The 72,089-nt window shown below is 40.5% G+C and overlaps 2 protein-coding genes and 2 long non-coding RNA genes across 5 annotated transcripts; 1 reads left to right on the plus strand and 3 right to left on the minus strand.

Moving 5' to 3' along the window:
- Positions 1 to 15,463: 15,463 nt before the first annotated feature.
- On the minus strand, positions 15,464 to 17,095 carry LOC122002533 (protein CANDIDATE G-PROTEIN COUPLED RECEPTOR 7-like). Its single transcript, XM_042557735.1, has one exon. The coding sequence runs from the start codon at positions 16,922 to 16,924 to the stop codon at positions 15,602 to 15,604; it is 1,323 nt and encodes a 440-aa protein (XP_042413669.1). The 5' UTR covers positions 16,925 to 17,095; the 3' UTR covers positions 15,464 to 15,601.
- An 80-nt stretch (positions 17,096 to 17,175) lies between these two features.
- LOC122002534 lies at positions 17,176 to 19,596 on the plus strand. Of its 2 annotated transcripts, none has more exons than XR_006117666.1 (3): positions 17,176 to 17,536; positions 17,672 to 17,762; positions 18,405 to 19,596. It is a non-coding gene; the product is annotated as an uncharacterized LOC122002534 (long non-coding RNA). The 2 variants fall into 2 exon arrangements; XR_006117667.1 differs by having other exon boundaries at positions 18,475 to 19,596.
- Positions 19,597 to 28,836: 9,240 nt separating this feature from the next.
- Positions 28,837 to 30,759, minus strand: LOC122000496. The gene is made up of 5 exons (XR_006117151.1): positions 30,477 to 30,759; positions 30,323 to 30,376; positions 29,497 to 29,674; positions 29,279 to 29,405; positions 28,837 to 29,118 (listed from the first exon to the last, which is right to left on the minus strand). It is a non-coding gene; the product is annotated as an uncharacterized LOC122000496 (long non-coding RNA).
- A 9,809-nt stretch (positions 30,760 to 40,568) lies between these two features.
- On the minus strand, positions 40,569 to 42,616 carry LOC122000497 (ankyrin repeat-containing protein At5g02620-like). Its single transcript, XM_042554882.1, has 3 exons — positions 42,136 to 42,616; positions 41,642 to 42,051; positions 40,569 to 41,563 (listed from the first exon to the last, which is right to left on the minus strand). The coding sequence occupies exons 1-3, from the start codon at positions 42,467 to 42,469 to the stop codon at positions 40,676 to 40,678; spliced, it is 1,632 nt and encodes a 543-aa protein (XP_042410816.1). The 5' UTR covers positions 42,470 to 42,616; the 3' UTR covers positions 40,569 to 40,675.
- Positions 42,617 to 72,089: the final 29,473 nt, after the last annotated feature.

Here is a 72,089-nt window from a genome sequence, read left to right on the forward strand (position 1 = left end):
ACGGTTCAGTCGACCGAACCTATTGATCGGTCGACTGAATCTATTGATCGGTCGACCGAACCCTTCTTTAACCGAAGCCAACCGCAGCAGACACGTCGAATGCCACGTCAGAAGCTGATCGTTGGTGAAGCTGATAGGTCGACCGAACCTCCTGATCGGGCCACCGAACCGAAGATTATCCAGAGACCAAGTCGAGCAGTTTGATCGGGCCAACTCAGCTGGAGACCGTTGGTCGATCGGTCGACCGAACCTAAGCTCAATCCACAGAGACTGTACCTGGACAGAAGAATAGGCAGATACAGTAGGTTCGGTCGACCGAACCTGGGGAACGGTCGACCGATCCCTCTCGAGTCAAACCTGATCCCGAAGGATCAGGTGATCTGATAAGATCGAGAACCCCTATATAAAGAGGGTCTCAGGCAGCTTTATAGAACAACGAATAGATACAAAAAATCAACTCTGTAATTACTGTTTAAGCATCCTCTGTGCTCTCAAAGTGTACAAGGCTTCTCCGCCTTCAAAGAAGGGGTTTCTTACTGCGCTTTCCATCGCCCTGGATTAACAACCCTCTTGGTTGTAACTAGGTTAAGATTTTGTCTTCACTTCTCTTTATGTTATTAAGTGTTGCTTTATTTTAGAGTTGAAAAGCTTTGAGGAGGGTAATTTTTATTTGCAGGCAATTCACCCCCCCTCTTGTCGGTCCCCGCTGCACCAACAAGTGGTATCAGAGCCTGACAGCCTCAGAAGGACTAACCGCCGTCTGAAGCACTAAGATCAAGACAATGGCCGGCGCGAACATTCATCCCCCGAAGTTCGACGGAGATTTCGCTACATGGAAGTGAAAAATGAAGGTATTCTTTAAAACAGACTTTGATATTTTAATTACTATGAAATATGATTTTGCAGCTCCTAAAGATAAAGAAGAAAACACGTGGAGCAAGAAGGAGCAAGCCAATTTCGTCGCCAACGGAAAAACTGAATTCCACCTCCTCAGCGTTCTGCCACCTCAGGAGGTAAGTCGAATCGGAAGCTACGTCTCAACGAAAGATCTCTGGGAGAAATTCCTGGAGCTTCACGAAGGTACCTCTGAAGCGAAGCTGGCGCGGCGCGACATCCTCCGGACACAACTAACAAACCTCCGGATGAACAACGGCGAGAAGGTAGCGCAACTCCAAGCGAGAATCAAGGATCTGATAACGCAGCTAACGGACCTTGGAGAAGAAGTAACCAACCGGGATTCCATCTGATACGCGCTTAATGCCTTCCCGAGGACTTCAGAATGAGCGTCCTTAGTAGATGCTTACTACATCTCTAAGGACTTTGAGGTAAGTAGTCTAGAAAACCTGTTTTCAACTTTCGAACTTCACGAGTCTTGACTTGCAGAAAAACCAGTAGAGAAGTCGAACCTCAACGTTGCCCTACGAGCTGAAAAGGACGATCCCGACTCCAAAGCGTCAATCGACGAAAACGAAGCTACGTTAATGGTAAGACGTTTTAATAAGTTTTTAAAATCTAACAAGTTCAAATCGCAGTCAAGTAAACGTCATCAAAAAGGAAGGACAGTCTGGTGCTACAATTGCAACGAAGAAGGGTACATTAAGGATGATTGCCCAAAATTGAAGAGCAAATAGAAAGATAAGGAAAGAAGCAAGAAGCCAGCTCGACCAAAGCACAAAAATCTGAAGGCGACATGGGACGACTCTTCATCCTCCGAGTCAGAAGTCGAAGAATTTTCAGGAGTAGCTCTACTAGCTAACCATCAGCCAGAAGAAGAGTCAAGCTTAGAGATGAGCATCGATGAAGGGGAAGGAACATCAGAAGAGGAAAGCTGCAGTGAAGGGGGAGCCTCTCCAAATCAGGTAAGTCAGGTACACAATCTTACCCCTACTCAGTCCTTTCATTTTATTAAAGCATTTTCTAAAGAGTTAGATACATTTGAAAAGGAAAATGAAAATTTGAAATTAGAAAATGCAAAGTTAAAAAATGAAATTCAAGAACTGAAATCTGATGCATGTTTAAAAGTAAATATTTTTCCAAAATCAAAAATAAAGTTATATGGAAAATTAAACTGCTATGTCAAACATCATCAGGGTCAAATTAGGAAAATACCAAGAAACTATATACCACCTAACTTCCTGATTAATTCAGTAGGAAGGAACCTCTATTGGGTTCCAAAATCTGTGCTAAACTAATCACTTAAAATTAAAAGCTTTATAGAGAGAAAATTAAACATTTTCTTTATGAAGGCTTTGTCTAAGGAAGTGGTTGTTGCTCCAATAACCAAGAAGGCCTAGTGTCTCGCCATGACTTGGAAGCTGAAATATTAAAATAAAAATATTTAATTAACTTTCTGAAAAAACATTAAAAGTAGAATTAAAATGCTTTGAAAGTGCACAAACATTTTTTTACTTAGAAATTCCTTTTGAAAATTCTAAGAAAAGTACAAGTTTTTGCTTCCCCATTTTTGCTGTGATCAAAGGGGGAGAAAAAAGTACAAGTTTAGGGGCAGTTAGGAAAATTAAAATATATCTGTTTTCTCTCGAAACTATGTTGCAATTTTATTTATTGCAAATTTATGCTATACTTGTTAGTTTAGTACTTTTCTTAAAATTACGTTTGTCTATTTATAACCCTAACTTGAACTTGGGTTGATTCACATTAAAAAGGGGGAGATTGTTGGACCCCGTGGTAGTTTTGATGTGATCAACTAAGTTGGTTAGGTCCTGCGTTTTGTCTGAACCCTGTGTCTGAGTGTGCAGGAAGTCGAGCGGAAGACGCAGCTAGCGAGAAGGACGACACGGGAAGGGAGCCGACGGGCTTGGTGCGTCCGAAGGACGAGAGAGCTGCGGAAGAGTACTCCGGTGGAGCGAGAAGAACGTGCGCGGCGTTCGAGGGACGAGAAGCCGGACGGAAGCTTCCTCGAAGAGAAGGCCGGGAACTGGGTTCGGGTGAACCCTATTCCGGATGGCCGCAATCACCTAAGGAGCCGAACTGGAGCAAGTCAATTGGAAGTTTACTTGTCAACCGTTCGGTCAATCGAACCTATTGATCGGTCGACCGAACCCTTTTTTAACCGAAGCCAACCGCAGCAGACACGTCGAATGTCACGTCAGAAGCTGACCGTTGGTGAAGCTGATCGGTCGACCGAACCTCCTGATCGGGCGACCGAACCGAAGATTATCCAGAGACCAAGTCGAGCAGTTTGATCTGGCCAACTCAGTTGGAGATCGTTGGCCGATCGGTCGACCGAACAAAAGGATCGTTCGACTGAACCTAAGCTCAATCCACAGAGACTGTACTTGGACGGAAGAATAGGCAGATACAGCAGGTTCGGTCGACCGAACCTGGGGATCGGTCGATCGATCCCTCTCGAGTCAAATCTGATCCCGAAAAATCAGGTGATCTGATAAGCTCGAGAACCCCTATATAAAGAGGGTCTCGGGCAGCTTTACAGAACAACGAATAGATATGAAAAAGCAACTCTATAATTACTGTTTAAACAACCTCTGTGCTCTCAAAGTGTACAAAGCTTCTCCGCCTTCAAAGAAGGAGTTTCTTACTGCGCTTTCCATCGCCCTGGATTAACAACCCTTTTGGTTGTAACCAGGTTAAGATTCTGTTTTCACTTCTCTTTCTGTTATTAAGTGTTGCTTTATTTTAGAGTTGAAAAGCTTTGAAGAGGGTGATTTCTATTTGCAGACAATTCACCCCCCTCTTGCCGGTCCCCGCTGCACCAACAACTTCTCCTAAACGTGGCTCCCAACCTATATCTCCCAACATACAATTGATCAACCACAGAGCTGGTTAAATCTTCGGGGCTCAACTCCCCACTTCTTACAAGCAAAGCTGTTATCATATACCCATCCAGCTCTGGAGCCGGTCGGATCTCCTCTAGGAGATAACATTATCAGGGAATCACAACAACCTATCATAGAATAACAACTATTCACCCGAAAATATTCCATTATTCTTACATATGCGCATAATGGAACATCTGCATAGAGGAGGGTTGCGGTACACCCTCCATTACCCGACCTATTCTGACACCGACCATTCTCTGCCACCTCATTATTGCGGAGGTTATGAAATGCGATATAAAAAGGAGTTCTCTCCGTTAATCAAGTATGTTGAGAGGTCTTTATGCTTACGTACGCACGCATTCTTGCTATTGCTCTACTGTTCATCTTCTTCCACCTTTCTCACAGAAATAATATTTTGACTTGAACATCAAAGTATCTACGCCAATGATCTTCATCCTTAATTCTCACTCTAATATTATTATTGACTCCCTTTATGATGTGCATATAGTCATCCACGTCATTAAGATCATCATCTTCTTACAGTCAATATGAAGCAACTCTTACAACATATTATCTTTTTCACTTTTAAACAAGATCAACTGTCATGTCATGGACGTCTAAAGAGGCAGGGCAGGACTCTCTATGATTTTGACGGTTAGGCTTCTCAGCCATTTAAAAGTCTTGCAATCATGAAAAAGTTTACAAATTGGGGGTTCAATTGTTTGCGATTGTGTCTTGAAATCTTTCTACATGTCAAAAGTGTATCTTTTAGAGGCTTCGTGATTTTGATTTTTTTAATGTAAAATTAAATAAACTTTTAAAAATTCTTCCACTACTTCCCTAACAAATATAACAAGCTATCAAAATTTGGCAACTTGGACGCGTTTGATTTTCCAACAATAATTTAAATAAGATTTAAAATACCAATCGTGTTAATTCGCGTGTTGATAATTTAAAGTACGGGTAAACAATTAATTAATGAAATCGACTAATTTATTTATACTGACTCGAATTCAACCGAAAAATATTCCACCTGATATAGGATAAGATATAGAATCCTGATATTACATTATCTGATCTATTAAGATCAGATAATTTTTTACCTCAATAATCGAATCAATCCGATTCACGATCATTCTACTTGTAGCAACTACTGTCGATAAGTTGTTATACGTTGTAGCAATTACTGTCGATTAGCTATCCCCTCGGATGAGTCTAGTGGCTAACACATGAGGTGTTGCCACCAATGAGGTCTGTGGTTCGAATCTTGGTAAAGCCGAGATAAATGTCTCCCTTATGTGCTAGTTACTATTCCCAAAGTCTAGTAGCCGCCCGTGATTTACCTCCTCCGTGTTGGCCCTAGGACGGATTGACGGGGGCACTGGGAACGAACGTATTCGTCTTTTTTTGCCACTAATTACTGCCGATTAGCTGCTACAACATTAATAATGTTTATTATCATTTTAAAATATTTTAATTTTTATTATATTTATATTTTATATATTATATTTTATTAGATATAAGGTTAGATATCCAAATAATTGACAACTCATCGGATATTTAATACATAATAACTGTCAGATATAGGGCAGGATGTAAAATCCTAATATTATATTATCTGATTTAGTAGGATCGAATAATTTTTTATCTTAATAATTGAACTAATATGATTCATGATCATCCCTAATATAAAATGCCTACATTAGCCAAGCTCTTCATGTAGCCAAATAAATATGGCTATGTTATAATCATATTACTAAATATTGATGACAAAAGGTGAATACGCTCGCCCCCAGCGTCCCCGTTAATCTATCCCAGGGTCAACATGGAAGAGATAAATCATGGACGACTACTAACCTTTGGAATAGTGACTAACACATAAGAGAGACATTTACTTCAGAAAAATACAAGAGGTAAATTAATTTCCTAAACATAAGATTGAAGAACACGAGAGGTGGTCACTTGCATGAAGTCTTTGCTTTTGAACGGCGGAGTCTGCATTTAAAACCACCTTATCAGCTATTATAATTAATAATATAAATTAATTAATTTAAAATTATAAATTAAATAAAAAATTATGTGAATATTAATTTCCTAAAAATATATAATAAAAATATTTAATACATAATATATTTAAAATCATTAAACATACTATTCAAATTGTGCTCCGATTTTTCTTAAGCACATTAATTATTATTTCGTTATCAAATTTTTCAACCAACAATCGTTTAATATAGATGACTATATAATTGAGGACAGATCCTCTAGTCCGTAATTTACGGATTAGAAGATGATTCACTATTATAGATCCTTAATTTGGATGGACCCTACCAACCTAAAAATAGGCTCCATTCAAATCAATGATCCTCATATAGTGGACCATCCCCTGATCCACAAATTGCGGACCAGGATCCTTACTGCTATAAAATTTGCTAAAAACACTTTCTATCTTATTACTAATAAATTTTATAGTTAAAATACTCATTATATTATTGCTATAGAAAATATTAAATAAATATATTAAATTTAATATATAAAACGATATAATTATAATTCTCAAATATCTTAATTAATAAATTATTTTTCTAAAATTCACAATCATAAATTTTAGGCAAAAAAACTAAATTTAAAAATTCATAAATATCATCTCTAAATATTAATAGAACTCAAAAATCACAACTAAATATTCGACGTAATTCTAAAGTCATCGAATTTTATTTCAAAATCACACAAGTTCAAAATCAACAAAAAATAAACCAACGAATTGGGCAAACAAAATTTCTCACTGTAGCCCACAAAATTGACCAATACAAATTGAAATCACCAAAACTCTCAAAATCATAGCTAAACCGAGTTGAAAAAACTCGAACTATGAATTCGAGTTGAAAACTTCTTGAAAATTGACAGAAAATCGATTTGGATCACATAATGATTTTGCTAAATTACTATCAAAAAATCAAAGGGAGATGATGGTTATTACCGGATTTGATCGAAAATTTTCCTAAAATTCGAATACACTCATCTCATGACTCAAACTCTAAGAAATCACCAATGAAACGATAGAATTGAAAGAAAACAGCTCACATATGACCTATGTGAAGTAATAATTGTTTTTTACCAATCTTTTGTTAAATATTCTAATTCAAGTCTTTTTCCTGTATTTTTTTTGGGTAATTGGTTGGAAATTGAAAGCGAAGAGTACATGAGTATTTTTTTTTTTATGGTAATCGGTTGGAAATAGTATTTTATGGGGCGAAAAAAAAATAACTAAAAGTCACCCTAGCCAAGGGTAGCTCTGCCCAAAGGGTAGAAATATTTGGGATTTGATGGAAAAGCGGTATTTTTCATCAATCCACCATAAGCATTCGACAAAAAAAAACCTTGTTACACCAATGTAATGTATTCATCAATTTTTTTAGGACAATACTAAATAGCTAAATTCTAATCTCAATTAAGACTTTCATCTTTACTAAGATCATGTAAAATTTTCATACACACTCAGTTAAAATTATTAGATTATAACACAGTTTAACTTTGAATCTTTATCAAATATCCAAATACAAATTTGATTAGTTGGTGCTTCCAGCTCCAAGTACTAAAGTTGCATACTTCAAGGTTTTTATATACATGTACTCAACTGGCCCTTCATTTGGAAGAATAATCCAAGAGTTACACGATGGTCGTCATTCTAATTTTATTTTACATAATAGTTACCTATTTTATGGATTACAATTGTGCATTTCAGATTATTCATTGAGACAACAGATTATCAATTGACTTCATAATAAAGTACTCTTCAGTCATGATAAAACATTTACTTTTATTTTTGCTAACTTTTATTGACCCAAATTAATTAGTAATGTAATTCACTTGGATTATTATTATATCTAATTTTTAAGATAATATCATATTTAGTATGAGTCAATTATATCATTTCTCACCTATTTTTATATTCCATTTTTTAAAATAATACCAAATTAATTTTTATTAGTAATACAATTAATTTTTAACTAAATTAATTCTTAATTAGGTAAATTTATTTTTTAAATGACCAGATTCTAACCATTTATCCTTTGTTTTTTTTATCTCCTTATAGTTGAATAATAAACTCTTACTTTGAAGAACCACCTGTCTGTCCATTTAAGAATATCAATTCTCAAAAAAAAAAAAAAAAAAAAAAAACAATCGGAATTTGGAATCCAATTCTTTAGAGCATCTTCAATCGTTAAAGTTATAAATGAATTTTTTTTTATAATTTCAATATGCCATGTCAACATTATAAAACCTTATTAAAATATCTAATAGTTAAAGCTCTAACTGAATTTTTTTATGATATAATTATTAGCATGTAGTTACATAAAGGTACATAATTTCATGCATATATATCAATTTCAATACAAAAGAACATGTTTGAATTTTCAATACTGTTCTTAAACTATAAATCTCAAACCTCATATTTATAATGATTTAAATTTTTTTATTCAACTTTTTAAATTTTAAAAATCTCACACAAACCTTACAGTAAAGATGCTCTTATTACTTTTCGATGATTAAAGAGCTCCATGGAGACGCCCGAGGTTCTTCGTGGTCGCCATAAATAAAAATAATAATAAGATGTAAGATTTTTCAAGGAGGTTTATGAAATTAAATTTTTTTTAATCATTATTGTTAGATTACATAATTTATATTATATAATCTATTAAAATTATCTGTTTAGCCTTAGGACAATTTAGTCTTTTACTTTTTTTAGTTTAGGATTTAGATTTAGTCTTTTATCTTTTCAGTTTAAGATTTATATTTAGTCTTTTACCTTTTTAATTTAGGGTTTAGATTTTTTCTTATAATTAACTATATAAAAACCTTGTACTCTTTATTTCTTAATCAATTTTGAATTAAATAATATGGTTAATTTTTCTTTCTCTTAATTTTTACATAGTATCAGAGCGAAGTTTTCCTTCTCTGACCTAATTTTTTCTACCGCCCTCTGTTATTGTTTCTTGTTGCTGCTGCCGTCTCCTACTGCTGCTGTTGATTTCGACGCCGTCATCTATTCTGTTCTGCTTCTGTCAATTTCGACGCCGACACCCTGTTCTACCGATTTCGCCACCGACATCCTGTGCTGCCAATTTCGGTGCCAACGTTCTTTTCTGCCGATTTTGGTGTTGATGTCTTATATTGCCAATTTCGGCACTTACATCCTTTTATACTAATTTCGACATTGACGTCAATTTTTGCAAATCATACAAATGTGTATCCTTACAGTTTGGTTATTCTGAGAATTATTTATTCTGTCACCATACCTGGTCGTGCAGATGCTTCATGAAAATCTGATTCGTATATATTTGAGCAGTTTCAACAGTTACTTGCTTCACAACCCTCTGCCATGTCAATTTCCTCTCATATAAGTTTGTCATCATCTGATATTTCAGATATATCTTCATCCTTATAGATTTTGGACTCTGGTACCTCCCATTATATGTCATCTAATTTGTCATCTTTTATTTCTTTTTCTCCCAGTTCATCTATATCTATTGTGATTGCTGATGGTACTCCTATGTCATTAGCTGGTGTTGGTTCAATTGTTATATCTTCTTTATCTCTAACTAATGTTTATTATATTCCAAGTCTTACTCTAAATCTTGTTTCTGTTAGTCAATTATACGAGTCTGGATACCTAGTCTCTTTTTTCCATCCAATTATTATATTCAGGACCCACGATCTCAGAGACTGATTAGGACCGGTCATAGACAAGGAGGACTCTATGTTTTAGATCAACTCAAAGTACCAGAAGTTATAGCTTCAAGTGTGGATTTATCATCTTTTCATTTGAATCATTCATCTTCTGATTTTTATTTATAGCACTCCCGTTTATGTCATGTTTCAGCGTCTCGTTTGCAGTTTTTAGTTTCTATAGGAGTATTAGGACCTTTAAAAAGTTTTGATATTTCTGATTGTAGTGGTTGTAAACTAACCAAATTTTTTACCTTACCATTTTCTAAAAGTCTTTCTTTTTCCTCTGTTTCATTTGATCTTATCCATTCTGATGTGTGGGGACCCTCTCCTATTCCTACAAAAGGAGGTTTAAGGTATTATGTTTCCTATATTGATGCACTCGTTACTTTTGGATCTATCTTATGAAACACAAGTCTAATTATCTTACAATCTTCAATAACTTTAAAGCTCTTGTGAAAACTCAACATTCTAGTGTCATAAAGTGTTTTCATTGTGATTTTTGGGAGAGGGGAGGGGGGGGGGGTGAATACACTTCGAATCAATTTCACATTTACTTACTTCTGATGATACTATTTATCAAATCTCGTGTACAGATACTCCTGAACAAAATGGCGTGGCTGAACGGAAACATAAACATCTTATTGAAACAACCCGTTCATTTTTATTGTCTGCTAGTGTTTCTAGTGTCTTTTGGGGGAAAACAATCCTTACTGTTGCTCATGTCATTAATAGAATTCCAACCTCGCACAATTCAGGTTTGTCACATTTTGAAAAATTGTATGGGTATACTCCTGTCTATTCCTCTTTGCGTGTTTTTTGTTGTACTTACTTTGCCCTTCGTTCACATACAAAGCGTAATAAGTTAGCCTCTCGGTCTACTCTGTGTCTTTCTGGGTTATGGTGTTAGTCAAAAAGGATATTATTACTTTGATCCTGTTAGTCAAAAATTGTATGTCTCTCATCATGTTGTGTTTCTTGAACATATTCCATTCTTTTCTATTCCTGCTAATTCGCATAATATGACAAACTCAGCTCTACTTTACATTGATCCTTTCAATACCGACACTGAGGAAGCTTCACCCACAGCTCCAACTGGTAGTTCAACTGAATATGGTACTTTGGTTCCCGAAATATCCGCTCCACATACTCCTCCTTCTACCACCACCTAATCATCTCCTGAGATTGCGGATGATCCTTCTCTCCACCGTCGTCAATCCACTCGTGTTCGTAAGTTTATTAAACTACCAGATTTTGCTTACTCTTGTTATTCTCATTCTTTTATTTCATTTGTTGCATCTATTCATTGTCTTTCTGAGCCCGTATCTTATAGAGAAGCTGTTTGAAACCCACTTTGGCAGAGTGCTATGGTTGAGGAACTAACTGCTTTGCATCAGTCATATATGGGATTTGGTTTCATTGCCACCAGGAAAACATACCATTGGTTCTCGTTGGGTATATAAGATCAAAATTAAATATAATAGATCTATCAAACGATACAAAACTCATCTTGTTGCTAAAGGTTATTCTAAGGAGTATGACATGGATTATGAGAAAACATTTGCTCCTGTTGCAAAAATGACGACTGTTCATATTCTGATTGTTGTTGCTTCTGTTTGTCGATAGAGGATATCTCAGATGAATGTCAAGAATGCATTTCTAAATAATGATCTTCATGAAGAAGTTTATATGACACCTCCTCCTGGTATTTCACACCTACCTGGTGAAGTTTGCAGGCTTCGTAAAGCGCTTTATGATCTCAAACAAACACCTTATGCTTGGTTTGAGAAGTTCTCTACAGTGATTACTTCGTTTGGTTTTCATCCTAGTAATCATGATTCAACATTGTTTCAGATGTACGAGTGCATGTCGTATGCTTTTATTATTATATGTTGATGACATGATTATTACTGGTGATGATTATGATGGAATTGCTTCCTTGAAGTATGAGTTAGCTCATTATTTTACTATGAAAGACTTGGATAACGCTACTTTTTGGGAATTGAGGTTGCTTATTCTCCGAAAGATTATCTTTTATCTTAGTCAAAGTATATATCTGATCTGTTTGATCGTGCTCATCTTACTGATAATAGGGTTGTTGATACTCCTATTAAGACTAATGCTCGATATTCTCCATCTAATGACACACCTTTGCCGGATCCTAGTTTATACAGAATTATTGTTGGAAGCTTAGTTTATCTCACCGTGGCTCGTCCAGATATTGCGTATGCTGTTCATGTGGTTAGTCAATTTGTCGATGCATCAACTATAGTTCATTGAACTGCTGTTCTTCGTATTCTCAGGTATCTTCTAAGCACTCAATTTCAAAACCTTTTATTTCCTTCTACTTTATTTCTTGAGCTTCGTGCATACTCTGATGCGGATTGGGCTGGTGATCCTATGGATCGTAAATCTACCACTGGCTTCTGCATTTTTCTTGGTGATTCCCTCATTTATTGGAAGAGAAAAAAAGCAAAATGTTATTTCTAGATCTTCCACAAAAGCTGAGTATCGTGTCATGACCTCAACTACTTGTGAGATAGTTTGGTTGCGTTGGTTGCTTGCGGATATGAGTATCTCTTTTCATCAACCTACTCCGTTATATTATGATAATCAGAGTGTTATTCAAATTACGCGCAATTCAGTTTTTCATGAACGAATGAAACATATTGAAATTGATTGTCACATTACTCGTCACCATCTTCAGATTGTCACCATCACATTGCCTTTTGTTCCTTCAAAACTACATATTGCTGATATGTTTATCAAGACTTATTCCGCTTCGCACTTCCGATTTTTTTCTGACAAATTCTCAATACTTCTGGCTGTAACATCGCAAGTTTGAGGGGGATATTAGATTATATAATTTATATTATATAATCTATTAGAATTATTTGTTTATAATCTTGAGGAAAATTTAATCTTTTACCTTTTCAGTTTAGGGTTTAAATTTAGTGTTTTACCTTTTCAGTTTAGGATTTAGATTTTTTCTTATAATTAACTATATAAAAACCTTGTAATCTTTATTTCTTAATAAATTTTAGATTTAATAATATGATTACTTTTTTTCTTCTCTTAATTTCTACAATTGTAAGATTGAGATTTGAGATTTTTAATCTGAGCATCCAAAAAATTCAAAAATATTTTTTCCTCTCAAAATTAAACATATGGTTGGATAATAATTAATTAACAATGAAATTTGAAGTTCCTAGAGAGGTTTTTGAATTGAGAAGAGAATATGAGAATTTTATATGGCATATTAAAAATTACAAAAAAAAAAAAAAAAACTCGTTTAAAATACTAACAATTGGCGATACCCTAAGAAGCGGGTTTGAAATTTCAAACCCAGATCCTTACTTTTGACACAAAGAAAAAGAGAATTAAGGAGCTCACAAAAATCTCCCATTGAAGATGCCTATGTGGCTAACGTCCATGAACTAGCTTAGTTTTTATGACAAGAAGAAACAGCACATGAGTTTCTAAATTAAACAAAGAAGTCTTTTTTTTTCATAATTCCCATAGATTGGAAACTCCTAACTAAGATTATCAGTTTAATAAGTTAATCAATCCACATGTCATCACAACATAGTGAGATGTGGATGCTATATTATGTGAAGATTCCCTCATGCTAGCATAATATCAAAAATAATAATAAAACTAAACAGCAATTAAAGATGAAAACTCACCAGATCTGATACTACTCGAGTTATTTCCCAAGTGACTGATGTCGCTTCTCAATCGGCCAAACTCAATTCCCGAATACCCGGCATCCTTGACGTCCCTGAGCACTTCACCTACATTCAAACAATGCCCCACTCGGGCTCAGGAAGGTCATTTAGGATCTTCAATCCCGAACACTCAACGTTCACTCCCAAACACTTCTGACTCGCCAATCTCATTCCCCGAGCACTGCTGATGTGCTCAATTTTCTTCCCCAAGTACTCAGTCTTCGTAGAGCAATGCTCCACTCGGACTTACAATCCATTCCCTGAACACTTGGTGCTCACCTAGCAAATACCCTTTCGGGCTCGAGAGATGCAACCTGAAGTTATGTGTTGGGCCAAATCGACACTTGATTTTCAATTTCTGATGATTTAACAAGCATACGACATCCTCCGTGGAGATTCCCTTCAACGGTTGTCCCTTAATCTTCCCTCAAATGTATAGCCCTTCAACGGCTATCCCCTAACCTCCCCTCAAATGGATAGTAGAGGGGTATGTGACATCTCACGTGGAAATTCCCTTCAACAGTTTGCCCTTAATCTCCTCACAAGTGAACAACTGACATCCTAAGTAGAGATTCTTTTTTTTGCTAGTTATATAACAACCGATCAAGGTAGGTTAAGGGATGATTTTATTCTCGCGTGCGGAGACGACTCTTATCCATTGAATTTCTTGTGTCCAAAAGATGTTCACATATCTCCATAATAATATGATATTGTCCACTTTGAACCTAGGCTCTCATGCTTTGCTCTTGAACTTTACCCAAAAGATCTTATTCCAATGGAGATATTATATATTTTTTAAAATTCATGATCTTTTCTAAATTTTTTCCAATGTGGACTTTGATTGAATCCCAGCAATCTTCTTCTCAAACGAAGGACCATTATTACTCTCATGATCTGGGTCTTTTCGAGAGCATCCAGTCACTCTTAACCTGCTCCGAGTCTCCCCGCGAGCATCTGATCAATTTACTTGCTCCGAGCCTCCCGCAAGCATCTCGATCAGGTCACTCTTTGACCTACTTCGGGTCTCCCCGCGAGCATCCGATCACCCTGACCTGCTCTGGGCCTCCCCGCGAACATCCGATCACCTTGACCTGCTACGGGCCTTACCCGCAAACATCCGGTCATTCTAATCTATTTCAAGCCTCCTCACGAGTATTTGGTCGCCCTGACCTACTCTGGACTTTCCCGCAAACATCTTATCACCTTGATCTACTCTGGGTCTTACCTACAAACATCTGGTCATCTGTTCCAGACCTCCCCATGAGCATCTGGTCACCCTGACCTGCTCCGAGCCTCCCCGCGAACAACCGGTCACCTTGACTTGCTCCGGACCTCTCCGCAACTTCGTTCAAGGCTATCCCATATGACATCTGGTCTGGACCATAGCTCTAATATCATTTGTTGTGACCGAAGGATGTTCACATATCTCCACAATGATATGATATTGTTCACTTTGGCCTAAGCTCTCATGACTTTGCTCTTGGACTCTACCTAAAAGTTCTCATGTCAATGGAGATATTTTAAATATTTTTAAACTCATAATGTTATCTAAATCTTTCTAATATGGGATTGGATTGATTTCCAACAATCCTCCCCTCAAATGAAGGACCACCGTTACTCTCATAGTCTAGACTTCTCAGCGTGCATCTGGTCACTCTTGACCTGTTCCGAACCTCCCTGCGAGCATCCGGTCACTCTGATTTGCTCTGGGCCTCCTCGCGAGTATTCGCATCCGGTCATCCTAACTTGTTTTGGACCTCTCATGAGCATCCACATTCGATCACTTTTCACCTACTCCGAGCCTCCCCGAAAGCGTCCGATCACACTGACCCGTTCTGATGCCATTTGTTGTGCCCAAAGGATGTTTACGTATCTCGACAATAACATGATATTGTTCACTTTGACCCTAGATCCTCATGACTTTACTCTTGGACTCTATTCAAAAAGTTTCATTCCGATAGAAATATCATACATCCTTTTAAACATAGGATCTTTTTCAAATATTTTCAATATAGGACTATTAAATCCCAACAGAACCCTCGGAGAGGACTTTTCTCCATTGAACCCTCGGAGACCACCACAAACAGCATTGATTCAAAAGTAGCTTTGGGAGAGGAGGAGCTCGAGCAGACGAAAAGACCAAGACCACGATCAAAATCTATAATCAGTATTGCTAACAACATTGTGCCTAAATAGTATTTCATATAGAAACAAAATATTTGCTTTGACGTGGAGAAATAAGTGAGAAATCGGTCACTGACATTAAAGAAACACAAATAGGAGAAAATCAAGATAGAATAATAATGTTTTCAAGCTCGTAACGAGAAAGCAGCATTACCAGATTTAAAGTTCAAACTCCTCCTCCCTCAGTGCAGCTTCGGCTGCCTCCTCTTCGTCGTCATCGAGCACAAAGTACTCATTCCTCTCCTTCGGCCTGAACATATAAAACATGAAGACGTAAAAGGCACAAGTCACAGTCTCCTCAGCCATCACACTCGCCCATCGGTACTTGTAGGATGTAATTGTTCTCAATGCATACACCACGATCCTCGTGAAGTACAAGTACCCAATAACAGCAACATAGAACTTCCGGAAAAGAGTGAGCTTTGCAAGAGTCCTAGCTGCCTTCCCGTCCGTTTTCGAAGTCTCCTTTAGAGTTCTTATTGACCAAATGATCGGGAACAAGACGGCACAGCAACAAGCAACGTCGATGAGAAGGAAGACCTGGTTCCATTTAACCCAACCCTTCAAGAAGGGTCCAGTCTCGCCGACCACCGCCGACGCAATGTTTGCAATGACCTGAAGTGGAATTACGATCACGAGCACCCTCTTCTCGCGCTCCTGGAGGAAGGGCTTGAGGAAAGACCACCCAGTGCCGATGAGGACGATGACAGTGAACAAGAGGACACCTTTCACGAACTTGAAAACGTAGAAGAGGACGTCCCAGCCATGGGGCGTGCCCGTAGAGCGGGTGTAGTGGAGGTCCTCAGCAGCGAAGAGGAGATCGAGGGCTTTAGCAAGCAAGAGGGCAGCCATGAGGAGGTGAATCCTGTGGGCATCGAGCCGGTTACGGAAGCAGATATAGGCCCAGATGATGAGGCCAGCAAAGTAAGCAACGGAGAAGAAGGCATAGGTGGAGGGAACGGCGGACTGGCCGACGGAGAAGTAGTCGCGGGTGCCGTCCGGGCGGGTGTTGTACATCGCGGTGCGGACCGTCATGGATACCAAGGCGCCGGGAACGCAGTTGGCAAAGTAGAGACCGTACTCGTCGGGATGGTGGACCTTGAAGACTTTGGTGAAGTTGTGGGAGGGGGTGGCGACGACCTCGTGGAAGGTGAGGAGTGGTTCGACGTAAGGGCTCTGGAGGGCGCAGCTGGGAAGGGGAGCGGGGTTCTGGTTAGGCTGCTCTGAGTCGTGGACCAACTGGAGGAGGCTGGCGTCGGAGACGAGGAAGAAGCCGAAGAGTTCATCGGACGAAGAGGAGGAGAAGGAGACATCGGAGACGGTGACGGAGACTTCTCCGGAGATGGTGAAACCGAAGTCCTCGAATAAGATGATGGGGCGGGAGTCGGAGGTGATCTTTAGGGTTTTGATTTCGGCGGCGGAAGGGGAGAAGAAGGAGAGGACGAGCGGGAGGAACACAAAGGGGGCGAGGCGGCCGAACATGGTGCTGATGGAGATCGGGCGACGGCGTTGAAAGTGGACTGGATCAGAGAAGTCGCCGGCCGGATCGAGATTGCCAGATCGGGGAGGAGGATGACGAGGGAGGAGAGTAGGCAAGCAGGCTTATCGGATGCTGCGCTGTCTATCGTGTCGTTTACCGAAATCAACGTGACGACCATGGAAACGGTCCAGTCAACTCAGTTAGTCTTTAACGCCGTTAATTTATTTTTGAGTAATGATATGTTGATTTTTACATGGACATTTTCATACCAGCACTAACTGCTCTTTTTTCTCTCTACTACGTTTCAAAAAATGACTCCGCGTTCATTTCTCTCTACCTCCTATCCTCAATCTCGCCGCGCATCCTCTCCACGCACATCGAACACCCGATAATTTCTCTCCGCGCCCATTGAACGCCCGGCGCAATCTCCTTCTTCCTCCAGTCCTCCCCTGCCCTAAAACTCCCCTCCTTCGTCTCTTCGAAAATATCGATGGTGAAACTCTCCTCCTTCCCAGCCCTCCCCTGTCCTAAATCTCCCCTCCTTCATCTCTTCAAAGATATCGACGGCGAAACCCTCCTCCTTCCCCAGTGAAGGATTTAGCCAACGAAACCAGGTATGAGGTATTTCTATGAGTGTTTGAATTGGCTATGCTAGTTTCTTTAACTGATTTTACAAATTTTGTATTTTTTTTTCCAAATCGTTTTTCTTCTGTTTGAATCTTAATATTGCTCGATTTTCTTCTGTTTAGCTGATTTGTGAAGCTGCTCGGTTCACCCCAAGGTAGCTGCCGATATACATCTCGACTCTCCGTGGCACATAGTTTGCACCTTTCAAAGAAGGTTAATCTATATTTACTGTATAAATTTTGAAAATGCATTGAACAACTTTGTGCGTGTATGTGAAATTTTTAGTTGTTTGGGTTTTGGTTTTGATTTTTGTTTTGGAGTAATGGCTTTGGTTTAGTAAGTTTTTAAAACAAAACGTGACAGAGGGCAGTGCTGTGCTGATAGCTATCCCTTATAACTTTTTGTTTGTGTTCTTTTAAAACATCTGGAAACTGGATTTGGCTTAGCAACTTCATTCCCTTTTGCTTCCTTTATTTAAACTTAGGTTTACTCATCACTACTAGTGAACTTCTTTTCTAAGCCTATGCTTTTAGATATGTTTTTTTCTATGTTCTTTCTCTGTTAGCTTTTTCCTATCTATAAAGTGAAACCTAATTCTTGTCCCTCAAGAGATTGGTAGTTTGTTTGTTGTTAGATGAGATACTTAGATATGAAAACGAGCGATGAGATATATAACTTGAAGCAATAAGTTTATGTTTTATTTATTGTTTATTATCAAAATGAGATAATTTAGGTGATGCTTTTTGCTGATTTATATAGCAACGCAAAATAGCCTATTTCCTATTTTTAGATTTAGCATACAATCTATGAACATTAAAAAAAATTGAGTCTAACTAATTCTCATTTGCTTATTAGGTAGGTATTTCATGACATCATCAAGTTACAGCTCCATCGATAATACAAAATTTGAATATGTACCATGCAGGGGGTGCAGATGAAAAACATTGGTATATATTTCTAGATCGACTAAAAATCCCGGAAGGAGGTATTATGGATGTGGACAACATGGCTAACAAAAATGGGTGACAGCCAATACTTTGTTTGAGGAAAACAGCAGTGAAATATGTCATGGAAGGTTAGGAAGAATAGAGCCATAGTTAGGAAGTGAACACCTTGCTTCTTGTGGACATAATCTAGAAAATTGGAATGTACCATCAGGTCTGGATATTAGTTATAGTGAATTTAACTTTTTTGGTCGTGTACTTTATTACTTTGTTAGTTCGGTCTTGAAATTAGTGTTGAGTAATGTTGTTGTTATAATATGACAAGTTAAATTTTTATGAGAATTAGCTGAAGGTTAATTGGTTTATTAGTTCAAGTGGTTAATTAGTATGGACTAATGTTGATGTTGTAATGTGATAGGATAATTAGTTTTTAGTTAAGTTGGATGATGCGGAACATGTTAAATAATGGTTTGAACCTTTTGTAATGATTTATTCTGTGTTATTCTTATTTCGAGACTTAGTTCTCATATCTGATACTTCTTAGTCAAGTAAGAATGTGAGTCTGATGTTGATTGTTTTCTGCTGTTTGCATCTTTCTAATTTGCATCTTTATCTTCATGTGGATATGTTCACTTTGGATTTCTAGTGTGCATCTTTCATGTGGTAGGATGATGCGATGTTGGAAATGCTTGGCTCCAGAGCAAGAAAAGGATATCAGTAGGCTAATCACGCGGCTGGTGTTGCCAGAGGAAGCTTGATGGAGCTGATGAAGTGGAAGTCAGAAGGATTGGATCCTTTTTATGCACAAGCAGTTCAGGTGAAGCAGCATGACCCCTTGACAGGGAAGATGAAGATTGCCAATCCACAGAGCCATAGGTTGGTGTGGGAGACCTGCTTGAGTGAGTTCAAGTGCCTCCTAAAAGTGGTCGTGAGGCTCATCTTCCTTCATGCCACTTCGTACGGAATCAACCGTGATTCATCGCTGATCCAGTGGATGCATTTGCATTCTCAATCAGAGGTTGCAAGGAAGATAGCTTTTATAACTGCTCATTCAAAGATTGCAAAGATGAATTTCTCAAGTGAAACAATGCGGATCCTTATTATACCTTTGCGTTTTAAGATTATGCAAGGATTAGAGCTTGTAAATATGATGAACAGTTAAGTCGATCGATTCGATAGGACCACAAGCTCCTGATATTAATTTGAACTTTGCTACATGACATAGAAAAGAGTGAGTGAATCAAAATAAAATAGCTGATGAAAGTTGCACGAGAATCCATTGCATTATTTTTAACTGAAAATGGAAACTTGTGAGATAAACATGAAAAGCATAATGATAAGTTCCTCTTGAAAAGAACAATTTCATCTCCAACCAAAAAACAGAAAATGATGCACTATATACCAATCTTTCTCTTTCTATTTATGAAAGTTTTATTGATCAAAGATTGAGACTTTCCTTCTGCAAACTGATCAAATTCGAAGTTCATATAACAATCATCCGAAACATATATACATGTTGGGTTTGATATAATTCATATCAAACATAATATTTAGAAATTTTTACTGATTCTTTTCTATTATATTTAATATTTTTTGGAAGTCAAAATAAATAATGGATAGTATATTTAAACTCCTTGCAACATCAGAAATCTATAGGAACTGAAATGGGTGCAATCGGACCTCTTTAGGTCCCTCAGTAAATTTTGGTCAAAATATACTGATGGACCTAGAAGGTCCGATTGCGCCTATTTCAATTTTTGTAGATTTCTGATGTTGCAAGGAGTTTAAATATACAATCTATTGTTTATTTTGACTTCCAGAAGGTGTTAAATATAAAAAGAAAGAATACACAAAAATCTCTAAATATTGGGTTTGATATGGTTATATCAGGCCCTACGTATGAGGATTTTTGCTGATTCTTTCTTATTATATTTTAACATCAACAACATATAGATAAAGATAACAACCATTTCCATTGTGGTTCATAGTAAAGCTCAAGCAATGGTATCATTGATGGCATACAGTAGTAAAACACTCATTTCTCTGTAATATTATTTTGCCACTTATATAGGATTGCTGGTAGCAACAGTCCTTTTGTAGATATTGTTGGGTTTGGAGCACAGTGGAAGACATATATTGAATCATAGATCTTTCGTGGTACATATAGTTTTACATAAAATAATATAAAACATACCTTGAGTACTCGATAGGTGTGAATAATATCACAGACAGATAAGAGCCCCACGTGTGACTCCTCTAGCGGTATCCACGCGCATTAGATCACGAACTTGACATGATTCGTTAGGTGTTAGCCTCTTGGATCGACAAAACCTTGGAAGCACTATGATCCCTTCCAAACAAAGAAGAAGTTGACGAGGGAAACTCGGAGAGAATCAATTCTACTCTCGTATCTTTCCGAGGATGGTTACTTATAGCCTCTAAGGAATACGAAGAGTTAAGTTCTCAATAAATTCATCATTTATGATCTTCATTAATTAGGAAGATGAAGAGTTATATGCTCCATAAATTCTTCATTTATAACATTCATTATGATAACTCTTCAAATTCTTCATTAATTATCATTATGATGACTTTTCGAATTCTCCATTAATCATCATGATTATGACTATTCAAATTCTCTTTTCTTTGTATCAAATAAATCCATATTTGATTTTTATCTCGACTAGCTTCCGATAGCATTGTTCATATCTACGTGCTATGCGTGCGACCCTCTAGGTTTTATACACGAAGGTAGTGTAAATCCATACACAGACTAAGGTAACCATCTAGCAACAGTTTTTAGCCACCCAACGCGATAAAATTAATATCAGTCATAAACTGTAAACAACTAGGGGTGTAATTTAATCTCTTCATCTAAGTCTACATCTAGGGGTGTCAATTCGGGTGGGTCGGGTCGGGTTGAGTTTTTTTTTTTTAACCCAACCCGAACCCGAGTTCAACCCAAAACACCTCAACCCGAACCCGAACCCGACCAACCCGATCAACCCGAACCCGACCCATATAACCCGAAAATCCGATTCAAAACGACTTTTTTGGGCTATTTTCCCTATAATTCTTCACTTTTATCTCAATACTCCATCATTATCATACAAACATGATATTAATATACATAAAAATATCTAAATTTTTAAAATAAAATTTGATTTAATCCCAAAAAAACTCACAAAATCCTATATTTAAGTCAACCCGGGTCAACCTGAACCCGACCCGACCTAACCTGAAACTTTTTTACTCTCCAACCCTCCAACCCGAACCCGACCCGAACCCAAAAATGCCCAACCCGAACCTGATTTTTTTCGGGTCGACTCGGGTTGGGTCGTCGAGTCGGGTTCATTTTTGACACCCCTATCTACATCCCAATTAATTCGATACATTATGCATCATTACCAAATTAATTGTTTTACTTGATTTTCAAGATATAATAGACTCCTCTTGAATGATAAATCATTCCTCCCATGACCATGGATTTTTTGAGTCACTAATATCTCTATCAAGTAGCCAGCATGTTAACTCCTAATCCAAGAGAGCGATGAATCCTCTATTGACTCAACACTATTCTCTCTACGTTTTGTCATACACCCAACTACCGTATTAATCACAATTCGATTAAAAACTGCTTTTAACGGCGTCAAAGCACATAACTCTACATATAGAATAAATGAAGGTCTCAAGTCAAAAGATCAGTTACACTCGTTCATAAGAGGAATAACCAATGATGCTTAATATGTGATCTCCTCTTGAGCGGGTCGTGTCCAGTGTACCTCTAAACTCAAGGCACCCCCAAGTACAACTTGGATATTCATCCCTCCGGTCTATCTCGACCTAGTCATACTCAGCGTTGATCTAGATATTCATATCCCCTCTAGATATCTGTCTGATCAAGGACTATTTTCATATTAGTATACCCATTAATCTGTGGAATTTTATCATTAATTATATACATACAGAAAAGTAAATAACTAATGGTAAATACTTGTCTTTATTAAATAATTATCCACAAAATACATAAGGAGTGTCTTGGCACATAAGTGCACACACTAACAATCTCCCCACTTGTACTATTGCCAAACACTACGGACTCTCAGTCCTAGGCTCCTCACATGAGTCTCATGTTTCTGTAGAGGTAAGGCCTTTGCGAGTGAGTCTGCGATATTCTCGCTGGTATATACTCTGCTAACCAACATATCACCCCTCTGAACAATCTCTCTAAGGAGGTGAAACTTCCTTAGTGCATGCTTGGATCGTTGGTGAAATCTTGGCTCCTTTGCCCGCGCTATGACCACATTATTATCACAATATAGCACAACTGGATCAACAATGCTAGGAACCACTTCAAGCTTCGCTATGAAGTTCTTAATCCACACAGCTTCCTTTGCTGCCTCTGAAACTGCTATGTACTCGGACTCAACTGTTGAATCTGCAACTGTCTCCTGCTTGGAACTCCTCCAGCAAACAGCTGCACCATTCAGACAAAACACATATCTTTGCTGCGATTTTAGATCATCCTGATCTATCTGAAAACTTGCGTCAGTATATCCTCTGACAACTAATTCCTCGTCTCCTCCAAAAACTAAGAACATGTTCTTTGTTCTTTTAAGATGCTTGAGGATAGTCTTTACCGCAGTCTAATGACCCTCTCCAGGATCTGACTGATATCTACTCGTCATGCTTATGGCATACGAGACATCTGGTCGAGTGCATATCATAGCATACATTATGGACCATATAGCCGAAGCATAAGGTATCTTGTCCATTCTACTTCTTTCCTCTTGTGTTCTTGGACATATAGCCTTGGAAAGATGCACACCATGTGACACTGGTAAATATCCTCTCTTGGAGTCTTGCATACTGAATCTATTCAGTATTTTATCAATGTATACACCTTGACTCAACTCTAGTAACCTACTTTGTCTATCTCGGTATATTCTAATACCTAAGACATAGGTTGCATCTCCAAGATCTTTCATTGAGAAATACTCTCCCAACTAAGTCTTGGTAGATTCCAAGCTAGGGATGGCATTGCCTATAAGAAGTATATCATCAACATACAACACTAGGAACGTAATCTTGCTCCCACTAACCTTGTAAATGCAAGTTCTTCTGGATTTTTGACAAAAGAAAAAATCTTTAATGGCTTCGTCAAATCGCATATTCCAACTCCGAGATTCTTACTTTAGTCTATAAATGGACTTCTTGAGCCTACATAACTTATTGGCATTCTCAGATTTTATAAAATCGGGAGGTTGTACCATATATATTTCCTCCTATAACCTTCCATTTAGGAAAGCAATTTTAACATCCATTTGCCAAATCTCGTAGTCCTTGTAAGCCGCTATAACTAGCAAAATTCTAATAGACTTAAGCATTGCAACGGGCGAAAATGTTTAATCATAGTTAATTCCATGACGTTGATTGAAACCCTTTGCCACAAGCCTAGTTTTATAGGTATTGATGTTCCCATCCATGTCAATCTTTTTCTTGAAGATCCATTTGCACCCTATGGGTTTTACGCCAATTGGCACATCAACCAACTCCCAAACTTGGTTGGTGTACATGGAGTCCATTTCAAATTTCATGGCTTCCAGCCATTTCTCAGAATCATTTGAAGCAACTGCTTCTTCGTAAGTCGACGATTCATCATCTTCGATGAGTAACACTTCCTCATCTTGGGTTACCAGCCAACCATATCTGTTTGACTCTCGATGTATTCTTGTAAACTTACGTTGATCTCGTATTTCTTGAGCAATCTCGGATAAAGGAGACACTTGTACTTGTGACACTGTCTCATTATCCAACTGTTCATCTTCCAACCTATTTGTAGGGTCTATAATTTCTTCAAGACTTACTTTACTCCCACTATTTTTTTTAGAAATAAATTTATTTTCCAAGAAAGTAACATATCGAGCAACAATAAACTTTGTGCTCACTTGGGAGATAAAAATAATATCCCATTGTAGCTTTAGGATAACCTACAAATGTACATTTTATGGATCTTGCTACAAGCTTATTAGAATTTTCATTCTTCACATAAGCATCACAACCCCATATCTTAAGATAAGACAAATTTGGTTTCTTTCTAAACCATAATTCATAAGGAGTCTTATCTATAGTCTTGGTTGGAACTCGGTTAAGTGTGGGTACTGCTGTTTCTAAGGCATAACCCCAAAATGACATTGGAAGACTTGCATGACTCATCATTGATCTAACCATATCCATGAGTGTACGATTTCTCCTTTCTGAAACATCATTCCACTCCGGTGTTCTAGGAGGTGTAAGTTGGGAAATTATCCCACACTCTTTTAGGTAATCAATGAACTCTTGGCTTAGATACTCACCACCTCGATCACTCTGAAGGGGCTTAATCTTCTTGCCATGTTGATTTTCTACCTCATTCTTGAACTCCGTAAACTTGTCTAGAGTTTCAGACTTATGTCTCATTAAGTAGACATATCCATATCTACTTAAATCGTCAGTAAAAGTAACGAAGTAGGTATACGCTCCTCTAGCCTGAACTTACAATGGCCCACAAACATCACTATGTATGAGTTCTAGTGGTTCCTTTGCCCGTTCACCTATCTTGGTGAATGGCTTCTTGGTCATTTTGCCTTGTAAACATGCTTCACATGTATCTATGCGATTTAATTCAAAAGAGTCTAAATACTCATTACTGAGTAATCTAGCGATGCGTTTCTGAGTTATATGACCAAGTCTACAGTGCCAGAGATATGTTAAGTTTGAGTCATGCAATTTTTGTTTCTTACTTTCAATACAATAGATCGATTCATCTAAGTTAAGAAGATAAAGACCATTATTCAATGAACCATTCTCATAGAATACATTATTCAAATAAAAGGAACATAACTTATCCTTGAATTGAAATACAAATCCCTTGGTGTCTAAACTTGACACTAAAATGATATTCTTTGAGAAACTAAGAACAAAATAACAGTTTTCTAAATTCAAAACAAGTCCAATAGGTAAATTTATTGAATAGGTTCCTACAGCTAACGCAGCAACTCTCGCTCCATTAGCTACTCGTAGGTCCATTTTGCCCTTGGACAACCGTCTGAAGTCACTTAGACCCTGTATGTTCGTATAAATGTGAGAACTACTTCCAGAATCTATGACCCATGATGAAGAAACAAAAAGATTGCACTCTATCATAAAGATACCTGAAGCATCCGCTCCACTGGCATTCTTCTTCATGAAAATATAGCAGTTTTTCTTCCAGTGACCTTTCTTGCCACAATGGAAGCACATGGCCTCCTTCCCATCAGATTGGGGTACCTGCATCCCTTTCTTAAGCTTCTTCTGAGCTTGATATTTAAGATTCTTCACTGCATTAGCCTTGGGATTGAACTTCCCGGTGCTAGGGCGCTTGTTGGTCTTTCTGACCATCATTGCATGCAGTGAAGGATTTACCTTCATATCCTTCTCAGCAAATTTCAACATTACCATCAGATCAGTCAAATTTTTGTCCATGCTGTTCATGTTGAAGTTCAACATAAACTGAGAAAATGATAGAGGTAGTGACGACAGGATTAGGTCAACAACCAAGTCCTGGTTTAACTTGGAACCTAAGCTCTCGAGCCTCTCTATGTACCCGATCATCTTGAGTACATGAGATCCAACTTGGTTTCCTTCCTCCAGCATGGTACTAAATAGTGCTCGAGAGGTTTCATACCTCTCTACTCTCGCATTCTCTTGGAAGAGCTCACGCAAGCGCTGATCAATCTCCCTAGCACTCATGTTCTCATGTTGTCTCTGTAACTCAGGAGGCATAGAAGACAACATGATACATTGCACATCCAGTGCATCTTCCATATACTGAGAATAATATGATTGATCTTCCTCTGAAGCATTGGGTGTAGACTCTTTCAGTGGTTCATCTTCGAGCACGTAAATTTTTCTCTCGTGTCTTAAGACGATTTTCAATTTCCTATACCAATCTAGGCAATTGGAACCGAGGAGGATATTCTCTTTCTCGAGAATACTTCGCAGTGATAAGGTACTTGTGTCTGCCATCTAAAATTTAAAGCAGAGTTTTAGTATTTGTGGAATATATTTAATAAAGGTCTTTTATAACTCCTATTTTTTTATTCAAGTCCAACAACCCTCACTGTTAGAATCGGGAATTGGTTGGTAACAATTCCTAATAGGACCGAAACCCTGAATCATATAGAATGCACACAGCTAAGCTATGCGACTTTCGGTATGTTCTTGTTGAGCCTTATATTCTCAACACTTGCCCCTCAAATTAGTTAACCTTAGCTGAGCTAAACAAGTCAACGAATTTGAGTTAAGTCGATCCACTAATAATTATGATAAATTATAGATGTTTTGACACAAGCTCACAGCTGAGCTGTATCGACTTATGTAAAAACTCTAACTATCATCATAGTTATTAGTGGAGGGCTATTGACAGATCTTGACTTTAATATATTTAAGAGATTTTATAATTATTAAAATGTCTCACCATAATTAACTTCTTGTGCATTTGCACAATCTCATTACGAGATTTATCTCCATTAATTCTCTTAATCTTTTAAGACAAATAGGTCTCGGAGATGTTAACATGTTAATCTACTTATGCCATAAGGAATTTATATCTAAATTACAACACGTATTACTTTACATATTTTAGACAAAATTTATTTCTATCATGAAATGTTACGGCATATAACTTGCAATAAAGAAATTAAGATTTCTTTGAAATCTCTTGAAACACTGACTCTTCAAATAAATTTTGAAGAATCAACTTCGTACTATATGATCCAACCACGAACTTCGCTCTGATACCACTGTTGGATTTGGAGCGCAGCAGAAGACATATATTGAATCATGGATCTTTCGTGGTACATATAGTTTTACATAAAATAATATAAAACATACCTCGAATCCTCGATAGGTGTGAATAATATCACAGACAGATAAGACAGATAAGAGCCCCACGTGTGACTCCTCTAGCGGTATCCACGAACTTGATACGATCCGTTAGGTGCTAGCCTCTTGGATCGACAAAGCCTTGGAAGCACTACGATCCCTTCCGAACGAAGAAGAAGTTGACGAGGGAAACTTGGAGAGAATCAATTCTACTCTCGCATCTTTCCGAGGATGGCTACTTATAGCCTCTAAGGAATACGAAGAGTTAAGTTCTCAATAAATTCATCATTTATGATCTTCATTAATTAGGAAGATGAAGAGTTATAGGCTCCATAAATTCTTCATTTATAACCTTCATTATGATAACTCTTCAAATTCTTCATTAATTATCATTATGATGACTCTTCGAATTCTCCATTAATCATCATGATTATGACTATTCGAATTCTCTCTTCTTTGTATCAAATAAATCCATATTTGATTTTTATCTCGACTAGCTTCTAATAGCATTGTTCATGTCTACGTGCTATGCGTGCGACCCTCTAGGTTTTATACACGAAGGTAGTGTAAATCCATACAGAGACTAAGATAACCGTCTAGCAACAATTTTTAACCACCCAACGCGATAAAATTAATATCAGTCATAAACTGTAAACCACTATGAACCGATTACTGTGTAATTTAATCTCTTCATCTAAGTCTACATCCCAATTAATTCGATACATTATACATCATTACCAAATTAATTGTTTTACTTGATTTCCAAGATATAATAGACTCCTCTTGAATGATAAATCATTCCTCCCATGGCCATGGATTTTGAATCACTAATATCTCTATCAAGCAGCCGGAATGTTAACTCCTAATCCAAGAGAGCGATAAATCCTCTATTGACTCAACACTATTCTCTCTACACTTTGTCATGCACCCAACTACCGTATTAATCACAATCTGATTAAATACTGCTTTTAACGGCATCAAAGCACATAACTCTACGTATAGAATAAATAAAGGTTTTAAGTCAAAAAATCAATTACACTCGCTCATAAGAGGAATAACCAATGATACTTAATATGTGGTCTCCTCTTGAGCGAGTCATGTCCAGTGTACCTCTAAATTCAAGGCACCCCAAGTACAACTTGGATATTCATCCCTCCGGTCTATCTCGACCTAGTCATACTCAGCATTGATCTAGATATCCATGTCCCCTCTAGATATCTGTCCGATCAAGGACTATTTTCATATTAGTATACTCATTAATCTGTAAGATTTTATCATTAATTATATACGTACAGAAAAATAAATAATTAATGATAAATATTTACCTTTATTAAATAATTATCCACAAAATATATAAAGAGTGTCTTGACATATAAGTACACACACTAACAGATATTTTGCAGGTTTTCTATAGCCATATATGCACTCCCTTTCAATGAAGTTGGTAAACTCATGTTCAATATTCAATCCTTTTTAAGTTCTTTAAGCACAATACTTTACGGTTCATATCAGGTGATTGATTTAAGAGGTTAAAATCTACAATTTTAGCTTTAAAGCCCTCAAACAAAAGTACATTGCTTGATCTAATGTCCCAATATATTATAGAAGGCTGAACCTTCTCATGAAGATACTCCAACCCTTTTGTAGCATCAATTGCTATCCTCACACGCTGCATCAGTCTAGTGGTGGAGCAGGGTGTGCATCTTCCAGTCCCTTTCTACCTATAAATCAGAAAAGATTGAAATCTTTATTCCTTAAAATTCAATGGACATATAAAAATTGCCAAGAAAATCAGAAATATTATTTTTAAAAAGAAAAAGGGGAAATGTATGTCATACCATATAAAATGTCATGAAAAAAGATGCAAAATGTTTGGCATACCATACAGGATATCATGCAAAGTACCCATTGCTGCAAATTCATAGGCCAGCAAGCGGAAATTTCCTTCAACATAATAACCCAGTAACTCGACAAAGTTTTCATGCTTCAACCTTGAAGCCATAGATACCTATTTTTTTTTTTAGAAAGAAAATGGAGTAATTGCCTAAGCCCAAGTGACAAAATAGCAATATATATAAAAATTAGACTTGCTTGCCAACCTGAAAAGTCCACCATCTGCAAAAATTGGGTAAAAGCATTCTTATCAGTATTAGCATGCACACTGATACAGAAAATGAGTATTGGTCTTGGACTTTGTTGCAGAATCAAGTTTCTTTAAGGCTACTTGCTTTCTATCATCCAGAGCTGCAAAATATACTCTTCCATATGATCCTTGACCTATCAAAGCCTCTAAATTAAAATTAAAAGTCTTCTCCTTTAATTCTTCCAATGTCAATACAGAACAAAAATCAGCAAAAATCTCTAAACATTGGGCCTGATATGGTCATATCAAGCCCAATATTTAGAGATTTTTATTGATTCTTTCTTATTATATTTTAACATCTTCTAAAAGTCAAAATAAATAATGAATAGCATATTTAAATTTCTTACAATTTCAGAAATCTACAAGAATTGAAATGGGTGCAAGCAGATTTCTCAAGGTCTCTCAGTGGATTTTGACCAAAATCCACTGATAGACCTAGACAGCTCGAATTCGTCTATTTTAGTTTCTATGGATGTTTGATATTGCAAGAAGTTCAAATATATTATCTATTATTTATTTTGACTTCTAGAAGATGTTAAAATATAATAAAAAAGAATTAATAAAAATCTCTAAACATTGGGTCTGATATGAATCAAATAAGAAAAAAAGTCTTATTCAAAGGAGAACCCAAAAAAGCAGGACAACTCAATCCTAGCTCTTCTAGTTCATCTTTAAAGCGACGGTGAGGACAATGGTAAAATAGATCTTTCATCTACATTGTCGTCTCTCCATCCCTCTCCCTCTCACACACAATAGTTTATTATACAATAAATATAAATTACCTTTGGGCAATGGTGCAAAGTATTTGGCACGACATTGCTTCACAATCCTAGGGCCTGGAGAGGGAGGGAAGGAGGGTAAGGAGCTAGCTAAAGGAGTCATGAAAGTAGCTTCTACCCAAGAAATAGCTTCACAAATCATAGAAATACCTCATACCTGGTTTCGTTGGCTAAATCCTTCACTAGGGAAGGAGGAGGGTTTCGCTGTCGATATCTTCGACGAGACGAAGGAGGGGAGTTTTAGGGCAGGGGAGGGCTGGAGGAAGAAGGAGATCGTGTTGGGCGTTCGATGGGCGCGGAGAGAAATCATCGGGCGTTTGATGTGCGCGAGGAGGATATATAGCGAGATTTAGGGCAGGAGGCAGAGAGAAATGAGTGCAGAGTCATTTTTCGAAACGCAGCAAAGAGAAAAAATTAGCATTTGGTGCTGGTGTGGAAATGTCCACGTGGGTCGAGATGTGATTTCAAGATGTATATCATTATTCATAATGTAAATTCGATAATTTTCAAATTGGCGCGCCTAAAATAATCGAATAGCAAAAAAAAGCACTAAAGTTTCACTATTCTCAAAAAGACGTATTTAATTTCCATTTCCCCCCTCCCCCAACTACTAATTTTTTTTTTCTATTCTAGCTAATTTGGTATAACATCTCCTTTTCTGTTCCATATCACATTTATGGATAACATCTTGGCATAGCTACTCAGCTCCAGGGCATAGGCGAGCTATTATCGCATGTTAGATTTATAGAAATTGATATAGCAAAGATAATTCTAATTACTTGACAGTCAGTTATAAATTAATTTTATAATTTATCTTCCTTTATATAACTAGGATGATGCAATGAGATGGAGAGGAAGACAAGTGGGTAAGAGGGGGCATTTTGGTCATTTCATTGTAGCTCATGTTTAGGGCTTGCCTTGTACGTAGAGTGGGGGAACTTTCCTTGTCGTCTTCACAACATGCACGCACGCTATTGCCACTACTTCTCCTCTCCCGATGACCACACTACTGCCTCCACCTCCTCTCGCTGTCACCGCTGACAACTATCTCCTCTCATGCTTGAATGTCATTGAGGACCTCCCCACTCTAGTCGATGGTCACCCTCCAGCATCGCCGCCCCTTTCCACGCTGACACTACTGACTCCCCCTTGCCGCTTCCTCTCCCACGAGCGGTCGTCTCCTCTCTCCCATTCACTCATGTCGCCGCCCCACATAGCTTCCAACGCCTCCTCTCTCTCTCCTCTCCTTTGCTCTCTCTCACAACGAAGAGGTCTATGACATCGTCGGCTAAGCGTTGACCCTCTCTCTCTCTCTCTCTCTCTCTCTCTCTCTCTCTCTCTCTCTCTCGCGAGCAGTTCGCTTCTAGCGGTCGCCAGCTCTGCCGCCCCCATATAGCAGCCCCCGGACAGGCCTTCACATGTGCACTACCTTCTCCATATGAGGCGACGCATAGGAAACAATGACCACACTACCCTCTTTCTTCCTCAGCGTCGTCCCCTCCTTTTGCGCCACCACCTTTCCAACTCCGCGCCATCTATTCTATTCCAACCATTGAGCCGCTACTTTGTTTTGGCTCCATATCATTGCTGTGTTCGGACCTTCACGCCGACGTGGTGTTTCTGCCTTCGCACCGTTATTATATTCCAGCCAACGTGCCGCTATCACATTCTAGCCCGCAAGCCACTATTATGGTCTGGCCTACGAGCCATTGTTATGCTCTGGCTCTTGGCTCTCCAGATCCATCTCCTCATCCGGCCCACATTCATCTACTCTTCTGGATCAAAATGACTTGATCAGTGTTACAACCAGCTCACCAGTCTACCAAAGGATGCCCCCTCGACCAGGGTACACTCCCTATGCTTATTCTTTATGCATTTTGTTACTCTACTATTTATCTTGCTCCTTACACAGTTTTGGGGCCTGTTTCGAGCATCGGAGTGCCAGAGTGTGGGAAAACCTGATTGTTGTTTGTAGGTAGTATTGACGGGAGACCTTTTGATAACTTGTCAACCTAGATGACAGCTCAGTCCCCTTTCTCCCTCCAGGTTATGACGGTTCAGTCAACATTCCAACTGCCTCACCGACGGTTCCATCTGACTCAGCTTCTGGATGAGATCACAGAGGATAGGCTATGAGGGATGCTTGAGATGAACATAATCACCTTTTGCTACAATTGACATAACTGAGATGGTAACCATGGGATAGACTTGCCATATTAAGCAAGGGTCGACTCCTGGCAAAAGTCAGGAATATACCCTCACCCATATGGACTATCTATGATTTCTTGATTTACCTCTCCACATATGGTAGTTGGTGGATCATGTGGGTCACCTGAGTTAGTGTATGACCTTTTACCGCATTTCCAATTTTCTTTTTTATTCTTTTTATGATGTTGATTTTTATGTGATCAATCGAGTTAAATTAGGTCCTATGACATTTTGATATCTTGTGTCTAAGTGTCCAGGAACTTAGGAACATGAAAAATAGAGCAGAAAATGCAGTAAGCGAGAAGGATGACATGAGAAGTGAGTCGACGGGCTCAATGCATCCGAGGGACGAGGAGTTACGAAAGAGTACACTGACAGATGAAAATGATGTGTGCGATACTTCTAAGGGACGAAAAGCCAAGAGGAAGACTACTTGAGGAGAATGTCGGAGTTAAGTTCGGGTGAGTTCAACTCTAGATGACCGAAGAATCACCCAAATGACTAGACGAATCAACTTTTGAGTTAACTAGGTCCAGGCGCCTTGACTGTTCCACCACATCAATGTGTCGTTGTCGAAGATGATCAATACAGAGTCCACATCAGCCAACTCCAGAAGCTCAGACCGAGTCTAAGCTGTAAGTATCCCGTGGTAGTTTTGATGTGATCAACCAAGTCAAGTTAGGTCCTATTGTCTTTTAATGCCTTGTGTCTAAGTGTCCAGGAACTTAGTGTTAGGACCGTTGGCTGACTAGAAGGGGGGTTGAATAGCCTTGCACAAAATCAAAACAAACAGACCTTTCTCGGATTTAAAAGAACACTTGTATAAAATAATTAAATAAACTAAAAAGAAAGAGACTCCGGAATTTACTTGGTTACAACTGGGGAGATTGTTAATCCAAGAAAGTGGAACGCACTAAATTCTCATTCAGGCGAAGAAGCTTCTTTACAGCAATTTACGCACAGAAAGATGAAGCTAAACTAGAAAGGAAAGCGTACAAGTGTTGTTTCAGTAATTGCTTGTTTTTTTCTACCTTCTGGAACAAGGCTATATTTATAGCCTTGGTTGGGGCGCTTGGAAGCATTCCAGGCGTTTGAACTGGGATAAAATTTTATTCCTGGTGCAACGATCAACATCCACGTTGAAAGTGGATAAAATGAGGTTCCGGGCGCTCGGACCCTAAAAGTCAATAGGGTTGACTTTTTTTTGGTCCGGGCCTACTGCTCCGGTGTTGCTTGTCTCGGTCTGGGTCTTCTGCTTCGGCTCCGCTTGCTTGGGTGATTTCGGCCATTCGGAATAGGGCTCACCCGGACCCAACTTTCGGTCTTCTCGAGTAACCTTCCGCTCTGGCTTCTCGTACCTCGGAATTGTCGCATCTTCCTTCTCGTCCGCTAGTGTACTCTTCCACAGCTTCGTCCCTCGGACGCACTGAGCCTGTCAGCTCTCTCCCGTGTCGACCTTCTCGCTAGCTGCGTCTTTTGCTCCCTGAGTAATCTTCCGTTCCAACTTCTCATCCCTCGGAAACATCGCACGTTCCCTTCTCATCCACCGGTGTACTATTCCGCAACACCTCGTCCCTCAGACGCAACAAACCCGTCGGCTCTCTCCCGTACCGTCCTTCTCGCTAGTTGCATTTTTTGCTCAACTTCCTGTGATCCTAAGTTCCTACGCACTTAGACACACGGTTAAATACAACATGACCTAACCTAACTTAGTTGATTACATTAAAACCACCTTGGGGTTCCAACACTTAGGAGCGCAGGAAGTCGAGCGAAAGATGCAGCTAGCGAGAAGGAAGACACGGGAGAGAGTTGACAGACTCGGTGTGTTTGAAGAACGAGGTGTTGTTGAAGAGTACACTGGTGGACGAGAAAGAAGCGCACGACATTTCCGATGGACGAGAAACCAAAGTTGAAGACTGCACAAGAAGGCCAAAAAAGGGGTTCAGATAAGTCATATTCTGGATGACCGAGATCACCCAAGCGAGCGGAGCTAGAGCGAAAACCCGGATAGAAATTCAACTTTGAGTGACTCTAGTCCGGGCGCCTGGAGCTATTCTAGGCGCCTGGAGATACTCCGAGCGCTCGGAGCTACTCCGGGAGCCTGGACCAGTTTGGTGCCATCCGGGGCACCTTGACCTCTTCGGCGTTGTTGATCAGATCAACAAGGGTCTTGGTGTCCAGAGCAGGATAAAACTTTATCCCGCACTCGTTGCGTAGCCGTTTGTAAGAAGATGAGATTTGACATGTTAGGGGTGCCTGGGACTATGCCACGTCAACAAACAATCACTCTCGACTAGTGGGCTAAAAATAGAGCCCTAGTCTTCTCCTTTTCGAATAACATACTCTACACTTCAAAATCTTTTCTATTTTTCATTTCTAAGCGTTATTTTCTTGTACGAGGCTTTTCCACCTCCGACGTTTTGTTCAAGAAGGAGATCTTGATAAGTGAGCTTACATTTCTTGGAGTAGCAATCCTCTGATTACTAACTAAGTAAAAATTCATTTGTCTCATACATATTTTATTTCATTATATATATTTCGTTTAAAGTGTGTAATTGTGTTAAGCCTAATTGTTTAAGAAAGGTATTACTGTTTTTATATTGTGCGGGGCAATTCACCCCGCCCCCCCCCCCCCTTTTTGCAGGCCGCAAGGGACCAACACAAGTGCTCAGGAAACCTTGATCCGTTGGAAAGAAGTCATTGCAAAGTGGATCAAGTCAACCGAGTCTAGGTGTCTGGACTAGGTCCAAGTGCCCACAGCTAGTTGCGACTAGTAAGCTATAAACAAAGCCCTAGTGTTTGAAGTTTGAAGAACAATCACTATACTCGAATTTATTTTCTATTTTCAAGTCTGCGTTGTTAATGTCCATAAGAGGTTACTCCACCTACTCAAAGAAGATTCTTTTAGTGGAGTTTTAAACTGCATTAGATTAACAACCATTTAAATTATAACCAAGTAAATCCTTAGCCTTCTTACTATAGGACCGATGCGTGTGAGAAGGGGCAGGTGAATCACGTGATTTTTAAAACTTATTTAATTTTATTTTTGAAAATAAGTACGTAGCGGAAAAGATAAAGAAAAAGAAAGAAGCAAACATAGACACAAGTAGTTACTCGGTTCGGAGCCTTCGACTACTCCTACTCCAAGATCTAATATCCCTCGGACCATATCGATGGGAAATCCACTAAAATCCTCTTCCGGAGCCGCCTAAAGAAAGAATCGAGTAAAAGAATGAAATAAAGGATAGTGTAACAACCTATATATCCTTAGTAATAATGTAAATTGTTGGTGCAACATCCCTCAGGTCAAGGTTGACCTGGTTGACCAAGCTTGAGTCTTGGTTTGGGTTTCGATGTTTGACAATGCAAGGTTGATTGAAGAAGAGTCAAGTAGGTCAAGGATGGCCGGATACTTGACTGGGAAGTCCTAACTGGGATGTTAGGCAGAAGGAAGTCCTAGTGAGTGAAGCTAGGCAGAATGAAAGTCCTGGTGAGTGAAGCCAGGCAGAAGGAAAATCCTGGTGAGTGAAGCCAGGTGAAAGTCCTAGTGAGTGAAGCTAGGCAGTATAAAAATCCTGGTGAGTGAAGCCAGGTGAAAGTCCTAGTGAGTGAAGCTAGGCAGTATGAAAGTCCTGGTGAGTGAAGCCAGGCAGATGGAAAACCCTAGTGAGTGAAGCTAGGTGGAAGCCCTGGTGAGTGAAGCCAGGCAAGGGAAAATCCAGATGGATCAAGGATTGATCGGACATCTGGTGTTGAGAAGTCCAAGTAGGTCAAAGGATTGACTGGATACTTGGCACGAGGAAATCCAGATGGGTCAAAGGGATTGACCAGACATCTGGTGGAAGTCCTAGTAGGTCAAGGAAGTGACCGGATACTTGGCACGACGAGAAAAGTCCAAGTGGGTCAAAGGGATTGACCGGACACTTGGTGGGAAGTCCTGGCAGGTCAAGGGAGTGACCAGATGCTAGGCATGATGTACCAACAGGTCAAGGTTGACCGGATGTTGGTTTGGGAGTCTTGGAACTTAGTTTTGGGCAAAAACCAAGTGCTGGATCGATCAGGGGATCGATCCAGGAGCTGGATCGATCAGTGGATCGATCCAGGCTTCTCCCAGCGAACAGAAAGCCTCTGGATCGATCCAGATGTCCCAATCGATCAGTGGATCGATTGGGACGCGGCTGCTTCGCGCGATAAGCGCTGGATCGATCCGTGGAACGATCCAGGCGTTTTTCCCAGAGCACAGAGGCGCTCTGAATCGATCCATGGATCGATCCAAAGCCTCCCCGATCGATTGGGAACATTCGAATCGATCGGGATCCGACCGTTGGCGTCGTTTATAGCTGCAGGCGTGTGATGGCTGCGACATCTCTTCACCGATTCAACTCAGATCTTCGCCAGCTCCTCCACAGCACTCTCAAAGCTCATGATCGCCAGTTCTTGAAGGTTCTTGGAAGCTCTCCGAGTCAAGAGGCGGATCAAAGGCAAGAAGAGAAGCTAGGGTTAGGGTTTTCTGCATTCATTGTATGCCTTGTGCTTGTATTTTGTTTCCCTTTCCTTCTTCTTGTACCGAGAATCTTGTAGGGCTTCTCCGCCCTCGGTAGTTACCGAAAAGGAGTGTTTCATAGTGGAGGGTGCGTGCGTGGTGTGGATCCTTGGATTAGTCACCTCTTGTGAGGTGGATACCAAGTAAACCAACCGTGTTAGCGTTGTGTGATTGTTTCTTTGTATTTCCGCTGCACATCTTTGAAGGAACAAGCACCGTCGAGCACCGAGCGAACGCGACGAGCTATTAACCCCCCCCCTCTAGCTACTTTTGGTCCTAACATAAATAACTTAAATTAGATTATTACAACCCAAGATTGTGAAAGTTGAGAATTTAGGTATTAGTGTTGGTGTCAGTCTACTGGCAGCGGTCGGATGAAGCAGAGCAGTAGCGCGGCAACAACACAATAGATTACACATAATCGGAGTAGTAGAAGAATTGTTGAAGCTTGTTTTTGAGATTGATACATGTTGTTGGTCGAACAAGTCTTTTATTGAATGTTGAAGGTGCCTCCAACCCCATCCGAGGTGCCTCCAACCTCAAAAACTGATCTTATAAACTTCATACTCAATTAGCTTCATGAGCTTCAGTTTCTATCCATGAGAGTGCACCTCCAAGCACTCCGAGATGCCTCCAAGCACTCATCCAAGGTGCCTTCCTGTAGTGCAAACATTATCTCCTAGAGGGCACCTCTGACGGGTATAAGGCGCCTCCAAGCGCTGCTCCGAGGTGCCTCCTCAAAGCTCCGAGGTGCCTCCTCGAAGCTCCGAGGCGCCTCAAATATTGTTCATCCAAGATTTTTCTTAAATTTTTCTCCTACAAAAACTTATCAGTCTAACAGAATAATATCTAATCTGTAAAACAGAGTTAGCACAGTTAATAAGATTATTAATAATTAGATCTTATCTTACCAAGACCAGAATCTAGTTATGGTCGCAGTTTAAGTTTCCAAAATGCACCTAAATTGGACCAAGGCTTACAACCCCATTGGACTCATCTTCACTGCATCACTCTCTTCTAGTGACTTAGCAGTTGCAGTCACTTGACTTGCCTTTTAACCCACCAGGTCTTTCCACCATATGTTAAGTCCGCATACCCAACTGGTCTTCATCTATCTGTCAGGTTCTACAGATGCAGCTAGACTTCCTGATATATCGAGTCACACCTTAATCTATCTAATCTTCGTGTCAGTTATCTAGTCCTTAGACCTAACTAGACTTTAACATGGTGTCAGGTCGTCTAGACTCGTTAACTTCTGCACACTTGGTAAAGAAGTTAGACAAACATATCACCTAATTTTAATTCATTTATCATTCATCAAAATATAAGTTTGATCATTGGTGTTAACTGCACCAACACTTACTTTCTTTTATATTATTATTTTTATGTTAATTATATCTATTAACTAATCTTTGTGTCCTTGTTAAGTTCTATAGTGAGAGAATTCTTTGCTTTATGTTCATGGCTATTCATCCTTTCTAGATGACCTTACTGGGACCTACAAGCAACACCTCTTGTGAGAAGAACATAATACTCTGTTCTAGTTCCAAAAGATCAACATCACTGTGCTGCTGATCTGCCGAAACCAACACTAGAGTACATGTCAATTGACACACAACTATAATTTCTTTTACAAGGCTTAGGACGAGTCTTGCACACCATATCTACCTTCTCCATACTCAGCTCTTCCATTATATATCAAATTTTCATAAATTTAAATGTCTTACGTCCATTAATGAGTTTTGATCAAAATCTATTCGTGGACTTAGAGACCTTTGATCAGACGAATTTCTAGTGCTATAAGTTTCTGAAGTGCTCCAGAGTTTATATGTACTCAAAGATATCAACTAAAAGTCATTAACATCAATGATCAGAGAATTTTCAAAATTTATGATTTTAAGGCAATTGACGTATAACATAATTTATCACAAGGATGTCAAAATCAGGAATAGACATCCTAAATGCCTTTATTGCAGTGTCATCTTCCATTACATTTCAACATTTTAGAAATCCGAATCTCGTAAGCTCATTAATAAATTTTGGTCAAAATCTATTGATGGACGTAAAGAGTTTCGATTGGACTCATTCAATTCTTATAGGTTTTTATCGTGCTCCGAAGTCAAATATATCATTTTTTATTATTTTTAAAAAAATCTTAGTGATGGTACTAGTGTTTAAGTTGTGGTGTTATTATATTAAGATGTGGTGTTAATTTTTAAAAATTAGCATCATAATAATATTAATTTTTAAAAAGCCGCACTTCAATGGTGTTAATGTTTAAAAATCAATATCATCAGAAGGAAACAAATATAAGAGAGGAAAGAGGAACTGATGTTATATATAGGGGAGAAGGAAAAGAGAAGAGAGGAATGTTGGAGCTCTAAATATTTTTTTTTTAATTTTTAATATGTCACACCGTAGACATAAAAACCCATTACTTTCTTTATAATAAAAAATCTCTTTATAAACCGCTAATATCATTGTTAATTATTATCGACTCCACTCACATACTTAATTTTGAGAAAGAAAAATATATTTAGATTTTCACTATATGATTCTTAAGCTAAAATTCTCAAATTTCATGCCCATAATGGTTCAAGCTTTTTTTTCATAAACCTCTTTAAAAATCTTGTATTGAAATTGGACAATTGAACAAAAAGGTGATTACATTAGCTCCAAGTGTCCTCGTCAACTTGTCCCAGGATCATAACGAGAGAGGTTAATCACGATGACTGGGAGATAAGATGGATAGGAGAGTGAATTGTACCGAGGTATAAGGATTTACGTCCCACCAGTCCTAAAATTTGACCCGTCATTCATTGGGTAAATTTGCCATTCACTTACTATCTCAACTACTCTGTTGGAGTAACCCTACATTGGAGATGTTCTTATATGTAAGGAAAGATGAAAAAAAATAATGAATCAGATAACATCAAACCTATGACGACCGAACCTGTCCTATGGAAGTTTTCCATTGGCTACTAGGATAAATCGATAAGCACTCATTATGAGCAGCCCAACAACCCTTGGTTGTACGCTCCATTTAAAGAAATACTCCTTATAAATACAACGTAGCTAGGGATCGAATGATCCATGTTCTTCAAAACTTTGATATCATGTCTTCCAAGAAAAATGATAAATAAAATAAAACCAAATCTGATGCGACAGTTCGATCCTATAAAAATTTTCTATCGATCGTCAAAATAAATTAAAAAACGCTAATGATAGATAGCCAAAAACACAACATTCCATAATTATACGCTCCATTTTAAAAAAAAATCTTACAAATATATTATAGCTAACACCTAACTATGGATATCCGTTATCACTATGGATATCCATCTGATAATGTAATATCCTTTCATTGCACCGTAGTTTTAGGGGAAATGAGAGGTGGAAGAAAATAGAGTATGTTACGTGTAAACGAGAGAGAAAAAACAGAATAATTATTTGTTGGTAAGAGGGCAAAATGAAATGAAATGTTGATACGGTATTTGGGAAATCTTATATTTAAAATAATAAGCAATTTATACTCCCAACTCAGAGGCATTTTGGAAAAAAGTAAATATTATAGAGTTACGGGGGTGATATGAAAACTGGTTCCGTTAAATTGCGTACATCTTGTACTCCCTATCGTACAGGTCGGCGTCGGTGACGTCGCCGGACGCCGACCACGAGCACGACCTACTGATGGACGACCGCCGTATGCTCCTCAGCTTCCTTGCCTCCATCCGATGAGCGATCACCCAGTAGAGCATGGTCCCCAGAGTCGCCGCCATGATCACCGTGCCCATCACCGTCACCGCCACCGCTAGCGACCGTCCTTCCGCCCCCACTACGATGAAGCACAGCGCCAGGAACGACACGCTCACCAGCACGCAGGCGGCCCACATCAGTTTGTTGATCACCGCCATCATCCTCCGCTTGGCCCCCCGCTCGATGACCACCACCGACGTCTGCACCACCACCACCGCCAGCGAGATGAAGAGCGCCACCGCGTCGAACACAAAGAAGACCATGAACGGTAGCTGATGCGCCACATTGGCCTCCCCCAGCGTCAGCCCCGGCGCCATACCCCCGGAGTCCACGTACTCCCCGGGCACCGTGAAGATCGCTGCGAACGTCACCGACGCGATCAGCACCGCCACCACCGTCGTCGAGTTGATCGCGTTGTTCAGCCCCTCCTCGTGCAGCTTGTCCAGCCGCCGCGCAATCCCCTGCACCCGCCGCCGAGTCTGCCGCGTGTGCTCCATCTGCGACTGCACCTCGTGCTTTATGTCGCTCACCGTCTGCTTCAGTTCCCTCGCCGGGTTCCCCGCGGCTGCAGGCGGCGGCCGAACAGCCCGCGCCGTCGGCACTCCGCCAGCCACCAGCATTCCGGTGATCTTTTCATCCCCAATTTTCTCTGCCACATCCAGCGCCGTCTCCCCTGTCTTGTTGATAGCCTTCTTCTCCACCGCCTCCGCCTCCGCCTCCATCAATATCTTTATTATCTGCAACACACACACAAAAAAAAAATCATTCAATATTCCTTCAGCATCGTTCGCGACGAACTACTTTAATTAACTCACCGGAGCTCGGCATTTCCTGGCCGCGATATGCAACGGCGTGTCCCACTTCTTGTCGAGGGCATTAAGCAGAGCCGGCTCGGCGGCGAGGAGCGCCTCCACCATCTCCGGGCTCGTCCCCTTGGCGGCCATGTGGAGCGCGGTCTGTCCTTTCTTATCCGTCCTCATCGCGATCGCAGGCGTTTTCCTCAGCAGAGCCTTCGCCACCTCCAAGTGCCCGTTCCTCGACGCCGAGTGCAGCGCCGTCTTCCCGTTGCTCCTCGCGATCAGCGAGAGGCTGTTGTCGGCCGCCAGCAGAAGGTTCACCATCTCGATGTGGCCCTGCGCCGCCGCCGTGTGGAGCGCGGTGGTGTTCGTCAAGTCCACCGTCAAGGAGAGCTCCGGCAACGCGTTCAGCAGCACCTTCACCACCTCTGCTCGATCGAATGGTATCGGATGACGATCAAAAAAGGGATCTTTTGTCGAAATCTGTGATCCATCGGGTTAGAACGCAATACCTACGTCCCCTTGCTTGGCGGCGATGTGGAGGGCGTCGAAGCCGTTCTTAGCCTTGACGCCGGCCATGGTGACGTCATGGTGTTCGATCATCTCCTTCACCACGTCGACGTAGCCGTACTCGGCCGCGACGAACAGAGCAGTCTCCCCTGCTTGGTTCTGCTTGCCTAACAAATCCTGCAATCCTTGGTCCTGCGCGTTGGAAATGAGCTCCTTCACCGCCGGCAAATTTCCGGACCTGGCGGCGGTGTGCAGGGGGGTGTCGTCCCTCTTTCCGGTGAGCTGCTTCGTCATCTTTTTCCGGCGAAAGCTCGGCTGCCGGACCGGCGGTTCCATGTCGTCGCCTTAGTGATTTCTTCACCGAATTTTTGCGTAACGATCATGCATTTTGATGCCCCTGATTGAATTCTTTACATCGTCGAGAAAAGAATCGAAACAGATGGAAGGTGGAATTGCGCCGCTCTGGATCCTCTCCCTTAAATCATCCACATCCCAATCAATTTTGAACAAGAACAGAGGAATATCAAAACATCCTCCAACAACATAATAAAAGTTACGAAATATGAATCATTTTTCTTGAAAAAAAATTCCTTTTTTTTTCTTGAGAAATTGAAAAGGATTGAATCAATGGATGATTATGGAAACTTTTCGTGCGAACAAAAAATATAAAAAAAAATAAAGAAAAAAAGAGATTGGAACAAGAAAAAAAGGAGATTCAGTACCTGTAAAATCAAGGATCCAATGAGCAGAGTTTAACCTCCAAATTCAATTCATGGAGAGTTGAAAAGGGGCATCATTATTCAATCCAATGATGATGAAGAAGAAGCCCCAGTCCCCTATTTACATGCAAACCAATCAAAGGACCAAGACACTTGCGTTCCTGTAAACTAACATAGAAATAGCTATGAAAAATTATACATATACACGAGTAATTTATTTATGCATGAAAGTCATGGTGATAAAAGATGAATATGTTTGTCCCCAGTATTCTAATCAATTCGTCACAAGGTCAATACAGAGGAAATAAATTACGGACAACTACTAGTCTTTAAAATAGTGACTAGCACATAAGGGAGACATTACCTCGATTTTCTCGATACCTAGACCTCATAGTGGCAACACCTCATGTGCTAACCACTAGACTATCTCGAGGAGACTTATGCATGAAAGTCATTGGCAAAAAGGTGGAACCGCCACCCTAGCGGCCCCCTGGCCCCGACCCCACAAGATTCCAGAGGGAGTAAATCACGGTTAATGCTGGACAGGATAGGTGATTGGGTCGAAGGAATTTTTGGCACAACAGACCAGGGTTTTATCCCCGAGTGCAACTGGCGACCTTCGACCCTACAACTTCATTAGCAAGCTGCAGACACCTAACCAGCTGATCTAGCCCGTGGGGGCGACTTATGCATGAAAGCCATGAAACATAAGATGGTGGCGCAAGATATGACGTAATGGCCAGGGAAATATTAATTATTTTTGAAACATTTTTTTATTTTTCTTTCATTATTTGGTCATACATAATGATCATGTCCGAGAGCCGGGGCAATGGATGTTAAGGGGCGTGGCATTCTTGTTGACCGTACATGGACTTCGAGCTAGAGAAATCTGCAACCACAGTAACGTCAGTGTCGAGCCAGGGAGGGGTTCCCTGATGATGGCCCTCCGACGATCAAGTCAGTCACCAACGATGTGGGAGCAAGGAAGCGGAGTAACAACGGAACAGTGGCTACAGTAAAGATTAGTATACCTCCGTTGAAGCTTAGGGCCCTTTATATAGGACTCCAGGGGCGCGCGTGCATGGTCCTCGAGGCGTGCACGTTTTTCAAAGCTTCCCCTGAAAAGACATGTCAAGAAAGTGTCTCTGATACCATACCTTAACGACCCGAGCATATCTCTAACATGACAGTGGAAGCTTCCGTTGTACGATCCACTGCCTGACCATGCTGCCGACATGTCGTCTGCCGGTGGCACGGGTCCCCAGAAGGATATCGCAGATCCTCTTTTTGTCAGTTACTGGGCTGAGCGGGTGAGTCGTTCGGCCAAGCATCAGTCGTTCGGACGCTATCGTTCTCGGGTCGAGCGGGATGACCGCTCGACCAACCACTCACTACCCGAGCTCCGCTTTGAGTGTAATCTGCTCGGTCATAGCCCCGCTTGGCTGGTTCTGAGGTTTGATGTAACTCCGAGAGGGGCTGGCCGCTCGGCACGTGCCTTACCGACACACTTCTCTAAGCGTCAGACGCTCGGTGTGTGGTCGAACTAAGATGATGTTGGGTCGGACCTCCTCTATCCCGGTCGGGCGAGTGGGTCGCCCGATCAACCACTGGTTTAGGGGCGTTGATCGCAATGACTTTGACCTTTGACCCCCACTGTGGCAATGACCCTCCACTGGTTGGGCCCCTCATCATCGCATCACATGTCTCCCCCTCAAATCTAGTCGAAGGAGGGTGCAAGTCCGACTGACTGGACAGAAGAAGTCTTGAGACCAATTGACCGATCGTCCGTGATGCTGGGTGGACTCCAATCGGTCTGCCGAAGAGTGTCGGTCGACCCTAGGACTGATCCTTGAAGTCGATCATGTTGGATCGAAAGCGCTAGAGGGGGGGGGTGAATAGCGCTCGTGGCTTTCACAATCGATTTCGGAATCGTAAAAGAGTTACGCAGCGGAAATGATAAACTAACAAACACACATAAGACTCCAAGAAGTTACTTCGTTCGGAGCCTATCTCGACTCCTACTCGAAGGCTCGTGGTCGTTGACCACTTTCGGTGGGCAACAACTATAATTTCGCAAAGCTTACAAGTTGTATTACAGTTTAATAACAATAATAGAATTATACCGACACTATCAGAAATGAAGATGTAGACGCTGGTTGTCGGAGTTGCAGAGTGTTGTTGAAAGCGTTCGGAGCAGCTTTGGAAAGCACAGATTCTTCTGTTCGAATTGATGTTTGAGCTGCACCTCGAGGCCTCCTCTTATAGCTCTGCAAGATCTAATCCAAATCCCCAAGTCTCGGGAGAAGCTTTGACCCGAAGCGGATCGGTCGATCGATCCTCATGTTCGATCGACCGATCAGATGATCTCCACCGCATCTGATCCGTCGATCTGTCGCTTCGCTTCGATCTGGTCAAACTCTATCCCTGTGTTCGGTCGACCAATCCCAGGTTTCGGTCGACCGATCAGTCTCCTCTGACTCACACACCTCGGCTTGATCCAGTCGACACCTATCCCAGGTTCGGTCAACCGATCCTGAGGTCCGGTCGACCGATCCCTGGTCGAGCCCAGTCCAACCTCTGGAGACCTGATCTGTTAGCTTAGAGGTTCGGTCGACCGATCCCGAGGTTCGGTCGACCGATCCCGATCAGATCTAACCCTACACAAAAATATTAGTTTTCTGCAAAACAGAGTTAGAACATAAAAGATAATATGTATAAATAAATTTGACAGACACCCAACTGTCCAGGTCTAACTTCGAGTTTTCGACCGGAAACCCTAGGTCGACCCGACGCCTACTGTTCTCTCTTCCAGGGAACGCGTCCTCATCTACTCCTCTCAGGAGATTTACCTGTTGCCAGTACGATCCTCCAGATCGACTGGACTTTTGCTTGGCGCTCGATGCTTCCGGACTTTCTGCTGGACTTCCGCTTCCCTGGTTCGCGACACCAAGACTTTCCACCTAGGGTTACCACCCCTAGGACTTTTGCCTGAAGCACTCGACCCGGCAAGACTTTCCGCATAGGGTTACTACCCCCTATGACCTAGGGTTACCGCCCCTAGTAGACCTGACCCCGGGCCGGGTCTGGCCGGGACCCGGCCCGGGCCCGTAACCGGGTCAACGGGCCGGTTGCCCGTTGACCCGGTTCGCCGGGTCGAACCGAAACCGGCCCGACAATTGGTTGTAAACCCGGCGAACCGTCGGTTAACCGGCGGGTTGAACCAGCGGTTCAGCCGTAAATTTTTTTTTTTTTTAAAAGGCTTGAACCGCCGATTAACCGGCGGTTCGTAGCCGTTGGGAGGGTTTTTGGGGTATTTTTTTTCAACGGTTAGGATCATTTGACCGTTTTTTGATCAATGGCTATGATTTAGTGTCTGTTACTATCAAAACTCTATAAATAGAGAGCTCATTTCATCATTTTTCACACACATTTTCTCTACTCTTAATCTCATTTTCGTATTCTCTAATCTCTACACGCTTTCGTTTTCAATTTTCAATTACAATGGAAGGAGGTCGCGGAGGTGCATCATCTCGAGCTCGGAAGGGAAAGCAAATAATGAATCCGCGGGAGGAGGACCCCAACATTCAATCCACCGATGATAAGATCGAGCATCTTCCGAATCCGAGTCATCCGACACCCGAAACACAAGGAAGTACCGATGCAATTACTTCTAAGGTTCGCGAACTTCCTCCTCTAAAGTCTTCTATTTTTACTAAACATTTTGAGAATGTCACACTTCCGTCGGGAGAAATGCGTGCAAAATGTAAGCACTGCAATGCTTCCTACAAATTCCAAGCCGGCAGCGGCTATGGGTCGTTGAAAAGACATGTAGAAACGAAGCACCCGACGGAATATGGACTCGACCGTTCTCAAACACAATTATTAAGATTTTCTTCAACTAGCGGTAGTACCGATTACGGTTTATTTTTATATTCGGATAATAAATTAAGAGAATCATTAGCTAAATTTGTTTCCGTAGAACATCTTTCTTTTAGTTTTGGATCTAAATGCACATTTGAAGATTTTTGTAAAGAATCTCTTAATCCATGTGCTAAACGTGTTCCTAGGACTACACTTACTCGTACAATTAAAAAATTAGTAAAACAAAGAAAAAAGAATTTAATTGATGAATTTAGTAAATTAGATAATAAAGTTTCTTTATGTTCCGATATTTGGAGTGATCATTGGCAAACACATTCGTATATGGGTGTGACTTGCCATTGGATCGATAACTTTTGGAACCTCCAAAAAAGATTATTAGCTTATAGAGTTTTTGATGAATCACATGATGCTCATAATATCGCACAATTATTATATTTAATTTTAGAAGAATATGGTTTAACTCATAAAATATTTTCAATATCATTAGATAATGCTAGTTCTAATACCGCTTGTATAGATGATCTAAAATTTGTTTGTCAACCTATTATTGGAGGTTTATTTTTTCATATTCGTTGTGTATGCCATGTTTTAAATTTATGTGTTCAAGATGGTTTAAAAATTTTAGAAAGTTATATTAAACCAATTAGAATTGCAATTTCTTATTTATGGTCTCATCCATTTATAATGAAACAATGGGGTAGGTTTTGTAAAATTAATGGAATGAGACCTAAAAAATTTCCACGTGATGTACCAACACGTTGGAATTCAACATACCAATTATTACAAGATTCATTTCAATATAAAGAATTATTATGTTTATTTTTTTTCACAAAACACTAATACTAATATATATTTATTTTCACAACAATGGAATATTTGTAGTAGTATTTGTGAAATTTTAAAAGTATTTAATGATGCAACCGAACAATTTTTCGGTGTTTATTATCCCACTGCTCAATTAGTTTTAGAAAATTTTTCTAATATAGTATTAGTTTTAAATAAACATATTAATAATGAATCTTTATCTCCTTACATCTTAGCTATGAAAACTAAATGGGAAAAATATTTTTATTTAATTCCTGAAATTTATTTAATTGCATTTGCTTTAGATCCTAGATTTAAATTTGAAGTTTTACAAGAAATGTTAACTTTATATTATGACGCTTGAATTCCAATTAAAGATTCTTCTTCCCCTGATCCAGTTAATATTATATATAATGTTAGAATTTATTTATATGATATTTATAATCAATATTATGCAAAATATGGAACACAAATTAATATTTCTGAAATTCAACAAACTACTAGTAGTAATTTAAAACTTACAAAAGCACAACTCTTATTAAAAGAACGGACAAAACGTCCACGAGGATCCTCAAGTTCCACACAGGAATTTGAGAATTATTTTACGACATCTTTTGATTTGAATGAAGCAGATAGCGAAAACTTCGATATCTTAAAATGGTGGTCACAGAAGGCTCAAAGCTTTCCCGTTCTCTCCGTGATCGCAAAAGAAATTTTAGCTTGTCCAGTGTCAACTGTTGCTGTGGAGCAGACGTTCAGTGCCGGCGGCAACATATTAGATGAACGACGATCAACTTTGTCTCCCGACTCATTGGAAGCCCAAGCATTACTGGACGATTGGACCAGAGCGGAGAAAAGAATCCAAGGAATGTAACTTTCAGATGACGAAGTTGAAGATTTTGATACTGAAGAAACAAATACCACAGGAACAGGAAATGGAAGTGAATGAAAATGTAAAAGGATAAAAATGTAAAAGAACTACGTGGGCTTTGATTCCCCTAAAGGGATACGTAGGGAACTTAAATAAGTGCAAGCCCTTTTTTTTAATAAATTTTAATTTCTAATTTTTAATGTTTAATGTTTAATTTTTAATTTTTAATTTTTCTTAACATATTAATCTTGAACCGTGGCGAACCGTGACGAACCATGAATCGAACCGTGAACCGTAACCGTCTTGGGCGGTTAAGGTTAAGGGTCGACCTGCCTGGAACCGTCGAACCGGCGGTTCCGAACCGTCGAACCGTCGGTTCCGAACCGTGGTCAGGTCTACCTCCTAGGGTTTTCCCTTTGTCTAACCGCAGCTAGGACTTTTCTGAAACACTCAATCATACACATTAGATAACAATTAAACTTAACTTTGAATCCCTTTGCCATTATCAAAACTAAGGTTCGATCGTCGGATGCTTCCCGCACCAATAGATCCGCGATTCGTGTGTCTTGTACTTAGCTTTCTCCTTCGGTGTCTTCAAACACGTGTGGTCAACGCTGACATCACCAGAATATCTTGGGAATTCATGCAAATCATCCCCATTAAGGCCGAGCACACGCCCACGCCGGTTAATGACGCTAATTAAATGCGGACCAATGGGGAAACACCATGTGTCGCCGCCGCAGTCACCACATGTCCGAAGCGACAAGCACTGATGTGACGTCTGACGATTTGAATTCCACGGCTGGATCTGCGCTCCGATTCCCGTGACCTAGATCGGATGGCTCCGGTCGGTCGAGCCTGGAGTTTATAAAGTCGCAACGTCGACTCTTTTCTTACTTTGCCTCTTCTGCGAAAACTTCCGGTGATTCTTGCGCGACCTGTGCTCCGGCGATCCTCTACATCCCATCTGCGACAATTCTCTCCTTCTGTAAGCTTTCTTCCTGAACCTTCCTCCCCACCTTTTTTCGTTTCCTAATACTTCCAGTGTTTGTGTTTTCTGTTCGCCTTTCTTCGCCTCGGATTCTTTTCCCTTCATATTTCGGCCATGGCAAACTCTTCACAGCCATCAAACCCCGATCCCAGGCTCTGGTACACTACCATGGAGACCCGATTCGACGCGAGTGATGCCGAGAGCCTCAAAAACGCCTTCGAGCTCCCCTTTGACCACGAAATCATTCTGGCTTCTTCATCTGATCGACCCAATGACCCGTCGGTCGGCACCATATGCCTATTCCGAGACCAGTTTGTGACTGGTCTTTGATTCCCTATCCACCTTCATCATCGAAGTCTGTAACTATTTCCATGTCCCCCTTCAGCAGCTCGTACCAAATTCTTTCCGCTTGTTGTGTGACGGCGTCATGCCGTGTCGACTGCACGACATTCCTTTGACCCCTTGGTGTTAACCTTTTTGCATGTCACGAGGCACTCCAAATTAATAAAGATTGGGATCCATTTAAGCTAAAGGCAAGCATTGTAGTAAGGAGTCCCAAGTCGTATTTTTCCAAGGCAACTAATAAATGTGTGAGTGTTTTAGAATTGATTCACATGAAATTCTCTCGTAAACAAGGTCAATTAACTGTGAGAACTAAATGTAACCATGTGGGTGTCTGACCTAGAATAATGAAATGATACCATGTATCTACTGAACAAGAAACTAAACCACCAAAATTCGAAATAGAGGTAAGAATTACAACTACTTATGTAGCTCAAACAGAATTGGAATTGCAAAAGTGAAACGAAATCAGGGGTTTCAAGTAAAGAAATAGGAACAAAATTGCAGGAAATAAATTCTAACAGAATGAAATAGAAAAGGAACAAGGAATCTGAACACAAAATCTGAAGAAACAAAAATGCAGAAATAATAAATTGCAGAATTAAATTCTAAGCCATCTTCTAATCAAATCTACTCTTCTAATGAGTCTTTCCTTGCTGTCACACAAGAAATCTACATGAAGAAGGAGCTTTCGACCACTAACTCAGTACAATCTCATCCAGCACCAAAGAAATCCTTCCCAGAAATGCTGGTAAAGATTAACACTGCCAAGCTTGAAATTCTGCAGATCTGGAATATAAATTCTCTGGATCGATGCTCTCTGATGGAGGGCGAGCCACTGTCACCCAGGAACTCCTCTGATGATGGCTGAAACAGAGGAAACTCACAAACAGATCTAAGCTCCGGAGAGGAAATCGTCGGCGCGTACAGAGGATCAGGACTTGGAAGCCAACGGATGGAAGCTCCAACGCCAATGAGACTCACCGAGAAGTAGATCTGGAAGAGGATGGGGAGCTGCGGCCGTCGCGCGAAGAAGGTGACGCTACAGTAGAGAAATCGCGAGGAACCGAGCTCAGGCACTGTAGCTTCTCACGCGGGTTTTAAATCACTTCAGTTCTGATCGGACGGCTGAGGATTCTCGGCGCTTGATCAACGGTAGAAAACATCCCAAATCTAGATCAAAAGGTACTGATCTTCATCTATGGTCCATATGTACTCCTCATTAGATTGGATGAGCCGGATCTTCAACGGATGGCTCAGATCTGCTTGATCTTCAATGGACGGTCCATAATGCTCCAAGGTTTGATCGCCTCGTTAAGCCATTGATTTGAGCCCAAATGCAGTCTGATTTGATCGGGTCCATGACCCTTTTGATGCCTACAAAATAATAAACAAATATTAGCACCAAAATACCATGAAAATAGGCTAATTTGCAGTTAAGTCCAAGATCACATGCAAATTATGAAATGCAATCTAAATGTGAGATTATGTTGTGAATAGTCCAATAAAAACATGCATAATGAATTAAAATAATGTAGCAAAATCATGGTTATCAAATCCCCCACACTTAGCCTTGGACATCCTGTACAAGTCAATAAAACCTAAAATCATCTCCATACAAATTCTCTAGCAATACCTAGAAGATAGTAAAAAGAATTTAACTAAGATCATCTTAAAGATCACAAACAATCATGAATACAATCCAAACACTAATCAGTAGGTATGGTAGTTTCAATCCAATTGAAAAATTAAGCAAGTTGCAAGCTCACAAGGTTTTTACCTATTCTAGCTCTCACACTCAAAATTGCATATATGTGGAGCTCACTCAATGCAACTCACAACATTTCACTACCATAAGCTTGCTTAATTCCTAAATCTCCACCACTATAAACATAACATACATGAATTAAAAGTATTTTATCATGAAGAATTGAAATGGAAGCAATTAGAACAATTAAAGTGGATGAAATGACAAAAGAAAAGAATTCAATGAAGAAAATGAGAGAATGAGAGTATTGAAGGAATATACTTGATGAGTTGACCAATTTAATGTGAAAAGAGTTGTATACCATTTGTTTTTAACAATTCAACATATCAAGCTAACCTCCCCTTCAATTTGATGGCAAACAAAGAATCTTGATACACTTATCTCCACATTTGATACACTTATTCTTTGCCATTTTTTTTCTTCTGTTTTCACTGAATTTTTCCACTTCAATTCCATAACTTTGAAGCTAAAAACAATCTCAAATCATGAAAAAGATGCCCCTCCCCCACACTTAAAATGCTGACCGTCTCGGACAATAGAAAGCATCATAGAATTCCAAAACTTGATACATTTAAACCACTGTTTTTTTTCTGCAAAATTTTCTCTATTTCTGTTTTGGCAGATTCGAAATCAGACTTTTGTTTCCTATCCAACAGCAATATCTTTCTGGCTGAACAGTCATCCCAAATCAGTAAAACCCTCAATCAACATAAGATTTCAGAGATAAAACTAGTTACTGAACAATTATTCCCCTCCAGCAGATTCAGTTCTGCACTTATTTAACTCTCTGTTTCTGATTTTTCCTGCCATTCCGTACTGTTTACTCTCTGCACTTCTACAACTAATGAATTCAAAAATCAAATTCAAAATTGATATTAAAGAATTCCAAAGAGCAGAATTTTCAGCTCTCCTAAACAACTTGAAAAATGCAGTCATGTATTTCAGCATGTAAGGCTTGAAGAGAATAGAATACCAACAACTTCAATTGGATTCAAACTAATTAGAAGTCTATCATCAATACTTGTCATACAAATAAAACCAAATTCTGGATTCAAAGATCTGCTGCACAAATTCTGTAAAGGAAATCTTATAAAACTGCAAAGGCAGTACCAAACAGTGGAAAGGAAACATAACATGTACCCAAAAACATGATACTCTCTTAGCAACTGTTTTTTTTTTTAAATCTGCATCTCTAGTCCATTTATCAATTCAAATTAAGATCCAGTAGGAGCACATATCATTATATCTGCCAAAGATATAGAAAGTCACAGCCACTAATCTGAATTCCAATTCTGCACAATCTCCAGCAGACTTCATTTCCAAAATCATAACTCAGCCCAACTCTTTTACTGATAACTGCATTCATTGTTGCTGGATAGTTTGATAAAATCAGTCGCATACTCCTTAAATCCATTGGCACAAAACTGATCTGCATTTAAACCAGAATTCAGCTCCTTTTGCAAATGAACACTTCTTTCCTCTTAACATCCTCTTCTGAACTTGACTTGGCACATTCTGCACTGCCACATTTCTCAGACTTATTACTACTGTAAACTCCCACTTCTGCACACTTCAGCTTTAGCTTGTATCATGGAGAATTCAGTTTAGCATAGAATGAATAAGAAGTTCAATTTCATTTACTGCTGCTCAAAATCATTTGATACTAAAAATCAGGAATTTCAGTTCTGAAATCAATGAAGTAATCATACACAATTCCAGCCACTCTGCAACTTTCTTTCTTCAGCAACTTCATAAAATTCTGCAGCAGACACTCAATGAATTGCCAAGGAATTCAAATTCCAGATTCTTCATAAACCAAGTCCAGAAGCAATGTCAAATAATTTCTGCATTTCCATAGATCAGTTCCAAAAATCTTAAAGTATTTCTGCAATTTTAAGCTTCAGCACTCAGAATTCAGAATCAGACTACATGCTTCCAGAAATTTGATTTACAAGCTTGTACCAAATCAAGATTTCAGAATCAGCACATTAATTTGGCACTAAACACCACAGGTTTTGATACATAGCTCTTCAGTCAATTAAATTCTCTGAACACAATAAACTTTCCAGTCTAGAATTCAATTAAACTATCAACACTCTACAAACAGCTAACTTCCAATTTCCAGTGAACAAATTGCTTTGAATTTCCTTAGAACAGCAGAGTGCAGATCTCACTTGATACATTGCCTTCGTGCCACTGTTTCTTTTCTTTTTCATTCTGTTGTTTCGACAATTAATTCTGTCATCAGATTTACTCTACAGCTTCTCTTCCTCTTCTACAACTTCGACCATTTCTGATATCAGATTCTGTATCTGAGTTTCAGCAATTAATTCAATGTATCATTTCAGGTTTACTCATCATCAGGTATATCACTATCAGCTGAATTCCAGTGTCTCTACAAGTTCTGCAAAGTTCTTCCAACATATTCCAGCAGAATATTTCTGATCACTGATTTCAGCAATTAATACCCCAAATTTCAGTGTCCTCTTCCAGAATTTTCAAAGTTTACTGCATTCCAACATTCTGAAAGTACTTCAACAGATACTCAACGAATTGATTTGCCACAGTTTCAGAAATTTCAGAACTAAGGGAACTCAAGCTTAAGATATGTGCTGGTTAGAAACATCAACAAGTTCATTCTTGACTTGCAGATTTGGAGATTTACAGAAGTGTGACAGGGTACTGCTTTGAGTTCTGCACCTCTAAAACTCAGAACAATCAGAAACTTTCAATGGAATTTTTTTTGGCACAAACAATGGTTTTGTTCTTTTCTATTACTGCACCTCCTGATATCCTTTCTGTCTTTGAGTTTCCAGATTCTACTATAATGAAATTTCAGCAAAAATTATCAACAATTGTAACTTTGGAAGACAGTTCATTCAATTTTTAATCAAGAGGACTTGAATTACATTCATTTCAGATCAGAAACATCAAGAAATCCTTGGCACAACACTGAACCTCCTTGAAAACAGACTTCAGTTTCAGAATTATGGTTTTCAGCTTCACTTCCAGCTGCATTTCTTCCTGTTCCCCTCTTTGAAATTTGAACTCATCCCTTGATTAGCTGGAAGATAACATTGTTTCATTTTGTTGAATTAAAGCAACCCTCCAAAATTATTGTTTTCAATCATTAAAAGCAAATAGAAACTTTCTGCAGAATTCATTTTCAGCAAATTGAGTATTTCAGAAATCATAAATCAATTCTATCCACTTGTAGAAGACATGGAAATAGATGAACTCCATTTGTTGCTGAAAAATATACAATATGCACTAAGTTTCTCACTGATTACAGGATTGCTGATAAAATTTTGGTACATTCTTGATAAAACACCGATCTGCAGTTTCCCATTTCAGCAGCTCTGGCAATCCACAAACTTTACAATTTCTGCATCTTCTCTTCACTTATTCCTTATTTCCACAATTCAAATTCTTTACTATTAAAGTATAAAGTTCTAATAAATCATGGAAAGATTTGTCTACCGGTTGTTTCTGCACCCAATAGAGCTTCATTTGACCCTAAATTTCTGTTTTTCAGCAATTTCTGTTTCAGCAATCAGAATTCTGTCCTTTGATTTGCTGATTCTGTTTCAATACATTCCAGACTCTTGTTTTCATTTGTTTCTGAATCCTGTTTCCAGCATTTGTTTCAGAATCCAGGTAGAGTTTCTGATTTTTTTTTCTTTTCTTATCCTACATATGCCATGAAAAGTAAGCATACCATTTATTTCCAGCACCTTCTTAAAATTCAATTAAGCCTCCCTCAATTGGATGTTGCAATCTGAATTTTGATACAATCTGATACAAAAATGTACCTCATTTTACAGCTTGCACTTCAATTTCTAGCTCTATAAAAATCTCTGTACACTTCAGTTCTGCAAATTCCCATAGCTGCTCACAACACTTCTATTCCCAATTTAAATGTATCAATAATTGGAAAAAAAACACACACAAAAACAACAACTTCCACTGATTCCTCTTTTCTGCAGAATTCAAACACACAAGAACTCACTCAAAGAATGAGCATCTCCCCCACACTCAATCTTCATCCATATCTTGGTCAAGTTAATTCATCAAGCAATTAATCCAAAATTCTCAATGAAATAAAAGAAATATAACAAGCAAAGAGAATTAAGAATTAGAATGCTAGATGAAAATGTTCTTAGAAAATTATGGAGAAAGAAATGGGAAATAATAATGGAACAAGAATGATAAATATCCTTTATCTCCATGCACACAAATGCTATTATGACATTGAAAAGAAGCTAAGCAAGTTCTAGAGTTCAATTGTTGTGAGTGCATGTCACACAAAGAAAATAATAGAGTGTAGGCTAAAAGTGGTCCTCTCTAGGTATTTTCATGCAAATAAGCCCAATTAATCAAATTGGAATCCACACCCAAATTAACTAATATTATGCAAGAAAAGCATCTAATCATGTTAAATGACCTAAAATTGATGATCAAATTTAAGAGACTTTTACCATCTTAAAAATATTACTTAAGAAATTCACATGAAGACTTTTATTCAAATGAAATGTTATATACTAACATAATGCAAAGTATGAAAGCAAATATGGAAACAAAATGCAAAATGCAAAGTATAAAACTAAAGAAATGCATTTAAAAGAATTTATTAACAAAGCTAGAATTAAAATGCAAAAGAAAACTAAATTAGAACCAACTCCCCTTTAATTCCGGCGGTCGAAGAAGATTGAGAAGAATAATCCATGCCGGTAGTGGAGTACTTTTGGTTGCAATAAATTTCTTTTTATTCATCATTTTTCCATTGTAAATTTTTTCTGGAGGTCTAAGGCGGTTCAGTGTAAGCATCCACTCTGGAAGCTTATGTTCTCCTACAGCATCAATCAAAGAAAACGTCTCCCACATGCATGTGGGGTAAAAAGAAAATAGGAGAATATTAGGGTGCGTTTGGTTTGTACCGTTTTCATTTTCATTTTCTGGAAAACGCGCGTTTTCTAGAAAACAGAAAATGATTTTTTGTCATTCTCTGTTTTTCTAGAAAACGATAGCCAATTTTTTAGAAAACGCACACGGAAAACGCAAACGAAACACCATTTTCCAGAAAACGCGCGTTTTCCAGAAAATGAAAATGGAAAATGCGCGTACCAAACGCCCCCTTAGTGTGGGTTGAAGATATATTAGGAAATGAATCACAACTGATGAAATCAATAAATGGTACCTCTATTGAATTTCCTGAAAAATCACACAAATCACTAACCTTTTCATGTTCATAGGTACCTGGAGTGGTGATTGTTATCCCTTTTTCATCATGATATGGCTCAAACTGTTGTTCTGGTGAATGTACATCCTCATGTAGTGATTCTTGGGTACTTGGCTCTATAGCACAAGTCTCTATACTTACATCTTCATCTTCATCAAATCCAGGTGATTCTTGAGGTAATGCTTCCAGTAAGCAATCCCCTACACTTAAATCATCTTCAAAAACATGTTCAGAACCTGAATCACTAACAACATCTTCAACAACAATATCAGTAGGGTCAGAAATTTGTATAATCACATAATCATCACAAAAAATATTAGAAAAATCATGTGAAGTAATGGGAGTAGGGTCAGGCCTGACAGAATCGCTACTTTCCATCTCTCCACTGGAATTTTGTGCTTGCAGCTGATTGATGGTTGATGCAATTTGGTCTATCTGACTCTGTATGTTCTGTATCCTTGAAAATTGCTGCTCTTGATGTTTACTCATTTGTTGCATAATCTCCTTGAGTTTCCATGTTGTCTCATCCATCTGAAAATCATTCTGTTGATAAGGTTGTGGCATAAAATTCGTTGAAACTTCTTGAAACTCATATGAACTCTGGTAGGTTGGAAATGACTCAACAAATGGTCCTTGTGCATTTTCATACCTGAAACATGAATTATCCACCCAATTAGCATTAAAACCATTAGAAAATAATTCATACTTATTTTGTTGATCCATGTTTGGGTACAACTGATACTCAGGTTGAAAACGGTGATAATTCTCCATTCCACCTCCAAAATTCTGAAAATATGGATCCATGCTAAAGAAATCTCCTGTTCTCCACTACAACACTAGAAATCAATGTTAGAAGACTCAAAAGCATAAAGTTTCAAACACATGAAAACATGAACAGTAAAAGCACTTAAAAATTCAAGAACAAACCAACATGAAAATACAAAAAGAATAAGCAATCAAGCCAATCAACATGCTAACAAAATAAAATCAATCAAATCCAAAATAAACACACATTGCTAGTTAATTCCCCGGCAACGGCGCCAAAATTTGGTGTTAACCTTTTTGCATGTCACGAGGCACTCCAAATTAATAAAGATTGGGATCCATTTAAGCTAAAGGCAAGCATTGTAGTAAGGAGTCCCAAGTCGTATTTTTCCAAGGCAACTAATAAATGTGTGAGTGTTTTAGAATTGATTCACATGAAATTCTCTCGTAAACAAGGTCAATTAACTGTGAGAACTAAATATAACCATGTGGGTGTCTGACCTAGAATAATGAAATGATACCATGTATCTACTGAACAAGAAACTAAACTACCAAAATTCGAAATAGAGGTAAGAATTACAACTACTTATGTAGCTCAAACAGAATTGGAATTGCAAAAGTGAAACGAAATCAGGGGTTTCAAGTAAAGAAATAGGAACAAAATTGCAGGAAATAAATTCTAACAGAATGAAATAGAAAAGGAACAAGGAATCTGAACACAAAATCTGAAGAAACAAAAATGCAGAAATAATAAATTGCAGAATTAAATTCTAAGTCATCTTCTAATCAAATCTACTCTTCTAATGAGTCTTTCCTTGCCGTCACACAAGAAATCTACATGAAGAAGGAGCTTTCGACCACTAACTCAGTACAATCTCATCCAGCACCAAAGAAATCCTTCCCGGAAAAGCTGGTAAAGATTAACACTGCCAAGCTTGAAATTCTGCAAATCTAGAATATAAATTCTCTGGATCGATGCTCTCTGATGGAGGGCGAGCCACTATCACCAAGGAACTGCTCTGATGATGGCTGAAACAGAGGAAACTCACGAACAGATCTAAGCTCCGGAGAGGAAATCGCCGACGCGTATAGAGGATCAGGACTTGGAAGCCAACGGATGGAAGCTCTAACGCCAATGAGACTCACCGAGAAGTAGATCTGGAAGAGGATGGGGAGCTGCGGCCGTCGCATGAAGAAGGCGACGCTACAGTAGAGAAATCGCAAGGAACCGAGCTCAGGCACTGTAGCTTCTCACGTGGGTTTTAAATCACTTCAGTTCTGATCGGACAGCTGAGGATTCTCGGCGCTTGATCAACGGTAGAAAACATCCCAAATCTAGATCAAAAGGTACTGATCTTCATCTATGGTCCAGATGTACTCCTCATTAGATTGGATGAGCCAGATCTTCAATGGATGGCTCAGATCTGCTTGATCTTCAATGGACGGTCCATAATGCTCCAAGGTTTGATCGCCTCGTTAAGCCCTTGATTTGAGCCCAAATGCGGTCTGATTTGATCGGGTCCATGACCCTTTTGATGCCTACAAAATAATAAACAAATATTAGCACCAAAATACCATGAAAATAGGCTAATTTGTAATTAAGTCCAAGATCACATGCAAATTATGAAATGCAATCTAAATGTGAGATTATGCTGTGAATAGTCCAATAAAAACATGCATAATGAATTAAAATAATGTAGCAAAATCATGGTTATCACCCCTCAAGCCTTCCATTACTTTTACTATCTCAAGCAATCCGAACTGGAATCCTTCCTCTTTCAGTCTCGGGTCAGCCTAGTGTTTTGTGACAAAATGTCAACCTCCAAGAAATACTGGAAGGAGTACTTCTTCTTTATGCGACTCCCCGAGCGGCCTAGCTTTCGGACGCGTTGGCAGGTTGGCCTACCACCTCAACCTAACCTGAAGAAGCATAAGAGCCGAGCAGAGTACCTGCACACAACACCCCTGATGGCTGGTCAAAGATATGACATCCATAAGTTGTTGCTGGAAGGTGTTATGTACATCTTCGGTCTGAGCCCGATCTGCACCAAGCTCCCGAATGGTTTAGGTACGCCATTATCTGATCCTTTCTTTTGAGTCTAACTGATTTATTTTCTGTCTCTTGCAGCCGAAGTCGTGACGCAAGCACGGGTAGCCGACCTCACAAAGCTTAAGGATGTCGAGGTTAAGGCGACAGCTGCAAAGGAATTAGTGAGCCGAGGTCTGACGCCAATTGACTCCTATGAAGGCACGTTGGCCGAGAGCGAGGAGACGCCCACTGTGGGCGAGGGCGCTATCGACCGGCCGCCTAGTATCGAAGCTGTGGGAGAACTACTCCCCACCCCTGATTCGCAGCCTGGTGCCCAGACCGAGGGCTCCAGGTCTTCTGGCAATGGTGAGCCCCTCATTAGGTGCAAGAGGCGCCGAGTGGACCAGCCCTCCTGCTCCGCCACCTTGGTTGTGAGGGTCGCTGAGCGAGAAGGCACTATTGGTGCAGCGGGGTCGACAAGATGGGAGGGGTGAATTGCCTATAAAATAGGAACCGCCCTCCTCATACTTTCAACTCTAAAATAACAATAATAAAATAAAAACAAAATAACAGAAATGAAAGAAAGAAGACTCAGGGATTTGACTTGATTACAACCTAAGTGATTGTTAATCCAAAGCGGTTGAACAGCTCTACTAGAAACGTCTCCTTCACTGTAGGCGGAAAAGCCTTTTTACACACTAAGAAAGCTCAGATATTGCTAGGAATTGAATACAGAGTTGAATGAATAATATTTCCTTACTCCAGGGGCCTTTATATAACTCATGAAAATCCTATCTCGAGTCTTTAGGGTGCCTCCAAAGGGGTTGAGAGCGCCTCCAAGGGGATAAGCGGATAAAACTTTATCCGCTCGCAAACGATCTGTTTGACCCAGTTGAGGGCACCCTCAATGTTCTTGAGGGCACCCTCAATGTTGTTGAGGGCGCCAAAGTGCGCTCAATGCTGTTGAGGGCGCCCTCACTCTGGTGAGGGCGGAGGCGCCTCAACAGTTGTTGAGGGTACCTCCAGCTGCTTTTCCAGCACTTCTTCATCTTCTATTTAGCTTCCGAAGTCCCGATAGCTTGGGTGATTGTGGCCAACCGAAATAGGACTCACCCGAACCCAATTTCCGACCTTCTCCTCGACCAGGCTTCCGCCCCAGCTTCTCGTCCCTCGAACGCCGCGTACGTTCTTCTCGTCCATCGGTGTACTCTTCCGCAGCTCTTTCGTTCTTCGGACGCACCGAGCCCGTCGACTCCCTTCTCGTGTTGTCCTTCTAGCTAGCTACGTCTTCCGCTCGACTTCCTCCGCTCCTGCACACTTAGACACAGGGATCAAAACCAAACAGGACCTAACCTAACTTGGTTGATCACATCAAAACAACCATGGAGACCAACAATATCCTCCTTTTTGATGTGCATCAACCCAAGTTCAGGTTAGGGTAAAAAAATAGACAAGTAGTAATTTAAAGAAATTACTAAACTAACATTTCAAGTATAAAGATTGCAATAATAGAATTTGTAATTTTCTAGGAAAAAAAAAACTTGTTCCTATCCAAATTTTTTTAAGTATCATTTTTTTAAAAAAAAAATATTAACAATTATTAACTTCCCCTAAATTTATTCCTATTTCTCCCCCTTTGATCACAACAAAAACGGGGTAGGAAAATAAATTTAAGTTAAGAAAGAACTTTAACCTTTAGGCAATTTAAAATATTTTTGTTAAATTTACAAAAAAATGTTTTAAAAAAACTTGTTAAAGTATTATCTAATTTCTATTTTTATGCTTTATTAATAAGTTAATTAAATATTTTACTTCAATATTTTGGCTTCCAGACAGTGGTGAGGCACTAGACCTTCTTGGTTATTGGAGCAACAACCATTTTCTTAGACAAAGCCTCATAAAGGAATTAACTGTTTAATTTTCCTTGCTGAAAGCACTAACTTACAAAAATTTAATTTAGAAAAGATTTTGGAACCCAGTATAGGTCCTTCCTACAAGATTAATAAAAAAACTTATGGGGTACATAACTTTGGAGAACTTTTCTAAATTGTACCTGATGTTTTTTAATATACCAATTTAAGTTACCATAAATTCTAAGTTTTGATTTTTTTTTTTTTTAATTTACTTAAGCATGCATGATCATTTTTCAATTTTTCAATTTCAATTTCAATTTTTAATTTTTCATTTCTAATTTTATATTATCGTACATTTCTAAAGGGCATGTTTTTGCTAAATTTAAATTTAACTCATCATTTTCCTTTTCTAATTTAACTAAATCTTTAGTAAGCACTTTAAGGAACTGAAAGGACTGCTTGGGAGTTAGAGCACGTACCTTACTTACCTCAATTTCTTATGCTCCCCCTTCATTGCAGCTTTCTTCTGATGATCCTCCCCCTTCATCTATGCTCATTTCTGAGCTGGTCTCATATTCTTCAACTTGATGGTTGGCCATCAGTACTAATCCCGAGAAGGCTTTCACTTCATATTCGGAGGATGATGATTCATCCCATGTAGCCTTCAAACTCTAGCATTTAGAAGACATCGGTCTTTGGGACTTCTCCTTGTCCCTTTTCTTCAATTTTGGGCAGTCATCCTTGATGTACCCTTCCTCGTTGCAGTTGTAGCATCAGACTGTCCTTTTGTTGCGTTGATGTTTTCTCGTCTGCGATCTAAATTTATTAGTCTTAATAAATTTATTTAACTTTCTTACCAATAGCGCTGCTTCAGTTTCATTGATTGATGCTTCAGAGTCGGGATCACCCATCTCGACTTGTAGGGCAACATTGTGATTTGACTTCTCTATTTGTTTAGGTTCTGCAATTCATGATTCGTGAAGTTTAAATGTAGAAAATAAATTTTATAGTGTATTTATCTCAAAGTCCTTAGAGATGTAGTATGCATCTACTAAGGACGCTCATTCTGGAGTTCTTGGGAAGGCATTAAGCGCATACCGTATTGAGTCTCGGTTTGTTACCATTTCTCTGAGATTGCTTAGTTGAGTTATCAGCTCCTTAGTTCTCGCTTGGAATTGCGCTACCTTTCTCCGTTGTTCATCCGGAGATTTGGCAGCTGAGTCCGGAGGATGCCGCACTTTGCTAAATTCGCTTCTGAGGTGCCTTCGTGGAGCTCCAGGAATTTTTCCCAGAGGTCTTTGGCGGAGTCGTAGCTTCCGATCTGACTTACCTCCTTGGGTGGCAGGACGCTGAGCAGATGGAACTCTGCCTTTCTGTTGGCCATGAAATCAGCTTGCTCTTTTTTCGTCCAGTTGTATTCTTCCTTGTCTTTAGGGGCTGCAAAACCGTATTTCATAATTAAAAGAATATCAAATTCTGTTATGAAGAATACCTCCATTCGGTGTTTCCATGTTGCGAAGTCTCCGTCTAATTTCGGGGGTTGAATGCTTGCGTCGACCATCGTCTTGATCTTAATGCTTCAGTCGGCGGTCAATCCTTCTGAGGCGGTCTAGCTCTGATATCACTTGTTAGTGCAGCGAGGCCGGCAAGAGGGAAGGGGTGAATTGCCTGCAAAATAAGAACTACCCTCCTCATACTTTCAACTCTAAAATAGCAACAATAAAATAAAAACAAAATAACAGAAAGGAAAGAAGACTCAGGGATTTGACTTGGTTATAACTTAAGTTGTTGTTAATCTAATGCGGTTGAACAGCTCTATTAGAAATGTCTCCTTCACTGTAGGCGGAGAAGCCTTTTTACACACTAAGAAATCTCAGATATTGCTAGAAATTGAATACAGAGTTAGAATGAATAATTTCCTAGCTCTAGGGGCCTTTATATAGCTCCTAGAAATCCTATCTCGAGTCTTTAGGGTGCCTCCAAAGGGGTTGAGGGCGCCTCCAAGGGAATAAGCGGATAAAACTTTATCCGTTCGCAAACAGTCTGTTTGACCCAGTTGAGGGCACCCTCACTCTGGTGAGGGCGGAGGCGCCTCAACAGTCGTTGAGGGCGCTTCCAGCTGCTTTTCCAGCACTTCTTCGTCTTCTCTTTAGCTTCCGAAGTCCCGATAGTTTGGGTGATTGTGGCCAACCGAAATAGGGCTCACCCGAATTCAATTTCTGGCCTTCTCCTCGAGCAGGCTTTCGCCCCGACTTCTCGTCCCTCGAACGTCGTGTACGTTCTTCTCGTCCACCGGTGTACTCTTTCGTCCTTCGGACGTACCGAGCCTATCGGCTCCCTTCTCATGTCGTCCTTCTCGCTAGCTGCGTCTTCCGCTCGACTTCCTGCGCTCCTGCACATTTAGACACAGGGATCAAAAACCAAATAGGATCTAACCTAACTTGGTTGATCACATCAAAACAACCATGGGGACCAACAGGCGCTGCTTCTCCCGCCGCAATCCCGACAACGGCGGAGGCCACTTCCTCCGATCGGACGTCGTCCTTGGCCGAGCTACCGCTAGAGACTCTTGCTGCACAACCGGTCGCCTTTCTGCCCCTGACCCGATGGAGGGTTTTGTGCTCCGGTATCCGCCCTGCGTCCACGGCCCCATCCTCCAGTCCGGTGGCCTCTTCCCAGTTGACCTCGAACAGGTGGCGATCCGTGACGGTAATCCTCCACCTACCCACGGAGGATTAACTCGAGCCGAACGCCCAACCTCGCTCTCCCGAGCACAAAATCCTCATCCGCGGGCCGCTCACCGACATTTGGGAGGAAGGCAGGGCGCGAGCCATGACGATGCCCCTCGAGGCCCTTGGCAGCAGCCACCTGCAATGTCCACCGGGGTATGTATTTTATTATCCATCCATGATTTACCTCTGATTGGCCTTAACGTTTTTTCTGTTCGCCTACAGTACTGGGTGGAAAGTGTAACCATGTGCCAATGGCTCGCTTTTGTAGACGACGAGCTGAAGAAACTCAAAATCTCAAGTGGCGCGTCCTCCTCCCAAGGGCCGCCTATTACTGAGGTCACCAAACTGAAGGCCAACATGGAGAAGGCTAACAAGCTCCTCAAGGCCGAGCGGCAGAAGACGGCCGGTCAGGAAATTATGTTGGGTCGGCTCAACACACAAGTTAGCACTTTCGATAAGAAAATCGAGTTAGCCACGGCGAGGAAGAACCGAGCCATCGGGAGCTGAAAAACCAAGAGGCTCGGAATCTCGCTCAGAAGCTCAAGGAAGCAGAAGACTTTCTGGTCGCCGAACGGATCTGTCGGTCAGCTGAAGAGGCTTCTCTTCAGGGGAAGCTCAAAGCTGTTGAGGATGCCTTGGAGGCCTCCCGCTCGGCCCTGGGGATATATCAAGAAGGTGAACTGGGCAGGCTTGAAGCGCTGAAGCAGGCTTACCTTCGTTCAGACAAATTCACTGATAAGGTCGTCCAAGGGATCATCCGGATCTTCGAATTGGCTATTGATGGGGCGCTTTAGCAGCTTAAGGTGGACGACCATCTTCCCACCGTGCTGACGGACATCGTCATCAATCACAGCAAGTTGAACGACTCGCTGCCTGATGACGTTTTTTATTACCTAGAGTGAGGTTGAGCGCCCGTCTGTAAAAGATTCTTTTGAATGTAAACCTACCCATTCAGCGATGCACCAACTTTTTTGCAATGAATGTTCGCCTGTTCGACAAAACTTTCTTTTTTATAACTCTCCTTGTATGACTCTTTTAACCTTTTGCGTGTGTCACCCCGAACGGGCATCATCTTCGAGGACGCTTCCCGAACGATGTTTCTGTAGTTGGCCACTCGGCCATACGAGTGCCATTGAAGGAACTGAGGAAGGTTCATACCTTCTCCCTGGTCTAAAGTCGCCGCTCGCCCATCCATGAAGACTCGTGTTCAGCGTCGCCACTCGACGATTTGACGAAGTCATGGGTTTAAGGTTGCCGCTCGACCGTGGATGGAGACATGGGTTTAACGTCGTTGCTCGACGATTTGACGAAATCGTGGGTTTAAGGTCGCCGCTCGACCGTTGATGGAGACATGGGTTTAACGTCGCCGCTCGCCAATTTGTCGTGCCGCTCGACACAGAGCTTTGAAACCCATTGTTTTATACTTTTGCCCTGTATGCAAAAAGTACAAGGATGCAAAGACATTAACTGTTACAGGACACACCTCTCACTCGGCTCGGTAAGGTTGGAGATGGTTCGCGCTCCACGGTCGCTTTAGTCGTCGTCCGTCATCATCCTCCAAGTAGTAGGCGCCCGACCGGAACTTCTCCATGACCTTGAAGGGTCCGTCCCACGGGGCCTCCAGCTTGCTGACGTCACCGACTGACTTCACTTTCTTCCATACCAAGTTGCCTACTTGGAACGACCTTGGGATCACCCTCCAATTATAGCTTTGCTTCATCCTTTGTCGGTATGCCATTAGCCGGCTGACGGATTTTGCGCGAACTTCGTCTACTAGGTCTAACTCAAGAAGCCTCCGCTCGGCGTTGTCCTCGCTATAGCGTTCTATCCGATCGGATTCGACTCCGATTTCGACGGGGATGACCTCTTCGCCACCATACACCAGGTGGAAAGTAGTTGCCCCGGTCCCTTCCTTAGGAGTCGTGCAGAGCGCCCATAGCATGCTGGGAAGCTCATCGACCCAGCTACCTCCCATATGATCGAGCCGAGCACACAAGACTCGGAGGATTTCCCGATTGGTGACCTCTGCTTGCCCGTTGCTCTATGGATAAGCCACGGAAGTGAAGTCCTACTGGATGTCGTATCCTTCGCACAATTCCCTGAGCCTTTGGCCAACGAACTGCCTTCCATTATCTGAGATGAGCCGGCGCGGGATGCCAAACCGGCGGATGATGTGCTGCCAAATGAACTTCATGACCATCTGTTTTGTTATTCTTGCTAGCGGCTCGGCTTTGACCCATTTGGAGAAATAATCCACTGCGACGAGCAGGAACTTCCGTTGACCCATTGCTATGGGGAATGACCCAACAATATCCATGCCCCACTAGTCGAACGGGCAAGAGACTGTGGACTCCTTCATCTCCTCAGTCGGTCGGTGTGAGAGACTATGATATTTCTAACAAGACAGACAGGTAGCCACCGTCCGGGCGGCATCCTCTTGGAGGGTCGGCCAAAAGTATTCGGCCAGTAGGATCTTCCTTGCCAGTGAGCGGCCGCCCGGGTATCTTCCGCAGGATCCTTGATGTACCTCTCGTAGTATGTAATCGGTGTCCTTCGATCCGACGCATTTAAGTAGAGGCTTAGAGAAGGCCTTCTTGTAGAGATGATCCTCGATCAGGATGAACCGACCAACCCTTTTCCTCAACAAGCGAGCCTCCTTCCGATCAGACGGTGTAGCTCTCGACCGTAAAAACTTCGTCATTGTCGACCTCCAGTCATTTAGGAAGGTAAGTGTAACGACCCGACCCCTCGACCCCTTGGGCGACCCAACTGGTGGCCCATTCGGCAACCCCTTGGCGGTCCCTCAGGCGGCCCAACTAGCGACCCCTTATGTCGTCGACCGACGACCCTCGGCCGTGCCATTACTCACTAGCTCTTCCCACCCTTGGCCAGTGGATTTTTGCCTTCCCCAGGATTTGAACTCTAGACCTCCAGGCTAAGTACTGGAGTTTATGAATCCTGGTAGCCAACACGTAAGCCAACTTCTCGAGACCAGTGTAGCAGGATTCAGTATCTCTCAATATATGACTTAAGAAATACACTAGTTGTTCCTCACCGTTCTACCTAACTAGAGTCGAGCCGATTGCATGTTCGGTTGAGGACAAGTAAATTTGGAGGGGCTCGCCGACAACCGGTTTGGCTAGTACAGACAATAAGTTGAGGTACTCCTTAAGTTCTCTGAACATCTGATCGCCCTCCTCGTCCCACTGGAATTTGGCGGCTCGGCGCAGTATCTTGAACAATGGCAGGCTCCGATCAGATGATTTGGAGATGAACCTGTTGGAATATATACTAAAAGCCTAGCTTTTGTAAACATTTATTTTGAAATAAAAGAATCATATTTGGTCAATATTTGCATTTATTTATTAAATGTAATTGTTCAATTAATTTATATGATAGATAACATGGAGTGTGGTGTCATACTCAGAAGATCATGTTGTCGGTTTTCTATAAATTATAAACAGTTGCTCACGACTAAGATGGAAAGGAACAAACCATCAGAATAGTCGTAGTGTAATTAAGTATTAGTTTATCTTGACTAATAAATTACACTGATACACTTTAAGTGTATTGAGTAGGACCATTTAGGTAAGTTCTTTTTGTACTGACTTAGTAAAAGAACTAGACATTAGTTATTATGGAAGTATGTGCTCTTAATCCTAATATAATAACAAGCACATATATTTAATGTTTATTTCTTTGACTTATCAAAGGGCGAGGTTTAGATCGATAAATCAATATGTCCGATAAGTTGGGAAATGATATTACTTATAATGTGTGTTGTTGATTATAGAAGGAATCCGTGTCCTAGTTATCTAGGTTGAGAATGTCCCCAAGAGGAGCTCATAAGGATTGTCATGTTAAACCCTGCAAGTGGACTTAGTCCGACATGACAATGAAGTTGAGTGGTACTACTCTTGGAGCTAGATATTAATTAAGTGAGTTGTCAGTAACTTACTTAATTAGTGGGCATTCGTTATCTTAAACACAGGGAGACTAACACACTCATGATAAGTAGGAGCCCATAATGTAATTTGGGATTGGTGCGGTAGTGCGATAATAACTCTCTAGTGGAATGAGTTATTATCGATGAACTTGAGTTGTGTGTTCAGGGCGAGCACGGGATACTCAAGCTCATCGGAAGGCCAAAATTAATTTCTCCTCTAGGTCTCTGTCGTAGCCTCATTATAGCCTCAAGTCCATCCAAATGTAAGGCCCTTCTTGGTGTACAAGAAGGAGGTTGGTCCATTGTTTGGTGACCAAGCAATGGTCGGCCACATCCTCTTCCATGGGGTCGACCCTATTGTTTGATGAATAAACTAGTAGGGGACAACCACAATAATTCAAACAAGGAGGGTTGTTTTGAATTTTTAAAATCTTCTCTTTGTAGAAAACTATAAGTTTTAAAAGAGATATTTTAATTTTAAAAACTTTCCTTATTTGAATTTGGCCACATGTTTTAATAGAGAATTTTAAAAGTTTTAAAACTTTCCTTTTTTAACCATCCTCATGGTTTTAGAAAAAAGGAGGAAGATAAGTTTTAAAATTAAAATTTTCTATCATCATGTTAAAAAAAGAAAATTTTATAAGAGAAGTTTTAAATTTTAAAACATGGTTTTAATTTTTAAAACTTTCTTTTTTTAACTCTAGGAAAGAGAGCTTGTAAAATTTTATAAGAGATTTTTCTTCTTGTAAATTTTTTTTTAAAAAAAAATATTTTTTCTTTCCTAAATATGGTGGTTGGCCACCTTGCTTGGTGCCCAAGCAAGGGGCCGGCCAAAGCTCAATCCTAAACCAAATAGGATTGATCACAACCATTGATTTGATGATTGATTCAATCAAGAGGAAAGAAGAGGAAAAAATAAAAAGGAAAAAGGAAAAACTCTTGGATGATTTTATTTTTGTAAAAAGTTTTCCTTATTTGCCTTGGGCAAGTAATATAAAAGAAGGGGTGAGGGGGTTTCATGAGACACAACTCTTATTCTTTGGCTTGGAGACTCTCTTGGCGGCCAGCCCCTCTCTCACTCTCTTCTCCCTTTGCTCTCTTTTCTATTGTGGTGGTGGTGGCCGAATATTACAAGGAGGAGAAGCTCTTTTGGGTGGTGTTCATCTTGGAGGATCGTCGCCCACACGACGTCCAAGGCGAGGCGAGGAATACAGCAGAAGATCTCGAGGTCATTAGCTTACAAAGAGAAGATATAACTAGCAATTTTCTTCCGCATCATACTAGTTATTTTCTTTGTAAGAATTCTAAATACAAGATGTAATTAGATCTAGTTTATCGAATTTATTTTTCGAGTTTGTGTTTTCTTCTATTTCGAATTTGTGATTCGATTGTTCTTTTTGGTTAACCTAAAGTTATTTAAGGAAATAAATATTAGTTTTCCTTAAAAGGCTTTGCCTAGGCGGTGTGGTTGCTCCCATATCCAAGAAGACCATGTGCCTTACCATGCAGTCCTGGAAGCCAATTTTGGAAATTAATATTTATGGAATTAATAACTTAGGTAGATTTGAATCAATAGTGTTAAGTTCCGCTTGCGATTCAAATCTAAACCATTAAGAACAGATAAGTTAAATTTGGAATCAATGATGTTAAGTTCCGTCTGCGATTCCTAATTTAACTTCTAAAAAATACAATAGGTTATTTAAAGAAAGGTTCGACACTTGTACAAAAATTTTTGTATAGTGGAACCGGTACGTTTTCCTAGGACTAACCAACAGATAATGCTGTTATCCGACCGGTGAGACACTGGGCTTCCTTCAATTTTCTTGGCAGCGGCATGTCTTGTAGTGCTTTTACTTTACTGGGGTTTGTCTCGATGCTTGGTCGGTGATGATGTAACCCAAGAATCACCCACTCTTTGCGCCGAACAGTCACTTGTTTGGATTCAGCTTGATCCCGTATATCCTAAGTGTTTGTAGGTCTCCTTGATATCCGCACATAGGTCAGCCGCCCGGAGGGATTTGATTAATATGTCGTCGACGTATACCTCCATGTTACGGTCGATCTACCGTCGGAACACCTTATTCATTAGTCTCTGATATGTAGCTCCGACGTTCTTCAGTCCGAACGACATGACATTGTAACAATACGTCCCGTCGGCCGTAATGAAGCTGACCTTTTACTGATTTTCCCGGGCGAGCGACACTTGGTGGTACCCTTGGTACGCGACCAGCATGCATATCAGCTCACACCCAATAGTGGAGTCTACCATCTGATCTATCCGAGACAGCGGGTATAAGTCCTTTGGGCATGCCTTGTTGAGGTCCCGAAAGTCGATGCAGACTCGTCACTTGTTGCCCTGCTTCGAGACCAGCACGACATTTGCAAGCCAGCTCGGGAATTGCACTTACCGTATGTGGCCAGCCTCCAGCAGCTTCTTTATTTCTGCTTGGATGATCAGACTTTGTTCGGCCCTGAAATCTCTCTTTCTTTGCTTTACTGGCCGAGCGTCCGGTCGGACGTGGAGTTCGTGTTGCGCGACGCTCGGGGGAATCCCGGGAGCTCGTGCGTCGACCATGCGAACACATAGGGGTTTTGTTAGAGATAGGCGATCAGCTCTGCCTTCTGATTGGCTTCCAGATCGGACGCTATGAAAGTTGTTGTCTCTGCTCGGCCGAGATGGATTTGGACTTCCTCTTTTTCTTCATAGATTAGGGTAGGAGGTTTTTCAGTAATAGCGCTAACCTCTAGTCAGGGAGTTTTCCGAGCGGACTTGACCTCGATCTTGACCATCTCGATATAGCAACGTCGGGCGGCCAACTGTTTACCTATGACTTCCCCAACCCCGGTCGTCTACCGGGAACTTTATCTTTTGGCAATAGGTTGAAACTACTGTCGGAACTCATTGAGGGTCGGTCGACCTAGGATGACGTTGTAAGCTGAAGGGGCGTCTACCACAATGAAGTTTGTGGTCCTAGTCCTCCTGAGCGGCTCCTCTCCGAACGATATGGCCAACTTGGTTTGACCGATCGGCAAAACCTCGTTGCCTGTGAATCCGTATAGCGGGGTCATCATCGGTAGTAGCTCGCCTCGGTCGATCTGGAACTGATCGAAAGCCTTCTTGAAGATTATGTTCACCGAGATCCTTATGTCAACAAAAATTCGATGAATGGTATAATTTGCGATTACCGCTCGGATGATGAGTGTCATTGTGGGGGGCTTCTACGCCCTCAAGGTCCAGGGGCCCGAAGCTAATTTCGGGTCCGCTCGCCTTCTCTCGGCTATAGCCTACGGCGTGAATCTTCAGTCGCCGAGTGTATGACTTCTGGGCTCGATTAGAGTCGTCGCTGGTTGGTCCGCCCGCAATGATATTTATTTCTCCCCGAGTGGCATTGCTTCTATTTTCCTCCTCCCGCGCGGATGGCCTATTTTGCTCGCGAGAGGCTAAGGGATGGTCAACACTTGCCCTTTGCTGATGGTGGCGTTGTCGCTCGGGTGATCTTCTTGCATCTTCCCTCTGCCCGACAGATTGATGCCTGTGTTGCCGATCGAGAGAGGGAGATTGGCGATGATAGCCCCTCGGGGTCGGCCTGGCGATCGGTGTCAGACCCCGACAGTCACGGGTGTTGTGTGACGTCGACTGGTGGAAGGAGCAAAACATAGGCGTCCATACCTTGCCTTTTGATGTCTTTGGCCGGTCGAACGCCACATGCTGCATGGCATGCGCCCTTGTTTCTGGCTGTAGCCGGCCTTCGGCTCTTGGCCCCCTAGGTGGTTGGTGGCTGCTCGGAGGTGGGCGTTCAATTGGTGTCGAGGGATCAGATGGTGCCTCCTTCCTTCTTGCTTCCTGGGCCTCCTCCACATTTACATACTCATTAGTCTTCTTGAGCATGTGGTCGTAGTCGCGAGGCGACTTTCTGATAAGCGATCGAAAGAAATCGCCCTCGACGAGCCCCTGTGTAAAGGCATTCATCATGGTCTCAGATGAGACCGAGGGGATATCCATAGCTACCTAGTT

The sequence above is a fragment of the Zingiber officinale genome, chromosome 7A (genome assembly GCF_018446385.1).
Source record: "Zingiber officinale cultivar Zhangliang chromosome 7A, Zo_v1.1, whole genome shotgun sequence".
NCBI lineage: Eukaryota > Viridiplantae > Streptophyta > Magnoliopsida > Zingiberales > Zingiberaceae > Zingiber > Zingiber officinale.

Coding starts and splice junctions, on each gene's coding strand:
- LOC122002533 (XM_042557735.1), bottom strand. CDS start 16,924: ATGTTCGGCCGCCTCGCCCCCTTTGTGTTCCTCCCGCTCGTCCTCTCC.
- LOC122000497 (XM_042554882.1), bottom strand. CDS start 42,469: ATGGAACCGCCGGTCCGGCAGCCGAGCTTTCGCCGGAAAAAGATGACG. Junction 42,052..42,135: donor CGCCAAGCAAGGGGACGTAG/GTATTGCGTTCT, acceptor TCGATCGAGCAG/AGGTGGTGAAGGTGCTGCTG. Junction 41,564..41,641: donor CCAGGAAATGCCGAGCTCCG/GTGAGTTAATTA, acceptor TGTGTGTTGCAG/ATAATAAAGATATTGATGGA.